The sequence below is a fragment of the Moschus berezovskii genome, chromosome 4, assembly GCF_049115385.1.
Source record: "Moschus berezovskii isolate FMDL1 chromosome 4, NW_MosBer_1.0, whole genome shotgun sequence".
NCBI classification, from domain to species: Eukaryota; Metazoa; Chordata; class Mammalia; order Artiodactyla; family Moschidae; genus Moschus; species Moschus berezovskii.
Window position 1 is genome coordinate 10,112,735 of NC_142463.1, and position 72,089 is coordinate 10,184,823.

The 72,089-nt window shown below is 40.2% G+C and overlaps 1 protein-coding gene across 3 annotated transcripts; it reads right to left on the reverse strand.

Annotated features, from left to right (window-relative positions):
* Window positions 1-8,460: 8,460 nt before the first annotated feature.
* SFPQ (splicing factor proline and glutamine rich) lies at window positions 8,461-25,188 on the reverse strand. 3 transcript variants are annotated; one of them, XM_055401763.2, is made up of 13 exons: window positions 24,251-25,188; window positions 23,381-23,569; window positions 22,785-23,086; window positions 22,588-22,683; window positions 21,623-21,819; window positions 21,440-21,524; window positions 20,140-20,257; window positions 19,731-19,779; window positions 19,529-19,650; window positions 13,959-17,101; window positions 10,835-10,883; window positions 9,879-9,962; window positions 8,461-8,548 (listed from the first exon to the last, which is right to left on the reverse strand). In XM_055401763.2, the coding sequence occupies exons 1-10, from the start codon at window positions 25,076-25,078 to the stop codon at window positions 16,964-16,966; spliced, it is 2,124 nt and encodes a 707-aa protein (XP_055257738.1). In that variant the 5' UTR covers window positions 25,079-25,188; the 3' UTR covers window positions 8,461-8,548; window positions 9,879-9,962; window positions 10,835-10,883; window positions 13,959-16,963. The 3 variants fall into 3 exon arrangements, with proteins under 3 accessions (XP_055257738.1, XP_055257739.1, XP_055257737.1); XM_055401764.2 differs by lacking the exon at window positions 13,959-17,101; XM_055401762.2 differs by having other exon boundaries at window positions 10,835-17,101.
* Between the last annotated feature and the right edge of the window lie 46,901 nt (window positions 25,189-72,089).

Here is a 72,089-nt window from a genome sequence, read left to right on the forward strand (position 1 = left end):
CAAGGCTGCAATCACCATCCACAGTGATTTTGGAGCCCCCAAAAAATAAAGTCAGCCACTGTTTCCCCATCTATTTGCCATGAAGTGATGGGACTGGATGCCATGATCTGTTTTCTGAACGTTGAGCTTTAAACCAACTTTCTCACTCCTCTCTTTCACTTTCATCAAGAGGCTCTTTAGTTCTTCTTCACTTTAGTAGACCATAAAACAATGTTCCCTGACTGAGTGAAATGGAAGATATCATTAATATCTTAGATATAGTGGCATGTGTGCATGCGTGCTAAGCCGCTTCAGTCGTGTCCGTCTCTTTGCAACCCTCTGGACTGTAGCCCACCAGGCTCTTCTGCCCATGGGATTCTCCAGGCAAGAATACTCAAGTGGATTGCCATGCCCTCCTCCATGGGATCCTTCTCACCCAGGGACTGAACCCATGTGCCCTGCAGCTCCTGTATTGCAGGTGGACTCCTTACTGCTGACCCACCAGCCCTAGATATAGTGGATAAGACACCAAATCTGGAATAAAAAATTTCGTATCTGAGTGTCAGCTCTGCCATTTAGTAGTTCAGAGACTTTGGATAAGCCATGTTCTCTCAGGCTCAGGCTCCTTGGTAAAATAGGAATTATTTCTAATATAATGTATAAAATAATTGTAGTTATTTTAAATTTATTTTACACCAGGATTCTCACAGAGGATTCAAAATCCAGTAAGACATTCTCCCTGCCACGCAGAGGTCTAATGGGTGAAACAGAACTGTAGACAAATCCAATGGTTAACAATAAAGGAACACCAAAGGAATCATCATTTTTCTTTGTGTGTCTGCATGTGTGTGTGTACCTCTGAGTTGTGGAAATTAAAAAAAAACAACACAACTTTGTTTTATAAGAAAAAGAAAAGTAAGAGTATCAATCCTGGGTGTTCACTGGAAGGACTGATGCTAAAGCTGAAACTCCAATACTTTGGCCACCTCATGCGACGAGTTGACTTACTGGAAAAGAGTCTGATGCTAGGAGGGATTGGGGGTGGGAGGAGAAGGGGACAACAGAGAATGAGATGGCTGGATGGCATCACCGACTCGATGGACATGAGTTTGGGTAAGCTCCGGGAGTTGGTGATGGACAGGGAGGCCTGGCGTGCTGTGATTCATGGGGTCGCAAAGAGTCGGAAACGACTGAGCAACTGAACTGAACTGAACTGAAGAGTATCTTGAAAGTTGATATTTGCTAGTCTTGAAATGGAGCAGGACCCTATGGTCCTTGCCACCACCCCCCACCATGTTCTCTGCCTGCCTTTTGTCTGTGGATAACTTTAGTCAAAGAATGAGTTTAATCAGAGAAGCGAGAAATGCTGAAACAAAGGAAAACAGTCATAGGAGACTAAATAATTATAATGTAGTCATTAAACATAGTCAAGGACCTTTAGTTTCTTCCCAAGCGCTATAGGTAATATTCTGAGCCACATCCTATGAGCTGTCTTACAGATACTAAAACACCAAGTGGAGAAGGTAATTACATGGTGACCAGAATCTACCAGGACATGAGCTGCCACAATGTCAAGAATTGGCTGCAAAGAAATGGGAACAAATGGACCCCGGAAATAAAAATCAACTGTACCTGAAACAACCTAAATGATGCTAGTCAGACCACCGATGACCAATTTGAAGATGACTGTTAGAGATGACTGTGCAGTGTCTGCATGTAGCTGCCCCCTCTTCTGTCTAGAAAAGCTCTCCCTGCTTGTCAGAGGGGGAGTGAGTTGGCCTTTGGACAGACATCCGCCACCCTCCCCGCCTCCTCAGTTGCTGGCATCTGAAATAAAGCAAACTTTCTTTTCCACCACCCCAGCCTGCTTATTGGCTTTTGGTGAGCAGCCAGATCCACGACACACCATTTGGTAACAGTCTGACAAACTGAAGGTCTTTCTAGGAAGCTGGAACAGTGTGTACAGAGGTAAAGAGGTAGAAAACCCAAGATATACTTGGGGAAGTACAAAGAGTTTAGTTTGCATGAACAATTGTTTCAAAGGCATAATAAAAGGTGTAACTAAATGAGGAGCTATTAATAGATTTATGTGACCCAGTAAGGAGTTTCAACTTCATCTTGAGTTGGCCAAAAAGTTTTCAGATCTTTCCTTTTTGGCCAACACAATACAAGAGAAAAGGATTCTGAACACAGGATAAATAAAATTAGAGTTCTGGGAAAAAAACTGACAGCAGTGAAAGTGCCAGTAAAGGCTGGGAGACTGGTAAAGGGTAGCAGAGTCCAAGTCCTGAAACACTGAATTAGGATGGTTTTGGCAGACACCAAAAGGGCTTGAATTAGATATTTAGGAATTATAATCTACAGTACTTAAAGAACAATTGCCTGAGAAAAGGGGAGGGAAATGTAAAATAAGACTATTTTAAATTCTACCGTAAAGGAAAGTTGTGAGGAAAAAAATAACATTTGCTTTGGTTTATTTTTTTTTATGTCTCATGTAAAATATTAAATAAAATGCCACCAAAAAATTCAAAAACGAGGGGCAAGAGTATACAAGTCTATAATACAACCATATATCAGGGAACCTAAAAAATATAAAATGAAGGAAAAAAAAATGAGTAGCATCTATTCACTGCTGCTGTTTTTTAGTTGCTAAGCAGTGTTTGACTCTTTGCAACCCCATGAACTGTAGCACACCAGGCTCCTCTGTTCAAGGTTATTTCCCAGGCAAGAATACTGGAGTGGGTTGCCATTTTCTTCTCTAGGGGATCTTTCCGACCCAGGATTGAACCTTTATCTCCTGCCTTAGCAGGCGGATTCTTTACCACTGAGCCACCAAAAAAGTCTATAAAATCTATTACTTGGTTCCATATAAAAGGAAACCGTATTGTTACTTTCATCTGGTTTTGCCCAGAATAGAAAAATTTGGTTTGACTCTGTAATGGAAAAATTACATTATTGGTTATTTCAGTGTGGCATGTGGGATCTTACTTCCCCAGCCAGGGATCAAACCCATACCCCTTGCATTGGAAGCTTGGAGCTTTAACCACTGGACCACTAGGGAAGTCCCTATAATGTTTGAAACCAGAAAGAGAACAGGATAAGCTAGCTAGCTGAACCCTATTGGGTTCACTCATAATTTTATCCAGCAGTCCTTGTGGTGCTAGCACATCTTTGTTAAATTCACCATCTTATTATTTGATGAAACTAAATCCCTGGCTCCAAATCAAATATATAAATGGAGAGCTGGTTTCCCTAAGACACAAAGTAAAATATCAGTGAATTCTTACATGCAAAACTTTTCCTTTTTGTCGATTACAGCTAATGGCAAAGTGTTTTTCTACTGCCCGATCCAAAACCCTCCTCTCAGACACAGACTGGCTTTCTAGTCTGTTGGAATTGCTACCACAGAATGTCATTTAAATGTCTCCACACCACAGGCTCAGAGCTGAACTTTCTCTAAAGTCCCTCTTTCTCACTGGCCTCAAAAAATACACCAGTCCCTTTTGCTTTTAGGAACTGAGACATATTTAATTATTTTGTGGAAACGAATATAAAGTTCCAACCATCTCAGCTGAGGCAGATACATGATTGAAATAGCCATCTTGCTCCAACAGTCTTCAAAGACAAAAGCTCCAGTGTCTGTACACCTTGCTGAGGCCAGTCAACTCTCAACACCATAATGATTTGTTGTCCCAAGTCACTAAATTTAGGGGTTGTTTGTTATGAAACATTAGATAATAGAAACTGCTGGAACAGATAATAGTGGGCAAGGGGTCAGACAAATTAGGAGGCAATTTTAATAATCTGGGTCTGAGATCTCAGTGCCTCTTGCTCAAGCTGTTTGCGAAGAACAAAAGTGTTGTGATCAAAGTCCTTAATAATGGCCTACAAATCATCTTACCTCTGCCTACTGCTCAGGCCTCTTCTTATACAAGTCTTTTTTTAAAAAACATTTTATTGCAATGTAATTCACATACCAATTCCCTCCAAAGTAGTATATAACTTAACAGTTTTTAGAATATTCACAGATACATGCATCCATTACTAGTTGCTTTAGAATATTTTCATTACCTCAAAAAGGAATCCTGCCCCCTTTAGCAATTACCCCCTTATTCCTACTTTCCCATTTCTCAACACCTTTCCCCCAGTCCTAAACAACCACTTACCTCCTTTGTAGATTCCCCTGCTCTGGTCACTTTATACACATAGAATCTTACATGTGGTCTTTAGTGACTGGCTTCACTTCTGTTGTAGCACATATCACTACTCCATTCTTTTTTATGGCTAATATTCCATAGTATGGATGTATCACTATTTGTTTATCCATTTGCTGGTGACTTTTATTTCCACATTTTGGCTGTTATGAATGATTCTATAAACATTCATGTACAAATTTTCATGAGCATATTTCTTGTTTCTCTTAGGTTATGACTTGCTGGGTCATATGGTAACTGAGGAACTACCGTTTTCCAAGATGGCTACACAATGTTACACTCCAAATAGTGTATAAGGGCTCTGATTTCTTCACATTTCTGCCAAGAATCTAGTAGTTGTGAAGTGGTATCGTTCTTTCTCCAACTTTTATTGAGGTATTATTGACAAACATAATTGTATAATAAAATGTACATTGTGACTGGATACATTATGAAAGCACCCATCAACTGGTTCTTTGAAAACATTTTAAGTTCTACGTACTCTTAGCAAATTTCAGTTCTAATAATGCAGTGTTTATGAACTAGTCACCATATTATGAAGAATTGATGCTTTTGAACTGTGGTGTTGGAGAAGAATCTTCAGAGCCCCTTGGACTGCAAGCAGATCCAACCAGTCCATCCTAAAGATCAGTCCTGGGTGTTCATTGGAAGGACTGATGTTGAAGCTGAAACTCCAATACTTTGGCCACCTGATGTGAAGAGCTGACTCATTGGAAAAGACCCTGATGCTGGGAAAGATTGAAGGCAGGGGAAAGGGACAACAGAGGATGATGGTTGGATGGCATCACAGACTCAATGGACATGGGTTTTGGTGATGGACAAGGAGGCCTGGCGTGCTGTGGTTCGACTGAACACCGTATTATCTTCAGACATCCTACAGCTTAAAGTGTGAAGTGCTATCTTGGGTTATATACGTGTATTTTTCATGGCCAAGCTGCACAACCAGGGATGGAAGTTGGGCCCCTGCACTGGAAGTGTGGAGTCCTAACCACTAGACTGCCAGGGATTGCCATGTTCTTTGAAGAAAAGTGATTAATTTCGGTAAACTTAATATGCCCATTTTTTTGTTGAACACCTTTTCAATGTCATATTTAATAATCTCTTCCCCAACTCAAAGTCATAAACATTCACTGTTTTCTAAGTTTAATTTTATTCGTACATTTAGATGTTCAACACTTTAGAGTAAATTAGTTTGGGGAATACCATGCTATGTTAAATCTTTATTCTTAAAAACAGTTTGTTTTCCTATTTGGCACTTTAATTTCTTCTGAGTCTTTCCCCAGACCGCATGATTGCACTCATCTCACACACTAGCAAAGTAATGCTCAAAATTCTTCAAGCTAGGCTTCAACAGTATGTGAACCATGAACTTCCAAATATTCAAGCCAGATTTAGAAAAGGCAGAGGAACCAGAGCTCAAATTGCTAACATCCATTGGATCATCGATTAAGCAAGAATTTCAGAAAAACATCTACTTCTCCTTTATTGACAAAGTCTTTGACTGTGTGGATCACAACAAACTGGAAAATACCAGACCACCCAACCTGCCTCCTGAGAAATCTGTATGCAGGTCAAGAAGCAACAGAACTGGACACAGAACAGACTGGTTCCAAATTGGGAAAGGAATACATCAATGCTGCATATTGTCACCCCTAGTTCACTTATATGCAGAGTACATCATGAGAAACACCGGACTGGATGAAGCACAAGCTGGAATCAAGATTGCAGGGAGATTTATCAGTAACCTCAGATATGCAGATGACACCACCCTTATGGAAGAAAGAGAACTGAAGAGCCTCAGCTGGCTTAAAACTCAACATTCAGAAAACTAAGATGGCATTCAGTCCCATCACTTTATGGCAAAGAGGGGGAAACAGTGAGACTATTTTGGGGGACTCCAAAATAACTGCAGATGGTGACTGCAGCCATGAAATTAAAAGACGCTTGCTGCTTGGAAGAAAAGCTATGACCAACCTAGACAGCATATTAAAAAGTAGACATTTGCCAACAAAGGTCCATCTAGTCAAAGCTATTTCCCAGCAGTCCTGTATGGATGTGAGTTGGACTATAAAAAAAGCTGAGCGCCAAATAATTGATGCTTTTGAGCTATGGTGTTGGAGAACTCTTGGACTGCAAGGAGATCCAACCAGTTCATCCTGAGTATTCACTGGAAGGACTGATGCTGAAACTCTCGATACCTTGGCCTCCTGATGCGAAGAACTGACTCATTTGATAAGATCCTGATGCTGGGAAAAATTGAAGGCAGGAGAAAGGGAAGACAGAATGAGATGGTTGGATGGCATCACAGACTCAATCAATGGACATGAGTTTAAACAGGCTCTGGGAGTTAGTGATGGGACAGGGAAGCCTGGCGTGCTGCAGTCCATGGGATGCAAAGAGTCAGACACAACTGACCAACTGAACCTTTTCCTCCTCATTCTCCTTGACCTCATGTATATCTGAAACCTTTTAAAATTTGGCTGTGTTGAGACCCAACTGTGGCACAGGCATGAGCTTCTCGTTACCATGCATGGGCGTTACAGCTCACAGGCAGTTGCTCATGTGGAATCAAGTTCCACAACCAGGGGTTCAATCTACATTCCCTGCACTGGAAGATGGATTAAGATCCTGGATCACTGGGGAAGTCTCCCAACCCATTTTAACACTGAAGATTGAAGGTGTGCAAAACATTACACATCTCATACACAATTTGTTGAAAACCTTGTGCTCTTGTTCTCAACTTAAGCTCCCTTCACTTCCCTACACACACACTTAAAAACAGCAACTAATCAATACACCTTGCAAGGCAGGGATTCTTATTTAACCCTATTATATAGCATGAGGTTAAACAACTTGTTAAATACAACAGCATATTAAACAGCAGACACGTTTCATAAAGGTCCATTGTCAAAGCTGATTTTCCAGTAGTCATGTATTTATGTGAGTTGAACCGTGCCAATGAATTCTTTCAAACTGTGGTGCTGTAGACGCTCGAGTCTCTTGGACAGCAAGATCAAACCAGTCAGTCCTAAAGGAAATAAACCCTGAATATGCATTGAAAGGACTGATGCTGGAGCTCTAATATTGTGGCCACCTGATACCAAGAGCTGACTCACTGGGAAAGACCCTGATGCTAGGAAGATAAAGAGGGCAGAAGGGAGCAAGAAAATGAGACAGCTGGATGGCATCAACAAGAGTTTTCTGAGCAAACTTCAGGAAAACAGTGAAGGTCAGAGAAGCCTGGTATGCTGCAGCCTTCCATGGGGTTGCAGAGTTGGGCAATTGAACATGTAACTTGTCAACGTTTAAAAAATTACTTTTGAATATATCCTTCACATTAATTTGGTTTGTGAACAGTTTGTCAAATTGTAATGAGTTTCAAGAATGAAGGGGATAAGCAGATTTTATAGTAAATTACAGCATTATTTCCCTTACACTTACAGGTAATCAGAATTTGCCCATTATACTGTATATAAAATTCAACTCCAGTTTACAGAAATTGCTACTCGGGGACAACCAAAATATTATATTTGGCAACATGCAATTCAGTCTGTGAGTGAAATAACACCCAATTATTCATAACCATAATTTGATAATCCTTTTGTAATACACAAAAGTGGTATACAAAATTCTATTTAACTGCTTTGATGTTCACTCACTCAGTCATGTTAGATCTTTTGTGACTTTGCTATCTCATGGACTACAGCACACCAAGCTCATCTGTCTTTCCACCATCTCCTGTAGTTTGCTCAAATTCATGTCCATCTAAGTCAGTGATGCTAACTATCTCATCCTATACCACCTCCGTAGCAATTAACAATTGCCAATCACATGGTAACTCCAAGACTAAAACTTATGAAGATCAAAGGCAATTTTTTCCTTTTAAGGCCACTGCTACTGCTAAGTCACTTCAGTCGTGTCCGACTCTGCGTGACCCCACAGACGGAAGCCCACCAGGCTCCCCCGTCCTTGGGATTCTCCAGGCAAGAACACTTAAGGCCACACTGGGCAGCATATGAGATCTTAATTCCTCAATCAGGGCTCAAACCTGTGCCCCTTGCACTGGTCCACTGGACAGCCAGAGAAGTCCCCGAAGGCAATTCAGATACTGACAGCTAAACCCGTGAATAAATAAGGGCATCGGGCTGAATAAGAAGCTGGGAGAGGGGGAAAAAGGCTGAAAGCAGTTCTGCCAAAAAGGCCTCAAGAAATATAAATCCTAAACTTATAGAAGAATCCTACTTAAAAACAAAACCAAAACAAAATCCCATCTTGAAATGTTTTTATTCAACAACAGGTTGATTCCTCTCTTTGCTCTTTTCCTCACTGGTGTTCAGGACACAGTTCACGTGATCCTGCCAATTAAAAGCAAACAATTATTCCAAAAGTCATAATAATTAGGTATCAAGATCTCAAAAATTTATCAGCAACAATCAAGTAAACTGTAATTAAAGAATGTGGTTGCAGAAGTATTTATCTTTAGATAAATAAGGGTTAAGCAGCACAAATTAATACCAGACTCACCTAGGTAGTTTATTAAATTTTATTTCCATCTTCTACAAGAACTTTTAGTTACAACTAAACTCTTAAAAGGCAGATTTCTTCAAGACACTCCATTACCTGGCACCCTCTGGTGGCTCAGGCAGTAAAATATCCACCCCCAACGCAGGAGACCCAAGTTTGATCCCTGGGTCAGGAAGATCCCCTGGAGAAGGCAATAGCAACTCACTCCAGCATTCTTGGCCTGAGAATCCCATGGACAAAGGAGCCTGGCAGGGTACAGTCGATGGGGTTGAAAGAATCAAACACAACTGAGCAACTAATACTTTCTAAGGTATAAGACACAGCTCTCAATTCTCCCATTTCTGCTTAAAATTCAACTGAATTAAAATAAAATTCAACTGACTATGATAGCCCTTTATACCTAAGTGATACCATGAACATATGCAACTGATCACGACAGGTCAACTACTGTCTACAGCCCATTTTGTAAACAAAGCTTTATTGAACAGTCATTGTCCATTTGTCTACATCATGTTTATGACTGCTTTTCAACCAGAAAAGCAGAGCTGAACTGCCCTTTAAAATTGCCAACCCTCTAGATTTTGTTTTCCATCTATTCTATCAGTGACTCCACCACTTAACTATCTGGATGAAAAATAGGAACTTCAAATCTTCTGAATCTTCCTCTGTATTGTTGTATGGATGCAAAGGTAAATAAAGATAAATATATATTTTTTTATTAAAACCTTAAGTCCCTGTTTTTCCCAAGGCCTTAGTCAAACAAGACTAAAGCCAAGGCCTACCACACTTCAGAAGACTTAATAAAAAGATTAAATATTTAAGTAAATGTTATAAAACACACTTGCTACAAAAAAGTTTTAACACAGAAAAAAATAAAATGAGATATCCACATAAGTAGTTATCTTACACCACCCAAGATTCCTTCTGAAGACAATTTTTTTAAGGTGTTTTTTGATGTGGACCATTTTTAAAGTCTTTATTGAATCTGTTACAAGACTGCTTCTGTTTTATGCTTTATAGTTTTTTGGCCCCGAGGCATGTGGGATTTTAACTCCCTGCCAGGGATTGAACCCTCACCCCCTGCATTGAAAGGCGAAGTCTTAACCACTGGGCCGCAAGGAAGTCCCTGACGACAGTTTAGAGTTAAGAATCCCAACTTACCTCGATACGTCATCAGTCTAACAAGCTGTGGCATTCCTTCTTGATCAGCTCATGCTGTGTGGCATCTTGAGAACTTATATCCATCTATCATTAAAATATGACTTTGTTATGATAACATATTTGGCATATCTTAACATTTTTGAACTGATTTTTAACATGTACACTTTATTCGGACATCAACAGGTATAGATTTTGGCATAGGTTTGGATTTCAATAGTGGTTTGGTTTTTTTTTTTGCTATGGGCTTCCCTTGTGGCTCAGATAGTAAAAAGAATCCACCTGCAAGTGAGAAGACCTGGGCTTGATCCCTGGGTTGGGAAGATGTCCTAGAGAAGGAAAGGCTACCCACTTCAGTACTCTTGCCTAGATAATTCCATGGACAAAGGAGCCTGGCAGACTGCTGTCCATGGGGTTGCAAACAGTTGGACACAAGCAAGCAACTTTCACTTTCACTGTTACTATTTAAGTTAAGACCTGGCATTGTAGTATGGATCCATTAGAAAAAATTTGCATCATTAAGTAACCCCTGAAGCGTAAACCCATGTTGTTCAAGGGTCAAATGTACTTAAGGAATTCTCCCTACCAGTGACAAAACAATTGTTCTTCACAATTTATAATGTAGAAGGAATCTCAAGATTTCTGAATTGGGCCAAAGTTGATTTTAGAACACCACAAAATACAGCATTTCTCCACAAATTCAAGCCTTTTCTGATCTAATGCCATCTTTTTCTTCTATTGTTTAACATTTTTGCAATAAATATTCCCAGCCTTTTCTCTTTCCAAATCATATACTTCCAGACACATCTATTTTAAAAAACAAAAATACAGGGCGATCAAGAGGTGAACACCTTAAAAATCAAATAGCTTTCACCCCACACAGTTAAATCAAATCATTTAACCATTAAATAGAAAGCAAATCCTAAATCCTTAATAGGTAGACTTTTAAGGAAGCTTACTTCAAGTGAATGAGCACTCCAGTTATCAGCCAACATCAATCATTCTTACCTAAAGAATAATAAGAAAAAGTTAATATAAAAGACAAGGGCATGAAGATTTGAAATGCTAGTTAATTTCAAAATTTAAAGAGTAAAATTCCAGAAACAAAGATTGGGGGCAAGTTACAGCATAAAAAAATAGGAAGAAACTTCATGGGGGATTGGGTGGGGGGTGGAATCTAAAATCATTCTGAAGTAGCAGTAGACACCTGAATTAGAATGAGAACTGTATCTTCTTGGTATTTACAAAAGCCTAACTGCATTTTCACCAGTCTGAGCACAATGAAGTTTGACTGCAACCCAAAATATACTATCCCTTATGTGAAGGTATGTGACAACGTTTACCTTACCAAATGAGTTTTAACATCGGCTCTTTTCATATAAAAGCACATACCCTGCTCCCCACCAAGTATGTCTTCCATTCTCAGGTGGACTGACCACCTTCAGCAGTCCTTCTTCAAGAGTGCCCTCCCGTTCCACAGTACACAACAATGCAGTTGTTACCCTGCAATCCTGTATATTTGCCTCATTCTTTCCCTCTTAAGTCCTCACTGAGTTTTAAGTTATGGCAAGGAAGCTATGCCTTATCAGGACAGCAAGGAACCTGAGTTTTTCTGAGGGAGAAGACATTCACCTTCACTATATATGCCTGGCAGAGCCACAGTGCACAAAAACCAGAAAGATCAGCCTTAATCCAAATTCCAGGTTTTTCTTCCTCCCTGATTATCAGAGACTGCCAAAGGGTATATGAAATAGTTCCCTGTTGCACATGTACCATCCATAAGGGATACTATATCGTTTTGCATTCTTCCTCCATTCTCCAGATTATCCTATTCTGCATCCAGCCCCCTTTTCACCCTCTGAATAAATCTTTTCAGCACTGGTGTTCAAAAGCAACATTATGTTTGATGGTTTACCAACAACTGTGTGATTTCCACAGTTGAGTCTTAAAAATTGCCAATCATTATCTAGCAGCAATGACAGATGATTAGGAGCAGCCAAATCCTCTGAATTCTTTCCCTAACAGGCAGCCATTTGAGAACTGCACTAGCTGACAGAGCACTGAAACGTTATCAGCTAAAGTCCAAACCAAATAAAGGCCCAGAACAAACATCCCAGCTCTCTAAAACCTATCCAAAATCATTAATGTTAAGGCAGTAAATGCAGGACTGTGGATCATGTCACTGCAGCTGACAATGATTAACAATAAGAAACATGCAACCCCCATTAAGGTTAAAAGTCCAAAACTAGTCACACGCATCTCTTTATCGGGAAAAAGACTAATTTGCATTCTTTGTAGGTTTTGCAACCTTATATGAAGAGCACCCATTGCATTTCTTTCATCTTTCATAAAGCACCGGTATCTATTCCCAAGGGCCTAACAGTACGAAAATGCATTCTGGCATCACACCTCTGAACTTGCGACCAATGTCATTAAAAATAATTTTTGTTTGTAATAAGAAAAGACTATGAAATACAATGCAAGCACCTGGGATATAGTTACTATTGAAACCCGTTTATCCCGTTTTTTGACTGATTTTTAAAAAGACCCTCTGCACTAAAATTCACAAATTACAGCTACATACAAATTGAAACTATTAAGAATCAACTTAAGTCACAGGTTTCTCATTCAAAGTGCAAAAGCCTGTTCATTTTGAAATAAGCAGAAAGAAGCAAAATTATCCCCCAACCCGATGATGTCCATATATTAAGTACATTCTCTCAAAAGTGCTATTGACTGTTAAGAAATAAACCTGATCTTTTATTTCTAAACAATCAGTGAGCCACGGTAGCCAAGTGTTGGCTACCAACTTCATGGATTATGCCATAGGAAAACCCCATCAGAATTGCATGCCAATTTCAAGACACTATTGTCACTAATACTGAGCATTATGTTTGATGTACATTGTATTACTAATACAGAGCTAATTTGTTCTTTCATCTAGCAGGAGTCAAGTCATTTGGTTGAATGGACTACATATTAAAGTTACAAGTCTGTCCCCACCATGTGAACTGCTTGCCAAAGAGCAAGCCATTTTTCTTGATACAAAAGAAATTCTCATAATCATGAAGAGTTTTGCCAACATTTATGCGAAGTAAACCAAACTTTCCAGTTACAGAGCAGAAAACATTATACATGAAAGCTATTTCTCATACAAGCTAGCTAAAAATCAGTTCATAGACCAATGTTCAGTTGAATTGAGGTCTGGAACAACTGTCGATGCAAAGCTTAAATCCTGAACAGAGAGGGTGCTTTTGAAGACTTACTATTTTGGTAATCGAACAGTATGGATTGCAACATCTCATCCCTAAAAAGCTAAGGGAACCAAATTCAAAAAGCTACCCTGAACATTTGCAGTTATCCTACAGAATACGACGAAGTCTTAAAATTGGGAAATGATTCCCAACATGTATTCAATAGGCAAGTCAACATGCCACACCATCTTCCCCCAGGTTTAGAGGATAGACATATTTAGACAAATCACAGAACTTGAACTATTCAAGTTAAATTCCCATCTATGCCCCCAGTTAGTAACAAAGCTGTTCCCATGGAGCCCATTTAAAAAATGTTCAAATCACGTTGCAAAAAAACACTGTACTTTTAGTTTTAATTCACTCAACCCTGTGGAGTAATAACCAAGATTACACTCTGAAATTGATACTGCTGACCTATGGGGAGGTCAGTTTGCTATAACAGAAACTAATTGTCACATGCTATATACAGTCTGTGTCAAGATGCTAAAAACACTCTACTTTCCAAATATGGTATGGTCCCCTCTCCCCCACACCACTGATGTGTTTCATGTTTTCAGTTACGATTCAACTAAAAACCACACAACTGAATCAGATACATACCAAATACTCAAGTTTGCACTTTTTATCTGAGAACTGCAACAGCACTGAGTTCTGCCTGACAAATTACAGCTCTAACCCAAACCCACACAGTTTTGATATAAGCTAGCTTTATCATACACGTGTTTGGTGCTGCACTGTAATTTCATTGTCAGAAGTATGATGTCAGAATGCCCACGGAATAAAAGTACATAGCAAGTCACCAAGTTAGATTATATTGCTTGTTACCTACCTGTATGCAGTCGGCAATGAGAATCTCGGAGCAAGCAGGAATACTACATCCGGGTCCTAATGTCCATTGCCATTTGCGGTACTACGTTCCTCACAGTTACGCACTGCAGAAATGCTGGCTAAATGCAGTTATGTAGCAGGCCACTACTTTAATAGTGCACAATTGCAGTCCAAGAACACCAGAAAATATTCCGCCACAAGCTTAGTGGCTTGCCCAAGAAAAGCCAAGTATCTAAATTTTTATCTGCCATGATATGCCACTTACAAAAATTGCACAGGCGTAACATTACAATTTCCCAAATTACTGTCTATTTATATTAGTGATATAATACATCTAATAAAGAGTGGTGGGGTTTACAGTACTTCTTAGAAGTTCAATTAGTGTTTTTAGCGAAGAGGATTATGGTTTTACTAAACATGAGCCAATGGGTTAAGTTTCTAAAGTACCTAATACACTGGGATCTCTTAGAGAATGCAGTTTTTAAAGATAAGGAGTAATAAGAGGAGCAGTTAGTTTAAAAACAATCAAAGTGTTCCTCTTAAAATTATGAGAGAAAGTGGGGAAGAGGAAATGGGGGCAAGGTGGCTTCTTTAAATGAGAAAACTGGCCAAAATACCTCTAAACTACTACCTTCCCTTTTCCACCCCATGTTTTGTAAATCAGCTTTTAGAGATGATTTAAATTCACATTAGGCTATCATATACATTGCAAGACTTGTTGAAAGTCTGAGTAGCTTACAACCCTTGATGCACTGCTATTTCAGTAATAAAAGTCAAAACTTAGTTAAAACTAAGCAACATTATTTGCTAAACAATGTTTAGCAATTCTACACAGTAAGGCTATCAAAACCACAACTTTCAGGAGATAATCCATTAGCATCCTTCACCACTCTTCAAAGGTACAGTACTACGAAAAGCTTATTTTAGGGGTCTGTGCCAGCATCCCTTACAAAGAAAGGCATGTAATCTGAAAAATAAACTGAAACATTAATTTTATAGGCAGATTTCCCCATTTCCCCACCAGCCCCCACCCACACATTCAAGTTCACCCTCTGTGGGTGTCCCATGAACACCCCTTATTTTATCATTAACGGAGTCCCTACCATACAATTTAAATTGTAATGGACTCCTTTCAAATCAAGACCCTTGTTTCCAGTACAGAAAATCTCATACATTATCACCAATTAATGACTTGGGACAAAACTTCCTCCTATAATTATGGTAGAACTACTCATTTCCAAGTGACTTGGTGAACAGAAATATTGAACATTTTCTAATGAGATTCTCTCCCTTAATTAGCACACCAGGTACCTGTCAGTCACACAACCAGAATTTGGTGGCATGCCTTTATACTCCACTAGTGTTTTAGTATTAACAGATTTCCTATGCACAGTGCTCAATTGTTTCAACTATAGGTTTCCCTTTGTACTCAGGCACAATACTAAACTTACTTCAGCATTTAAACAAAGATTTGATTTAGAATTTTACTTTTGCCAATTAACACTAAAAGAGGTGAAAAGGAGGAAGACACATTCCACAGTAAGAGTTCTATAATGTACAAATGTGAATGCAAACATAGCTAAAATCAAAACCAAACCATTCAATTACTTTACCTACTACTTTTAGGAAATTGTTCCTCTGCTTATATATACACTGGGAAAGCAGGTGTTTTCCCAACGTACTAACGGACACCAGTAACAAACTATTTTATTAATAAGTCAAAATGTCTTTGATGGAAGGAGAGTCAATGAAGTTGACATTAAACTGACAACACCATCGAAACACTCCAAAAGCTTTATGGTGGGAGGAAGGAACATCTGTACTGTGTAGCACAAGCAATTCTCTCCAGATTTTGTGCCACATCAAAAGGAATATGAAAAACAAAAATGTTTCATAAGAATCATTCTCTGCAACCCTATGCTATTAACAGTCACTACAAGCTCTTAGAAAATAGAATAGTTTTTTCATAGTCCTACAGATTTTGCCCAATAGAAGTAGCACAAGGAGATGGTAAAAGTTAGAGTACAAGTATATACATTTCTAACCTACTTTATGATTAACTATACCTCTTATTTTTGAATTTAATTATTCACACTAAACTCCACCTTTATAAATCACTTAAAAGTAATACATGAAAAGGCTTCATGTTTAACAATCTTTAATTCAAATGTGAAAGTTCAATACAAGCCGTTTGTAGGGCTTGGGACTCGTATTTTTTAAAAAACAAGAATGGAGGAATGCAACAAAATGATCTTTCCACTTTTTCTTCAGAAACTTTCAAGGAAAGAATAGATCATAGGGCCATAAAAGATCCATTTAAGTCATACCCACTTTCTCCCCCTACCAATAGTCTTACACCCATTCCATAATCCATAATCTTGATACACATTCCTGAATGAAGATTTACAGTTCAGCTTTGCTTACAGAGCCATTTAAAAATACTTAGCACCAGCTTGCTTCCTTGCCAAACAAATCAAATCATGAAACTACTTCAATAAGCATTTCTTCTTTTTAAAACAAGGGGGTACTTATAAGTAGAAAGCAATACTTAGCCTACAAATAACATTTCCCAGAAATGGCATATGCCATTCAAAGGCCTAGACACTCTTATGCTTTCCAAGTGGAATACCTAGCCTAATGTGCATAGAAGCATGAATGGCAAAGTTGAAGATCAATAACTATTTTTTCTATTTATTTGAAGCACAGTAAAAAAAAAAATTGGTACACTTTGGAAATTCAGTGGCACAGGTACACTGCCGTTAACTTGAGGGACATTATACAGTTTAAAAAAAAAGAGAGAAAAAAAAAAGGAAAAAAAAATTCCCCTGTTGCAAACACTGCATTACATAATTTTACCTGCCCCAACAGACCATTTACAAATATTAGGTCAATAAACTGCTAACATCCATAAAAAGGTTGCTTTCTTACTAAAATGCAAGAATTTAAAAGATTGGTATCTAAACAAGAAGACAAAAACAAACTGGAATGAAAGCCTCGATATCACATCTAAAATCGGGGTTTTTTGTTTGGGCCTTCATACTCTTCTCTCCCTCTACCATATCCTGCTGGAGTTCCAGGCCCCATTCCTCTAGGACCCTGTCCACCCACAGGTCCCGCACCTCCCTGCCCAAAGCGCTCAGTACGCTATTGGAACAGTAATTAACAGTTCATTATATGTAGTTGATGTCCATGTGTGTTAAGTAAATATTTTAGAAGGTTCCGTAGTCAACGTTCGTCGATACAATCACCAATGAGTCGATCCACAGGTACCGGGAACATAGAAAGGAAAAAAGGGTAATTTGAAAATTAGTTTACGATAATACATGCCTTGTGGTATGTTCCCACTTGAGCCATTCTCATACACCTGTTTCAAAGAACAGATCTTCCCTGTAGTGCTAAAAAATTTAAGAATTAGTGCAGATGTGAAAACCCATTCCAAAATGAGTTTTAAGAAATTTCACATCAGGTTAACCCACTGAAAAGCTTACAAACTTCTCGCTTTCAAGGTCTGAACAGGAAATTTAATTTCCAAGTAAGCCTAACAAGCCCAACCAGACAGATTCAATTCACTCAATGAAGTGACAAAGACCTACTCACCAGTTAGTGGTATATGCTGCATAAGAAACCTTGTGCTTTTCAAGATCTTAAGACTCATCTGCTAAGTTGCAGAAATCTTAAAAGGTTCAAAGTTTTTAATAAAATGCTACCAGACTACAAAAAGAAAAAGAATAGAAGACTAATAGGTTTAGTCACTTAACCGGCACAGTAATTTGATTTAAAAGTGTTGCCATTTTCTCTCCAAGTATATCACCTTCACAGCCATCACTACATAAAACCAGAGAAATTATGTTCACAGTACTGTTCTTTATAGTTGCAAATTAACTGATTATACAGCCCACCCTCATAACAGCCCAACTTTTCATTTTCCCTTATGTCTGTGAAAAGTCCCAACAGTTATGATTCCGTGTTTTGGGTGTCTCCCAAACAGCATTAACACCAAGCTTAAGTGACTGCAATAAAGCAGGACTTTATCCCATCAAGTTTTAGGTTAATTCTAGTCCTAGAAACCTATGATCCCAAACAAAGTAACCCTACAGATATGCAAGCACAGCAGCCTGAACTATCTTTCAAATTCATATAAAGAAGACCAATTATTAAAGAGTATTGCTCAAAACATAAAATAAAACCCCAAAACAGAACAAAAATCCAACAAAACCCCCCAGAAATTAAAAAAGGCATCAGGGTTTAAAACTGTTATAAATAACTTCAACATGCTTCCTACAAAATACTACAGGGCTACTTAAGACTACCTCCTAACCCTTCAAACTATTTCAAAATCCTAACTATTTTAGGCGTTCAGCACATTGTATTATCTCAAAAAGGCGAAAAGGAAATTTGGGGGTTTGTTACCACATCATCTTACAATCCAGGAGCTACAGGTCACAAGGACTATAGAATCTGAACTGTGGGAACATCGTGTCAAATTAGTTACAAATTTGATATATAACCTACATCTGACTATTAGGAAGCATATAAACCAAAATATAACCCACATTATTTTTAAAATTCATCTTTAAGCTAACAGCGCTACATTCAACCCTCCAACTATTTATGATTCTAATCTTCAAAGCCTTAAGTAGATGAGGCCCCATTCTAAATCCTTGTTATTTGTAAAATGAATCTAGTGAGCTATATGCTGCAGCTTCTCTCCTTTGCCAAAAGATTGTAGATGAACTAATTAAGATTCAATTCAGTTGTGACAAGGCACTTTTCTCCAAACCCACCTCTACAGCCAATATTCAGTTCTTCTAAGGATTGTAAAATCCCGATATCACCACTCAGACCAATTCTCTTGGTTGTTCTAAAAGATCCTGATAGGCTACCTGTACAGCTAAAATATGACACCATCGAGAAGGTTCAGATCAAATGCACACAACTAGTATGCTAAAAAATAACACTGACTTTTGCTATTCCATAGCAAAAGAGATGTCCATTTATTTTAGAAAGTACACCTAAAGACAGGCCCAACAGGAGGGAAACGACGAGTCCGAAGACTAAACAATTCCCTTTTCATGGATAAAGTCACAGCAAATGTAGGTCAAAGTCCTACACATTGCTAAAACATGCCTAAAGCTACAAGCTACAAACAAGTCTGATTCACACTTATGGCAAATACCAGCTTTTATGAATGACAGCTTGCCATTTGATTACTCTCACTTGGATGTAGAATAATCAGTAGTATCTAACATTTAGAATTTGGATTTGCCATGAACTATTGTGCAAAAGTACACAAGCAATATAATGGAAAGCACCTAAGTCTACTTATTGCCAAAGATAACTCCCAACATACTACTAACAGTATCGACTTTTTGTTGGCAACCTTATCAGGTGAGGTTACCACATTGAGTTCTTCTATGTTGCCAAGGTATTCATCAATATTACGGATTTACACGATAGGGGAACTAAAAGAAGTCCAGTCACCTACTTGAAAAACAAAAACAAAAAAACACACACACGTAAGTTGTGAGAATGAGGATGTCCTTTTGAACTATGTCCCGCAAGATACATTACCATGTCGCTTCCCATCATGGAACCACTCATGGTTGCTGGAGGGACTCCAGGATTGGCTTCGTAACCTATGCCACCACTGCCACCTAGAGGTGGGAATTTCTGGCCTCCCGAGCTATAGGGATCTGGGAAACAAAAACGCCGGTCACCATGCAGCCATAACACTGCTCCTCACTAGCACCACTGATTCATCGTCCACTCTTACCTCCCATGTTCATTGCTCCTCCACCACCCATTCTCATGTCTCTTTCTCTCTGAAAGTAAAAAAAAAAGCTCTTTCATACACTTTACTAAACCCATACCAAGCGTTCTTAACTACCAAGGAATTTCCACAGCTTAACAAAAACTGTTTTCAACTTAAATTAGGCCATTTTTAAAAAGACGCCATTAACAAACAAACCTAGAAAGCAAGCTTCTTCATAACCAATGAAATCTTTTGGCCCACCCAAGGAGAAGGTAAAACTCAAGGCAGATCAATCAAACACTTGGGTTAAAAAGAAAGAAAAAAAGGCAGAATAGCTACCATGTGAAAAGTTATTTAACTGAGTAAAACTGCACCCTAGGTAACCACAAATTCTGTAGAAAACTCCGATTACATTGCAAAAGTTACTTACTGGATCCATATAGCCCATCCGACTATAACTTTCCTCTCTTTGGCGTCTCATCTGTTCTTCCATCTCACGTTGACGAATCATCATCTCTTCTTCCCTCCTACGTCGTTCTTCCTCTTGCCTGGAAATATTCATCAAGTATGTAAACAAAAGCTTTTTATGCACATTAAAAGAATTCAACTTGAAGGAAACTAGCAGTTTACTTATAGAGAAGGAAATGGCAACCCACTCCAGTGTTCTTGCCTGTAGAGTCCCAGGGAGTGGGGAGCCTGTCTATGGGGTCGGACACGACTGAAGTGACTTAGCAGTAGCAGCAGTAGTTTACTTAAGAGCATTACAGCAAATGGAAGGTTGGGACAGTGATTAAGGAGAAAAGCCCTAAATGTATTCCAGCAAAGTAAATGAGCCATATAACAGAAATCGTTATTTCGCAATTTAAGCATTAAACCAACACTGACATGGTATTTAACATCTCTGTACCTTAACTGACTCAGCTGCAAAATTTAGGTACACTTAACACCGACACCATCCTTATGACAGAAAGTGAAGAGGAACTAAAAAGCCTCTTGATGAAAGTGAAAGAGGAGAATGAAAAGTTGGCTTAAACCTCAACATTCAGAAAACTAAGATCATGGCATCTGGTCCCATCACTTCATGGGAAATAGATGGGGAAACAGTGACTGACTTTATTTTTCTGGGTTCCAAAATCACTGCAGATGGTGACTGCAGTCATGAAATTAAAAGACACTTACTCCTTGGAAGGAAAGTTATGACCAATCTAGATAGTATATTAAAAGGCAGAGACATTACTTTGCCAACAAAGGTCTAGTCAAAGCTATGGTTTTTCCAGTAGTCATGTATGGATGTGAGAGTTGGACTGTGAAGAAAGCTGATATCCGAAGAATTGATGCTTTTGAACTGTGGTGTTGGAGAAGACTCTTGAGAGTCCCTTGGACTGCAAGGAGATCCAACCAGTCCATTCTAAGGGAGATCAGTCCTGGATGTTCATTGGAAGGACTGATGCTAAAGCTGAAACACCAATACTTTGGCCACCTCATGCAACGAGTTGACTCACTGGAAAAAAGACTCTGATGCTGGGAAGGATTAGGGGTGGGAGGAGAAGGGGACGACAGAGAATGAGATAGCTGGATGGCATCAACTGACTTGATGGACATGAGTTTGAGTGAACTCCGGGAGTTGGTGATGGACAGGGAGGCCTGGCGTGCTGTGATTCATGGGGTCGCAAAGAGTCGGACACGACTGAGCGACTGCACACTGAAACAAAGGTTTAACAAAACTGTACCTCAATTGCATCTCTTTACGTTTCTGCATTTCTTGATTGTGCAGTTCTTCCATGCGTCGTAATTCTTCCTGGCGTCTCATTAGATCTGAAAATTGGAAAATTCTGTTATAGATTCACATTAACAAATTCTAATAAGCTCAAAAGGCAAACGATCTTACTGGCAAAATTCAGAAGGTATTTTACCTTGACGCAAAAGATTTGCCTGATGCTCATGATAGGCATCTTCCATTTCACTTTCCAATTTGTCTTTTGCATCTTTCATGTTTTTTTCAACCTGTTCCCGCTGCTGTTTTTCCATTTCATCAAGGGACTTCCACCGCTGAGAATACTCATACTCAAATGTCCCATGCTGGGCAAAACGAGGAGGAGTCTCTCTCTCCCTGACAATATTTAAATATGAACCAATTTATGGATGCACACAAGAAATACATGTATCTGATGTCCCCTAAAAAACACTGGTCCTTCCACTGGCTTCTCATTTCCAAGAAATACAGGAAGGCAAAAATTACCTTGATTCTTAGTATCTCTTTACACATTCCAGGATGATAATAGACAGTAACATAGGCAATGAAGATCAATCCTACCTTCCTCACTGTCCTAATTCCACTTTCCAAGCAAAGTTTCAATTCAAAGAATATTTTTCCAACTCTGAAACACCAGGATATCTACAACATATCTAAACAACTGCTAAGAACAAAACAAGACTGCATATAAAATATACCTACCACAGAAAACAAACACTAGGTACTTGAATGACTGATTCAAAACCTCTAGCTTTCTAAACCTGAAGTTTTCATTAAGCCTATCTAAGATTTTTGTACATATTAAGCAAAACTGAAAAATTACCAAGTTCTCCGAACTTATAGTTGCTGAAGGGGAAAGGATAGTCAAGAGTTTGGGTAAGACATGCACACATTCCTATTAATAGATAACCAACAAGAACCTACTGTACAGCACAGAGAACTTTGCTCAATACTACAATGGCAGACAGGACGGGAGGGGAGTTTGGGGGAGAATGAATACATCTGCATGTATGGCTGAGTCCATTTGCAGTTCACCTGTAACTATTGAACACTGTCAACCTGCTATACCCCAAAACAAAAAAAAATGAAAAAGTTCTCCTTTATAGTTTAAGAAATTGTTCTTACTTTTGATACATTGGATTCTTCTGGGCAAGTTTTTCAGGAAGACCGTCTTCATCATCTAACTGTTCAAGTGGTTCCACAATGACTGGACGAGGAGTTCTAACAACAAAAAATGGTTCCATCTTAATTTTGTTCCAGCTTTACCGCAATTTCTTCTAAGTTAATAAATAAGAGTTACTAAGATAAACATAAAAACTTACGTTGTCAGTAAGAAAACACCCTCACTGCATCTTTCAAATGCTTTTCTTGCTGCTGGTTTAGAAGCAAATTCAACAATGCCTTTCCCTGTAGATCTTCCACGATCATCCACAATTACAACAGCCCTTTCAATAGGACCAAACTGGCTAAAGGCTTCTTCCAACAGTTCATTGGAAACATAAGGTGAAAGATTTCGAACAGAAAGGGCAGCAGCATGTGTGGCAAACCGAACCCGAAGCTGTCTACCTCTCATGGGTGTATCATCAAGTTCAGCTTTAGCTATTTCAGCCAACGCTCTAGATTCCTGCAAGCATCAAGACATACACTCAAAGTTAATGACCTCAAAACTGGCTAATGTGCACCCTAAAATTGCCACAAGTCTAACCCCCAATCCTATCCTTCTGTCAGCTCAGTTCAACTTAGCCCCAAGCAGTCTTCCTGACTGACCCTCCCAATCCCCCGTTTTAAATATTAAGCACGATACAGCAGCTGCATCTTTTCTGTGTGATGAAAAGTTTATAAAGTTGTTGGTTCAAAAAACACTATGTAGTAGTAAAAAAAGACAATTCCCCCAGAAAAACACAAAAACCAAACTCACAAGCTTAATAAATCCAAATCCTTTGCCTTTGTTTATAAAAACTTCTCCTGGTTCTCCGTATTTAGCAAAAAGTCTTTTGAATTCATCCTCTGTGATGTCTGCAGGTAGATTACCAACAAACAACCGACAACGCTGGGTGTAAGTTTTCTCTCCAGGCCTCCTCAGGAGTGACAAGTTGGCTTTAAACCCCTGATACAAATAGAAGGAAGCTTTCAGATATAAGGTACCTCTGCAAGTAGAAGAGGCAATAGTCTTTCCCCCTAACTGAATATGTTACCAATCCAATCGGGATGCTCTTTTGTTGCCTTTAAAGATCGTTATTACATGCTTAACCGGACTTCCAAAGTAATCACTCATAACATTAATGATTCTTAACTGTAATACTCTTGAGAAGACAAGTCTCTCTAGAGAGTAGGCTCTGAATCAGGAATCTCGTCAACCGTTTATGCCTAACGTCCCTGACAAAATCAAAACTATAGTGGACAAAAATTAAAAGGATGGAAAGGTATTAATAAAACGACTAAAACTCTGTAGTCAACGATGAAACCTGTGGCTAAGCGTTAAGAGAAAAACTCACCCGATCTCGTCAATCCTAAATTTCACGCTATACTCTTTATTGTGGACCCCAGGATCCGTTAGCTTTAACAGGGCCCATCCACCTTTCCTCAAGCCACCCTCTGCCAGCCCGGAGGCCTCCCCAGGGATGCCGCTAGCGGACCCGCGCCGTCCGCCCCTCAACCCGCAGCCCCGCCCACCCACCTCCGCCTCCCGCGCGCAGGCGCCCTTTCTGGTCTCCGACAAAATGGAGGGCGGGGAAGGGGGCCGCCGCCATCTTAGGAAAACCGACGCGTAGCTCAGGTTGACACTCACCTCAGAGTCCGAAATCTTCTCCTCGCTGCGGCCGCCGGGCCCTCCGGGCGGCGGCCCTTGGTGGTGCTGCTGGTGGTAGGGCGGATGGTGTTGCCGGCCCCCGCGGGGCTCCCCGCCACCTCGGTGCGGCGGCTTAGGGTGGCCGCCGGGAGTGCTTAGGCCCGGGCCGCCGCCAGGCTTCGGCCCGCCTGGCATTTTGCCGCCCTTGGGGCCGCCGGGTCCCGGGCCCTGCTTAGGCCCGGGCACCGGGCCCCCTGCAGGTGGCGGAGGCGGCGGGACCCCAGCCTGAGGCGGGGTGGTGGGCACCCCACTGCTCGGCGGAGCCGGTGGAGGCGCACCTGGGGGCGCCGAGGTGACAGCGGGCGGCGGGGTCGGGGTGGGGCCTGGCCCCGTGGGGGCCCCCGAGGTCGGGGGTGTGGCGGGCGGCGCCGAGCCGGTGGCCGGAGGGGCGCTGCCTACTCCGGGAGCCGAACCGGGTCCTTGAGGAACGACAGACTTAGATGAGTCCTGTGGCGGCGGCGGCGGCTGCTGGTGCGGCGGCTGCTGATGGGGCGGCTGGTGCGGCGGCGGCTGAAGCGGCGGCGGCTGCTGTGGTGGCGGCTGCTGCGGCGGGGGCTGCTGCTGTTGCTGGTGCGGAGGCGGTGGCGGGATCTGAGGCTTGGGGCCAGCCTGGCCCGGCACGGGCCCCATGGGTCCGCGATTCTGACTGAGGCCCATGCCGGGCGGCGGGGAGCGGAAGTCGTGGAGGCCGCCGCGGCCGCCTCCTCCTCCGCGTCGGTGGAAGCCGCCACCGCCACCGCCCCGGCTTCGGAACCGGTCCCGAGACATGTCTGTGATCAAGGGGCGGTCGAGGCAAAAGCGGAGAAGACGTTCAGGGAACGTGGAGGCCACCTTGCTTCGCACAAGATGGCGGATGACACAGGCGGCGCGCCGCCTTTGTCCTCTTCTTATATAGGCCGGCTGGTATGGCCCCGCCTACTTCTCGATCGGTAGCTCCAATAGCCAATTGCAAGTACTGTGCTTGGTGACGCTAGGTTACGAAGATCTCGTCTCTCCTATTGGCTCTCGATGAGAGGCGGGAGGAATGGAGTGGTTGAAGATTTCAGTCGGCCAATGAGCGGAAAGGAGTTGTCTGTAGGCCACCGTGATTTGCTGGGAGATATTTGAATGGTTCTCCAGAGCTATTTTCCAGTGAAAGCAAATAGCCAGAGCCCTATCAGCTCCTGGGGAGAGATGTTAGAAGACCCTTTTTCTTTCTTGATTGACCTTATGAGCAGTCTGCTGGTATCTTTCCCCAGAAAGAACAGTAGTCTCCAGTTCAAAAGCATAAATTAGCTGTGTGCTGGGCCAATGGAATTAGAGAAAATTTTACAGATTTCTTACACAGCATTTACTGATTGATTTTGGAACCTCATTGGAGTATTGGTTCTAGCAGTATAAATGTCTCAATAGGCTTAAGTGAGTGTTCTCTTGCTCAAAAAGGCCTTGATTTTGTGGTATATATGTAGACTATTTACAAACACAAATCACAGAAGGATTAAACATTTTTCTTAATTTTACCACAAAACACTTGGTGAACAGATTAAGATACTTTACCATATTAAAATATATATGGAATCAACCAATGGACAACATCCTTCCTGTTTCGAAGTGCATGAGCCATTTCCCTTAATACCTCTCCTAATTAGTGACGAGTTGACTCACTGGAAAAGAGCCTGATGCTAGGAAGAATTGGGGGTGGGAGGAGACAGGGACGACAGAGAATGAGATGGCTGGATGGCATCACCGACTCGATGGACATGAGTTTGAGTGAATTCCGGGAGTTGGTGATGGACAGGGAGGCCTGGCGTGCTGATTCATGGGGTCGCAAAGAGTCGGACACGACTGAGCGACTGAACTGAACTGAGAAACCTTTGGGTGGATCATTCCTCTGGTTAATATTAGCCATGGCTCATGTCTTCTTTTCTAATTCTGTACATCATTCCCTATCTGAATGGATGATCACCCAATAATACTCTGTCAATCCTCCAGCCATCTTTCCTTCTATCCTGTTAGCCACCCCACCCACATCGTAGTTAATCCTGTTTGTTATTGCCAGGAATCAGTTCAGTTCAGTTCAGTCACTCAGTTGTGTCCGACTCTTTGCAACCCCATGAATCACAGCACAACAGGCCTCCCTGTCCATCACCAACTCCTGGAGTTCACTCAAACTCATGTCCATCGAGTAGGTGATGCCATCCAGCCATCTCATTCTCTGTTGTCCCCTTCTCCTCCTGCCCCCAATCCCTCCCAGCATCAAATAACAACCCTTAAAAAAAAACTCTCTATTTTGGAATCCCAGCCAACATAGTAACTTCTGAGTCTGATTTCATCAGAACCACCAAACCAGGACTTACCTGGAAGTCCAGTGGTTAGGCTTTCATGCTTCCACTGCAGGGTTCACAGGGTTGATCCCAGGTTGGGGAACTAAGATCTCACACGCCATACAGCCAGAAAAAGAAAACTCCAAAATTTTCACTTTCACATTCATAACGTGTCACCTAGTTTAGATGTTACGATTGCCATAACTCTTTCTCCATTATACTCACCTGGTAAAATTCTGTTTCTGGTTGGACCAAAGAATTCACCTTCTTTAACAAGGGCTGAGGCTTTCACTTTAAATTTTGACCACAGATCTCAAAAGGGCATTAGGCTTTTCCTGTCAATCTTACCGAATTTCCCTAGTAAGTTCACTGTCTCTCTTCCAGAGATAGTGTATTTCATGCTTTCTCTGTTCAAACTCCAACACTCTCTTCTGTCACTCCTCCATAACTAATGACTTCTCATATTTCTTTGAGAAAAAAATCACTGGATAGGAACATTCTTATCCAGCTAGAAGCCACCAAACTACTTTCATCTGTACCCATCATCTCTGACTTCCTTCCTGATATCATGAAAAGTGTATCTCTGCCCCTACCAAAGGGCAAGCCCTAGGCCCCCACCTGCCACTCCTGCCCCACTGATTTGGATTCCATGCTGCACCCCCCATGCCATCTCAGGGAATTTTCTTTGCTGTATCATCAGTTACTTCTACTGAATCATTTCCATCTTAAAGAAAACCTTCTCTTTACCCTATCGTCTCATTTATTTCACTCTTCTTTGCAACAGCACTAAAATTGTCTATGCTCAGTCCAGTTCAGTTGCTCAGTCGTGTCTGACTCTTTGCAACCCCATAGACTGCAGCATGCCAGGATTCCCTGTCCATCACCAACTCGCAGAGCTTGCTCAAACTCATGTCCATAGAGTCGGTGATGCCATCCAACCATCTCATCTTCTGTCATCCCCTTCTCCACTTGCCTTCAATCTTTCCGAGCATCAGGGTCTTTTCCGAGGAGTCGGTTCTTCCTATCAGGTTGCCAAAATATCAGAGTTTCAGCTTTAGCATCAGTCCTTCTAATGAATATTCAGAACTGATTTTCTTTAGGATTGACTGGTTGGATTTCCTTGCTGTCTAAGGGACTCCCAAGAGTTTTCTCCAACACCACAGTTCAAAAGTATCAGTTCTTCGGTGCTCAGCTTTCTTTATGGTCCAACTCTCACATCCATACATGACTGCTGGAAAATCCATAGCTTTGACTAGATGGACCTTTGTTGGTAAAGTAATGTCTCTGCTTTTTGATATGCTGTCTAGTTTGGTCATAACTTTTCTTCCAAGGAGCAAGTATCTTTTAATTTCATGGCTGCAGTCACCATCTGCAGTAATTTTTGGAGCCCAAGAAAATAAAGTCTGTCACTGTTCCCATTGTTTCCACATCTATTTGCCATGAAGTGATGAGACCAGGTGCCATGATCTTAGTTTTTTGAATGTTAAGTTTTAAGCCAAATTTTTCACTCTCCCATTTTAGTAGCTCTTCACTTTCTGCCATAAGGGTGGTGTCATCTGCATATCTAAAGTTACTGATACTTCTCCTGGCAATCTTTATTCCAGCTTGTGCTTCATCCAGCCCAGCATTTTGCATCATGTACTATGCATATAAGTTAATTAAGCAGGATGACAATATACAGCCTTGATGTACTCCTTTCCCAATTTGCAACCAGTCTGTTGTTCCATGTCCAGTTCTAACTGTTGCTTCTTGACCTGCATACAGATTTCTCAGGAGGCAGTAAGGTGGTCTGGTATTCCCATCTCTAAGAATTTTCCAGTTAGTTGTGATCCACACAGTCAAAGGCTTTGGTGTAGCCAATAAAGCAGAAGGAGATGTTTTTCTGGAACTCTCTTGCTTTTTCTATGATCCAATGGATGTTGACAATTTGATCTCTTGTCCTCCTACCTTTTCTGAATTCATCTTGAACATCTGGAGGTTCTCAGTTCATGTACGGTTGAAGCCTCGCTTGGAGAATTTTGAACATTACTTTGCTAGATTGTGAAAAGAGTACAATTGTGCAGTGGTTTAAACATTCTTTGGCATTGCCTTTCTTTGGGATTGGAATGAAAATTGACTTTTTTGAATCCTGTGGCCGCTGCTGACTTTTCCAAATTTGCTGGCATATTGAGTGCAGCACTTCCACAGCATCCTCTCCTAGGATTTGAAGTAGCACAGCTGGAATTCTGTCACCTCTACTAGCTTTGTTCATAGTGATGCTTCCTAAGGCCCACTTGACTTCAGACTCTAGGGTGTTGGGTTCTAGGTGAGTGATCACACCATCGTGGTTATCTGGGTCACAAAGATCTTTTTTGTATAGTTCTTCAGTGTATTCTACTCACCTTTTTTTAATATCTTATGCTTCTGCTAGGTTCATATCGTTTCTGTCCTTTACTGTGCCCATCTTTGCTTGAAATCTTCCCTTGGTATCTCTAATTTTCTTGACGAGATCTCTAGTCTTTTCCATTCTATTGTTTTCCTCTATTTCTTTGCATTGATCACTGAGGAAGGCTTTCTTATCTCTCCTTGCTATTCTTTGGAGCTCTTCATTCAAATATCTTTCATTGGGACTGGAATGAAATATCTTTCCTTTTCTCCTTTGCCTTTTGCTTTTCTTCTTTTCATAGCTATTTGTAAGGCCTCCTCAGACAACCATTTTGCCTCTTTGCATTTCTTTTTCTTGGGGATAGTCTTGATCACTGCCTCCTGTACAATGTCATGAACCTCTTTCCATAGTTCTTCAGGCACTCTATCAGATTTAATTCCTTGATTCTATTTGTCACTTCCACTGTATAATCCTAAGGGATTTGATTTAGGTCATACCTGGGTGGTCTAGTGGTTTTCCCTACTTCCTTCAATTTAAGTCTTAATTTTGCAAGAAGGAATTCATGATCTGAGCCACAGTCAGCTCCTGGTCTTGTTTTTGCTGACTGTATAGAGCTTCTCCATCTTCTACTGCAAAGAGTATAATTAATCTGATTTTGGTATTGACCATCCGGTGATGTCCTTGTAGAGTTGTCTCTTGTGTTATTGGAAGAGGATGCTTGCTATGACCAGTGCGTTCTCTTGGCAAAACTCTTAGCCTTTTCCCTGCTTCATTTTGTACTCCAAGGCTAAACTTTCCTGTTACTCCAAGTATCTCTTGACTTCCTACTTTTGCATTCCAGTTCCCCATGATGAAAAGGACATCTTTTTTTGGTGTTAGTTCTAGAAAGTCTTGTCTATGCTGAAGGTCTCCGTTTCCTCACCTCTGTTGTCTCTTTAATCCACTTCAATTGGTCCACCCTCTGCTTGCCAAGGATACCAATGAGCCTGCTGTTGTTGCTGCTGCTTCTGTTTTACTTGCTAAGTTGTGTCCAACTCTTTGCAACCCCAGGACTGTAGCCCGTAATGCTCCTCTGTCCATGTGGGATTTCCCAGGCAAGAGTACTGGAGTGGGTTGCCCTTTCCTCCTCCAGGGCATCTTCCAGACCCAGGGATGGAACACACGTCTCTTACATTGGTATGTCGATTCTTTACCACTGAGCCACCATGGAAGCTCCCCAGTGAGCTACATATTGCTAAATTCACTATTTCTTTTTACCTGTTAGCAACATTCAGCATAGATGGTACTCTGTCTTTGATGAAACACTTTCTCACTGACTTCTGTGACATCACACTCGGATGATTTTCCTCTTGCCTCAGTGATGTCTCCTTTGCTGACTTCTTCCTCTTAAGACCGCTAAATGATGAAATAGTTAACATCTCAGGTTTGGACTCACTTTAACAACCAGGCTCTCTTTTGATCTAGATAGTCTCTTCAAACACCTTCTAAATATTAATAATTTTTACATTTTTACTTACTTGATAGGGTAGCTCCCTCTTCTGAGTTCCCAACTTATATATCCAACTACCTGCTAGACATCTCCATTCAGAGGTCTAGCTTGCGTATCAGATTTAATATGTCCAATCTGGAGCTCTTGACTTTATCAACCTAACATATTCCTTCCAGTCTTCCCCAGCATAGTAAATGGCATCATACAGTTAACAATAACAGGGATTTATCCTCTGCATGAAATTAAAAAGTCATTTCTACCTCTGAAATTTATCTCAAATATCACTACAACCTGATCTTTTCTACCTCCATCTCTCACCTAAATTACTGTAACCACCTTTTAAAAAAAAATGTTTATTTAGCTATGCTGGCTCTTAGTTGTGGCATATGGGATCTAGTTCTCTGACCAGGGATCATATCCTGGCCCCCTGCATTGGTACTGTAGAGTCTTAGGCACTGGCTCACCAGGGAAGTCTCACTGCAACCTCTTTATAACTTTTCTCCTTGCTTTCTCTCTGGGTCCTCTCTAATTCATTTTCCATTCAGCAGTTAGAGTGAACTTTTAGGAAAAAATAATTCAGATGTCATTTTCCTTCCCCTATTTAAAGGCCTTCAGTGTTTTCTCATTGCTCTTAGAATAAAAATCCAAACACCTTACCAAGATTTAAAAGGCCCCCGTCTGCTTCCCCATTCTTATCTCTCTAGTTCTCAAACCCCATCCACAGGAAGGGTATTTGAACTTGCTGTTTACCCAGCTCAAAGTGCTCTTCCCCCAACTTTCTGCAGAGTTATGGCTTCTTCATTCTTCTAATGTCAGATTGAATGTCACCTCAAAAGTCTTCTCCCTTCTCTGTAATGCCATTCTATATGTGATGTAATATACATGAGAGTTCTCTTCACAATTTCTAGTATTTATCTTGTTTATTTCTTTTGTTTATTGTCTGTTTCCTCTGTGGCACTGAGATTCTGTCAGAGTTCTTTAAGTTTGTACCATTGGTACCTAACAGACAAGAGCACAGAAATGCTTAATATGCTAAATGAATGAATGAAGTATAACAGTTTTAAGGCTCTGGTTTCATCTCTAGGGCCTTGTCCCAAGGTTCTGTACTTTTCTGACATACTCCTTAGGGAAGTTGTGAAGACTTGGTGAAGTGTTCAGTATAGTTGTTAAGTGCTCAGTAAATACTAGCTATTGTTTTGAAAAAAAATCAGAAGCGCTTGAATGTTATAGGCCAGAAGACAAATTGAGTTCAGTAACAAATGTCTGGTTAGTGTATTTTCAAAGAGGCAAGGTTAGTAATGGCTCTTATTTTTTTAATAAATTTTATTAAAAATAAGTAGTTTACTTACAATGTTGTATTAATTTCTGCTGTACAACAAAGTGTACATATATATATATATACATATATTTATTCCCTTTTATATTCTTTTCCATTATGGTTTGTCACAGAAGATTGAATATAGTTCCTTGCAGGAAAGGTGGGTTCAATCCCTGGGATGAGACTATCCCCCTGGAGAATAGTAGTATCCCCCTGGAGCAGCCTACTCAAGTATTCTTGCCAGAAAAATCCTATGGACAGAGGAGCCTGGCAGGCTACAGTTCATTGGTTGCAGAGTCAGATGCGATTGAGAGACTAAGCACGCACACAGTAGGATCTTGTTGTTTTTCCATCCTATATATAATACTTTGCCCCTGCTAATCCTAAACACCCATGCCTTCCCTCCCCCACTCCCTATCCACCACCCACCCCCGTTGCCACAGGTCTATTCTCTATATCTGAGTCTGTTTTTGTTTCATAGATATGTTGATTTGTGTCATACTTAGATTCCACATATAAGTGATATCATATGGTATTTGTCTTTCTCTTTCTGACTTACTTCGTTTACCATGCTCCCAAAGCGGTGGGCCCTAAAAATGGTGTCACTATTGCCCTTTCTTTCTATTTTCCAGGTAGCAATCAAAATTATCTTTTAAAGAAGCAAACCTGATGCTTCTTACTCTTCTTTTTAAAACCCCTTGTCTTCGTATTGCCCGTAGGAAAGAAAAATGCAAACTCCTAGACCCCTCAGGTGAGCCTCCATTCCCATCGCATTTCTCTCCAGCTATCGCCCCCTCTTGCATCCTTTGCTGCACTCATTCTGGCTACCTTTTAGTTCTTTTAACTTGCTCTCACCTGAAATAATCTCTCTCTAGCTACCTTCTGACCACTTTTTGTTTAGCTCCTATCCATCTTAACTTATACCTACCCTTCCCTGAAGGCCTCCTGTGACCCCAAAGAAAGACCAAGTTGCATCATTTGTTTGGCATCCTTACACTCTCGTAACACTCATCCCACTCTATTGTACAGACTTTCTAAACTGTACTCTTTAGTCTGTAAGATCATGAGAGCAATGACTGAGATTCTCTTTAAACCACCAAATCCCTGCAACCTGGTGGTGGATACTCAACATATATTTGAATGAATGAATGAACAAATCCATTAGTCTCCCTTTTCTGAGCCATTGAAGAGTGGCCCCAGTCATAAATGACTAATTTCTGATATTAAACATAATTCTATAGTTCAAATATGTGTAAAATTATGCTGAATGGCATGTAGAACAATATTCAGTCTATAATACTCTGAATCTGGATGAACTCACAATTCAAACTATAATTTCAATAATAGAAAGTATAATAATTCTCTGGTTTGACTTTTTATAAGGCATAGAAAGTAGGTGGTGGAGATAATATGCTTGATAAAACATATTGCCACTCCCTAATGAATTTTAATTGAATTGGCTAAATTTACATCTTCAACTATATCCTAGGGCCTGAGTTACCATGTTGGTCGGCTTAATTTGTGTAAATTAGCTTTATAGTTCCAACTTTGCAGAGGCTATTCAGTTTCCAGATCTATCAGCACAGATCTATCTCTGTAGCTTCACAAACACAATAGAGGCCTCAAGTTATTTTGGAGCAGAAAAGAGGGCACCTGAGGTCCCCAAACCCACTCTTCCCAGTAATAAGGGGTTCCTAAGTGAAAGAATTGATGCTTTTGAACTGTGGTGTTGGAGAAGACTCTTGAGAGTCCCTTGGACTGCAAGGAGATCCAACCAGTCCATTCTAAAGGGGATCAATCCTGGGTGTTCATTGGAAGGACTGATACTAAAGCTGAAACTGCAATACTTTGGCCACCTCATGCGACGAGTTGACTCACTGGAAAAGACTCTGATGCTAGGAAAGGTTGGGGGTGGGAGGAGAAGGGGACGACAGAGAATGAGATGGCTGGATGGCATCACTGACTCTGTGGACATGAGTTTGAGTGAACTCCGGGAGTTGGTGATGGACAGGGAGGCCTGGCATGCTGTGATTCATGGGGTCGCGGAGAGTCAGACACGACTGAGCGACTGAACTGAACTGAAGTGAAAGAAAGTGTTAGTTATTTGGTTGTGTCTGACTCTTAGCGACCCCGTGGACTGCAGCCTACCAGGCTCCTCTGTCCATGGGATTTTCCTGGCAAGAGTACTGGAGTGGGGCACCTGAGAATCTAGATAGGCCCAAACGGCAAATTCAAGCAGTGTAGTAAAGATACTCACCACTAGGTGTCTCAGTGGCTATGCCACTTCCTCCATCTCCTTGGAAAGCAGCCAGCTGCACAAACTCCAGACTCTATTATTGAACCTTCAAGCAAATATCCTATAGGAAGGGTTGGTTTCGATACCTGAGTAAGTCTCCGGCAGATCTAATCAGAACCTCGATCGCCTCTCTCAATAAAAGAAACACTGGACTGACCAAAGTGTCTCATTCAGTATGGCTTTCCTCTGCTAAGGGAAAACATGCCGTGTTGGTGGAACATTTATTTATTTATTTCTCTATCTATTTACTTGTTTATGGGTTGGGGAAGAGGGAAGGAGACTTGGCTTGAAGTGATTATGATGTTCTACCTGATCTTGATCACCTCTCACCCCTACAGGGATCTACATGTCCTTTCAGGCCCTCTCCACACAGGTGCTTGAAGGTATCATCACTCAGAAGCTAAGCTGAGCCACCAGGGAAGCCCAAGAATACTGGAATGAGTAGCTGATCCCTTCTCCAGCGGATCTTCCTGACCCAGGAATCAAACCAGGGTCTCCTGCATTGCAGGCAGATTCTTTACCAACTGAGCTATCAGGGAAGCCATAAACTGACCACTTGGATTGGTTTTTTAAAACTGAAGTATAGCTAACTTCAGAGAAGGCAGTGGCACCCGACTCCAGTACTCTTGCATGGAGAATCCCATGGACGGAAGAGCCTGGTGGGCTGCAGTCCATGGGGTCTCGAAGAGTCGGACATGACTGAGTGACTTCACTTACGCTTTCATGCACTGGAGATGGAAATGGTAACCCACTCCAGTGTTCTTGCCTGGAGAATCCTAGGGATGGCGGAGCCTGATGGGCTGCCGTCTATGGGGTAGCACAGAGTCGGACACGACTGTTGCGACTTAACATGCATGCGTGCATGCATAGCTGACTTACAAGGTTCCGTTATTTCTGGTGTACAACAAAGTGATTGAGTTATAATATACATATATTGTTGTTCATATTATTTTCCTGGATTGATTTTAAACATCAAAAAAAGTTAAGAGTTTAAAGAATTATCAAAGGGAGGAAGATAGCTCAGATACAGTTCCATATATATGAACTTTTACCATAAGGGAACATGAGAGATCAATGAGAAAGGAATAGTCAATAAATGGTATTAAAATAACTAGTTTATGAAAACATTACCAAACCAATTCTAGATGGGTGAATTAAAGAGATAAATATACTTTTAAATCAAATCCTGAAAGAAATAATGAGGGAAAAATGGATGTGAATATCAGATCTTTGTCAGGAAGAGAAATTTCTAAGATTTAATATGATACAAATAAATTACAAAACAAAAATCAATAAATTTCCACGCATGAAGGTTATGTGAAAAAAAAAGACAAAAATTAAAAGTTAAACTGAAAAACTTAATTGCAAAGAAAAATTATGTGGTGAATATCTTTAATATGTTAATATAAATAATTTATATAATTTTATAAAATCACCAAGATCTCAGTAAAAAATAGTGAAAATAAATGAACAAACTATGTAACATATTCATCTTCACTGATAACTCTAAAAATGCAAATGAAATACCATTTTTCATCTAAGTTAACACAAATTGTGGACTTTCCAGTGGTTAGGACTCTATGCTTCCACTGCCAGGTTTGGAAGAGGTCTGACCCCTGGTCAGGGAACTAAGATCCCATAAGCCATGTAACATGGTCAAAAATTTTGAAAATAATAATAAAAAATAATTAAAAATTTAAAAAATTAACACAAATTGAAACAGTCACTTCTGACACAACCCTTTTGGAAAATAATGTAGCATACCATTTAGCAAATTCATCCTCTCCTTTCTCCTCCATCAATCTCAGTCTTCCTCTCCTCCAAGCTCCCTTCCCCTATTTCATTCATTCATTTTTATTCAACAAATACCCTTTGTATGCCTGCTAGGCGCTGGAATCTAGCCTAAACTCTAAATAGAGTAAAAAAATTTATGTGCAATTTTGTTTGTCTCAACATGATCAGTAATAACCTCAGATTGAAAACATCCTACATTTTTATCCATAGACAAGGTAACCAAATGTACTTTTTTGCTCCTGACACTCTTGGTTTATGCCTGATATCCCAGCGTAATTATTAAATGGTGCCCCCATTTAGACAACTTCCTGGCTGATGGCAGTGAAGTATTTTGAGGAAGGGACAGCTTTTTTAATCTGTACAAAAGCACCACTAGGATTAGCCACTGCCAATCAAATTACTGAGACAGGGTGATTTCTGGTGTTGCCTCTATTTTTCTATAATTTTTGGATTTTCTAAAATGAAAAGATAAAATATCTTCTATGCATATGGGGCTTTACAGACATTAACTCATTTAATTTTCTCAACCTTATAAGGCACACCTCATTTTATTGTGCTTCACTTTATTATGCTTTTTACAGATTGAAGGTTTGTGGCAACCCTGCCTTGTCAGATGTTAGTAGCATTTTTTAATTAAGGTGCACTTTATTTTAGACATGATGCTGCTGCACTCTTAGTAGACCACAGACTAGTGTGAACGTAGCTTTTATGTGCATTGGGAAACCAAACGTCATGCGACTCACTTTGTTGCAGCATTGAGTGTATTGCAGTGGTCTCGAGCCAAGCCCAGGTGTGCTTGTACTTAGTTGCTTAGTTGCGTCTGACTCTTTGCAACCCTAAGGACTGTAGCCCACCAGGCTCCTCTGTCCATGGGATGCTCCAGGCAAGAATACCGGAGTGGGTTGCCATGCCCTTCTCCAGTAGATCTCCCCAGCCCAGGGATGGAAGCTGGGTCCCCTGCATTGCAGGCAGATTCTCTACCCTCTGAGCCACTAGGGAAGCGCATCTGCAAGGTATGCCTATAATTTTTTTCCTCTATCTTTAAAAAAACAATGAAATGAGGCAATTGAAGTACTGAGAGATTTCTTACTTAGAGTCACAAATTTACCAAGTGGTGGAACCAAGACTTATACCTAAGCAATCTATCTCCAAACCCTTAAACACTACAGTATCCTGCCCATCAGTTCAGTTCAGTTCAGTCGCTCAGTCGTGTCCAACTCTTTGCGACCCCATGAATCACAGCACGCCAGGCCTCCCTGTCCATCATCAACTCCCAGAGTTCACTCAAACTCATGTCCATTGAGTCGGTAGGGACAACTATATACAATTGAGCTTGTTTTTCATTTATGGGGGAATGTCGACTGCCTACATAAATGTTATTGGAAAAGTGCTTACAAATAGTAGCCCCAAAAGGTCCCCATTTATTTCTGAGAAACATAATATTTTCTAAGAACACTAATTAGAAACACATTATAAAATAGTTGATTTTTTAAGAAATTTAAGATGCAAAAATTTATAAGCACAAGAATCCCAAATTTATAAACATAAGAATCCCAAACACAAAGTTACGAATGTCCTTTTTAATATATATTTATATTTCCATTTAAATTTTAACACACATTAAGTACACATGATTAAAATACCTGTTTTAAATGTGTTGGTAGAGGGACTTCTCTGGTGGGTCCAGTGGTTAAAACTCCATACATAAACTGTAGGGGGCGCAGCTCAATCCCTGGTCACATGCTGTGTGGCAAAAAAAACCCAAATACGTTGGTGGACAAATAATATTTTTCTTACATGATTGATTAATTTAAAATGAATTAGACAATATGCATTACCAAGCAAGGAAATGTAAAAAATACTTTATGAGTGTTATTGAGAATTTATAAAAACAGCTGTTTAGCGCTAGTTTTAATTATCTGTTAATCTAAAATAAATTGTTTAATAACTTCAAGTCACTTAAAAAAAAAATCATATACTACAAAAGGACAAATTTTAAATTACCTCCTTAAAGGGGACCCTGGTATACTGAAGTATCACCTTACCAGTCTGAATAATACTTCATTGATGCCAATCAAATTCCTTTCATGGGCTTGAGTGTTTCCAAGTCACCTCGGCTGCAGATCCGTAGCCCATGTTAAAGATTGCTGTGGATGCCTCATCCATTATGCGCTGACATTTCCTAGTTTCATTCTCAGATGCTGAAAGTAGCATAGGTCAGCTATGGAATGAAGCAGATTCAAGTTTCCATTCCAGTTCCATCTCAGGTCATTTGTCCTAGGCAAGTTTCTGAACCTCTCTGAGCTTCGATTTCCTCATTTGTAAAAGGATAGGAGTAATAATACCACTTGGGATGAAGTAAAGTGGATCATAGTCTTAACATAGAGTCTGGCTTCTGCCAGATTCTCAGTTGTAGTTAGTTATTATTATCTATGTGACATCCAAGTTCTGGGAACCCAACTCGGGCTCTTATGTGGTGACCCTGGTTAGACAGGAACCATTTTGAAAATAACCTCTCTGCTTTGAGTACTTCATTGAGTAAAGGACACAATGAAAGCACAGCTTCAGTGATGTTTCCCCAAGAGAATGCAAAGGAACAATCTAGAAGGGTAGGACAAAGCAGGCAAGATCATCAAGGCTGGTTGGTTTTGGGCAGGCATGCTACACACTGCAGGGGTGTATCTGGGGCAAGCTGGAGTGAATTTTAATGTCTTTCGGACCACAATATCTTCCTGGACTTTTGACACTAGTGAAAGCCAGTTTGGGCACTGGCCCTCCCCTGCTAGTCACTGGAACTGCAGCATGAGCAGCAAAAGAGCCTTTGTCTCATCTGGTTATGAGACAAAGGCCCAGAATGTGGCCTTTGCTCTAGGTTAAGTCGCACCATTCAAGATTCTCATCTTCTCCCAACAGCCTAGAGTTAGTACCATGGGCGGGAGAGAGCAGGAGGAGGTTGCCTCCATTTCCCTTTGCTGTTTTTCAAAGTTTAACTCGGGCTCAAGGCTATAAGGATTAAATGAGATAGATAATGCATATTTAGCACAATCCCCACTACAAAATTTTGGCTCTCATTCCTGTGCAACCCCATGCTCCACAACCTGGAATGCAGCAGACATTGGTTGATTAAAGGTCATCTTTCCTGGCCTTTCTTGGGCGGGGCCTGTGACTTGCTCCTTTTTTGTTCCTAAACACTCTGTTCTGGGTCTGTCATTGTGCTTGATCACTCTGCATTGCATTTCTATGGTCTGCTGACTTGCAGATTTCCTCCACAAGGCTGTGAGTTCTTTGAAGTCTGAGACTACATCCTTTATCTGTGAATTCAGCCTGTGAAATCATATCTTTGATGAATTATGAATGTTTCATGACTGTTAAATAAAGCAAAGTACATTGAAAAAAGTATGCATTGTGGAATTTTTATAGATCTGGATATGAATCCTAACCTTGGGAATAAAGCTGTGTGTCCCCAGTAAGTTACTTTGCTCACAGTTCCCTTTCCTCACTCCCAAAAGAAGTGTGACCTGTAACTCCCTCCTAACATTGTTGTGAGGATTAAATAGAATAAGAAAAAATATACCCCCACCCTCCAAAATCTGGCCAATTTTAGATGCTCAGTAACTGAGTTCCTACTATAAACTGAATTTACATTAATACACTAAAGAAATGAAAATGCAAATCTGGACTCTTAAGTCTCCTTCATTTGTAAAATTCTCATGGAGTAAGGAGATATGAGATAAATGTAAAGTAATGCAATGATGTCTCTGGCTGAACAATGGGTGTTTAGCTGAAGGAAGAGTCTAATGTGTTATTGCTGCTGCTAAGTCACTTCAGTCGTGTCCGACTCTGTGTGACCCCATAGACAGAAGCCCACCAGGCTCCCCCGTCCCTGGGATTCTCCAGGCAAGAACACTTGAGTGGGTTGCCATTTCCTTCTCCAATGTGTTGAAAGTGAAAAGTGAAAGTGAAGTCGCTCAGTCGTGTCCGACCCTTAGCGACCACACGGACTGCAGCCTACCAGGCTCCTCCATCCATGGGATTTTCCAGGCAAGAGTACTGGAGTGGCTTGCCATTGCCTTCTCCGAATGTGTTATTACTGAGCTTAATTAAGTCTTCTCATAATGGATGAAAATACATTCTCCTTGGGGTTAATTCAAGGAACACTCCTCCCAGGAGGGAAAGCCTGGGCAGGAGCTTCTCTCCCCAACTTGAGGCAGCAACATTTGTTCTCAGTCCTCTTCACAGACACTAATAAACCCTGCTAAGTGCGTCCTCCTCCTCCCCTGGGGCTTCTCTCTGAATCACCCCACCCAGAGCAAGGCTGGCAGTATGACTCAAGACTCATCAGGCCTGGTGAATGGCTGCAACAAGGGCTGGGACTCACGGAGGGGACTGACTTCAAATAAACACGAATCCTATTGGACAGAGGATAAAAGATGGGAAGCGAGGTAAACCTCAGAGGCAAACGGAGAGATATTCTTTGGAATACCCATGGAAGTCAGATCTCGAGGTTGCGCAGTAGCTCCTCCCCAAGTCTTGCATTACCCACCTGCCACCCCTCCCCCACTGCCTTTTCACGGCTGCTGAATTTAGACCCTGAACCAAGTGCTGTGCCGGCTGCCTCTTGAGAACCCTCGCGGGAGTGAGAATCCGATGCTTCTGAAGCAGCCGGGGAATCCACTGCATGAACAGCTTGCTTCCTCTGTTTTCTACCATCGGCTCCATTTATTTGGGGGGAAACGAAGCAGTCACGCAAAAGATGATGCTAGGAGGAAATGGGCTAAAATTCTGAACAGTTTATTCACAAAACTGGATTAGATCTGTCACCTTCCCCCAACCCCTGTGAATTATCATTCTGGAACTCATCTGCCAGTGTCCACTCCCCCCTTTCCCTTTCCCATCGCCTTCCCACTGCCCTTCAGGGGAGAATGGCTTCTTCTACCCTATTGTCTTTTACAAAGTTATAAAGATTTTCAGGGGACTTCCCTGGCAGACCAGTGGTTAAGATTCCATGCTTCCAATGCAGGGGGCTTGAGTTCAAACCCTGGTCGGGAAACTTAAGATCCCACACACCCACAGCCAAAATAAATAAAACTCAAAAATTTTTTTGTTTTTCAGAAAGTTACCTCAGTCTCACAAGTCTGAAACAGTGATTTTGAAATAGTTCAGAACTCTTAGCTCTTATCTGAAATATTAGCATCTTTTCTTGGGAAGGTTTGTCCAACTCCATAAGAAAATTGCTCTATCCCTTGTTTCTCATTGTCTTAAAATTTGCAAGGAATTGTCTACCCTAGATGTCTTTTGTATATGTCTTTTTAAAAGAAATCAGTTCCTTTTTTATAAAAGAAAAACAACAACAAAACCAAAAATGCTTCAGGACAGACAAAACTCACTCCTGAGAGGTCAGCATAGCTTTTAAGTAGTACATAGAATTCTAGGACCAGACTGTGTGTTTGAATCCTTGGTCTGCTGCTAACTAGTTATATGCCTTTGTCAAGTCTCTTAACCTCTCTAGGCCTTGAGGAGATTTCCTTATCTGTAATACAGGGATGATAATAATGGTATTGATACTTACTTTTAGAATTAGGAGGATTAATGGAGCATTTAAAGCATATGGAACAGCACATGAGACCTGCTATAAAGACATAGTCTATGATTTTACTAGAAAGTGGCTTTGAACTCCATTATATAGATGACAACTGGGACTTGTATTCTAGATCTTTAATTGCTCAGCTACTCTGATACTTTGTGACAAACCTTCATTCCCAATTCATACAAACCTTTTACCATTCTCCTACTTGGCCACCTGAATGCTTGTTCTTTCAACAGTCAAGTACCTCCCACCCTTGAAAGAAGAGAAATGAACCCCTCTGGTCAGAACTTCTGTTTTGATGAAACTGAAGTGGCTCCATTTCTAGGTTTGAAGATATTTCAATTTATGGAAATGAGATCGTTAGCAGAGTTGAATGAAGAGCAGCTCTCAAAAGGAAGACAAAGACTGACCTGTGAATTAGAAGCATCCACAGAATCCATAGTCACACAAACACAAGATGGGTTTCAATGCCTTGAAATTCAGCTTCTGGTACTTTGAAGAAGTCACTGATGTCTCTTTTGAGGCAGTCCCCACCTTTCTTTACTTCTTATCCTTCTTCAGTATTTGTAATTTCTTCTTGACTCTGCACCAAAGCCTTCAAGCTAGGGGACAGTGGCAAGGACACTGTTTACAGGATACAAGGAAGGGGGAATTCCTTGGCAGTCCAATGGTTAGGACTCAGCATTTTCACTGCAGCAGCTAGCCTCGTTATGAGTTCAAAATAAAATAAGAAAGGTTACAAGGTAAAAGTTCTCATTATAAGAAAAAAAATTCTAAGTGTGGTGATGGATGTTAACTAGACTTATTGTGGTGGCCATTTCACAATATATGTGTGTGTAAAGTCGCTTCATTCATGTCTGACCCTTTGTGACCCCATGGACTGTAGCCTGCTAGGCTCCTCTGTCCATGAAATTCTCCAGGCAGGAATACTGGAGTGGGTTGCTATTTCCTTCTCCAAAGGATCTTCCCAGCTCAGAGATGAAACTCATGTCTCTGATGTCTCCTGTATTGGTAGGCAGGTTCTTTACCACTAGCACCACCTCACAATAGATACAAAAATCAAATTATTATGTGCACATGAAATTAATATACTGTTATATGTCAATTATATTTCAATGAAAAAAAATTTTAAGGTTACAAAGAAGCTTTACTACAATAAAAAAAACAATACAGATAATATATAGGCCAGAAAAGACGACGTAAAAGGGATGAAGTCTTACCAAAAGCTGCTGGGCCAGACTTATTTTCTCCACACCCCCCTTTTTTTTTCTATTTGCTTTTTTTTAAAAATTATTTTATTGATTTGGCTGCTCTGGGACTTTGTTGCAGCATGTGGGATCTAGTTCTCCAACCAGGGATTGAACCCTGGCTCCCTGATTTGGGAGCATGGAGTTTTAGCCGCTGGACTACCAGGGAAGTCCCTGCTTTTTTTGTTTGTTTGTTTGTCAATTGAAATATAGTTAACTTACAATGTTGTGTTAATTTCTGCTGCTGTTAATACAGCAATGTGACTCAATTATACCTATACATTTTTTCATATTCTTTTACCTTATGATTTATCTCAAGGTATTGAATATAGTTCCCTGTGCTATAAAGTAGGTCTTTGTTGTTTTTCTATTTGCTTTCTTAATGCTTTGTAAACTACATTACAAAGAGGAGAGACCTTCCTGGGGAGGAGGTAACAGATTTTAAATATGCAGAAAAGTTAATAATGTTTTTCTTTCTTTCATGATGCATATCTAATTTACCTTTTTAGTAATTGGTTTCTTGGTTTCACCCATTACTCGCCTACAATATAAGCTCCAGGAGGGCAAGGAACAGGCCCCTCAGTCTTGGCTTATCCTTGTATCCATAGCAACCAACACAATGCCTGGCATGTTGTTATGGATCTTAAACATAGAAAATAATCTATAAAAATAATCCAAGGAAATATTGGAAAACATTTATTTTTAAATTCTTGGGCGGGGGGCATGAAACCTTTCTATACAAAGAAAATCAAGAAGCCAAGACTGACTACACACACACACACACACACAATTTTCCACCTGAAAAATAATAATAACCAGCACTTATATGTCACTTTATATGTTCCAGCTTCTGTTTGAAGCATTTTATATCTCTTAATGCATTTATGCATCCTAATAATCTTATGATGCAGGCACTATTATCATTTCCCTTTTACATATATTGAAACTGAGGCTCAACAAGATTAAATACTTTGCTCAAGATCAACTACTAAATTGTGGAGCCTCAGATTAGGTCTCATGCAGCCTAGTTCCAGGGTCCATGTTCTCAATTACTATATTACAATTACCCTAGAAAAATACTGTAAAAAATTTTTTTAAATAACCAAAAGACTGGGGGGAAAGTTTTGCAACATATGTAGCATACAAAGCCTTAATATTTATAACAATTAAGAGTTTCTAGATGAAGGCTGGATTCAGAATGTTCAGATGTTCAAGCTGGACTTCGAAAAGGCAGAGGAACCAGAGATCAAATTGCCAACATCCGTTGGAACATTGAAAAAGCAAGAGACTTCGAGAATAATATCTACTTTTGTTTTATTGACCATGCCAAAGCCTTTGACTGTGTGGATCACAACAAACTGTGGAAAATTCTTCAAGAGATGGGATTACCAGACCACCTGAACTGCCACCTGAGAAATCTATATGCAGGTCAAGGAGTTAGAACTGGACGTGGAACAGCAGACTGGTTCCAAGTTGGGAAACAAGTACATCAAGGCTGTGTGTTGTCAAAATGCTTATTTAACTTATATGCAGAGTACATCATGTGAAATGCCGGACTGGATGAAGCATAAGCTGGAGTCAAGATTGCCAGGAGAAATATCAGTAACCTCAGATGTGCAGATGACACCACCATTATGGCAGAAAGCAAAGAAGAACTAAAGAGTCTCTTGGTGAAAGTGAAAGAGGAGAGTGAAAAAGTTGGTTTAAAACTCAACATTCAGAAAAATAAGATCATGACATCTGGTCCCATCACTTCATGGCAAATAGATGGAGAAACAGTGGAAACAGTGAGAGATATTTTTTTGGAGGGGTTCCAAAATCATAGCAGATGGTGACTACAACCTTGAAATTAAAAGATGCTTGCCCTTGGAAGAAAAGCTATGACCAACCTAGACAGCATATTAAAAAGCAGAGACATTACTTTACCAACAAAGGTCTGTCTAGTCAAAGCTATGGTTTTTCCAATAGTCATGTATGAATGTGAGATTTGGAATATAAAGGAAGCTGAGTGTCAAAGAATTGATGCTTTTGAACTATGGTGTTGGAGAAGACTCTTGAGAGTCCCTTGGACTGCAAGGAGATCCAACCAGTCAATCTTAAAGGAAATCAGTCCTGAATATTCATTGGAAGGACTGATTCTGAAGCGAAAGTTCCAATACTTTGGCCACCTGATGTGATGAACCAACTCATTTGGATAAGACCCTGATGCTGGGAAAGATTGAAGGTGGAAGGACAAGGGGACAACAAAGGATGAGATGGTTGGATGGCATCACCGACACAATGGATATGAGTCTGAGTAGGCTCCAGGAGTTGGCGATGGACAGGGAAGCCTGGCGTGGTGCAGTCCATGGGGTTGCAAAGAGTAAGACACTGAATTGACTGAGACGAAGGCTAAGTGCTGAAGAATTTATGCTTTTGAAATGTGGTGTGAAAGAAGAGTCCTGAGGCTCCCTTTTCAGCAAGGAGATCAAACCAGTCCCTTTTAAAGGAAATCAACCCTTAATAGTCATTGGAAGGACTGATCAGGTAGCATGAAGCTGAAGCTCCCATACTTTGGCCACCTGATGTGAAGAGCCGGCTCATTGGAAAAATCCCTGATGCTGGGAAAGATTGAGGGCAGGATGAGAAGGGGATGACAGAGAATGAGACAATTAGATAGCATCACCAACTCAATGGAGATGAGTTTGAGCAAGCTCCGGGAGACAGTGAAAGACAGGGAAACCTGGCATGCTGCAGTCCATGATATCACAAAGCCTCACACATGACTTAGCAACTGAACAACAGCAAGAGTTTCTAAAATCAATAAGAAAAATAGAGATAATCCAGTTGAAATATTGGCAAGTAATATGAATCAAAAATTCCCTGAATAAATAAACACATATGTTCAGTAAATATTCCTTACTGGTAAGTAGTGATTTCTATAATAATAGTGAGCTACTACTTTTTATCCTTTGATTGGCAAAACATAAAATAGTGCTACTATGAAGTACTGGCAAGGGTGCGGGGAAATAGAGAAAACTGTTAGAACTGCTTTCTCATTTTAGTCCCTGAGTTATTTTTCATTGCTGTCACTAATGATGGACTCATCAATGAGTATTGATTTTCAAATTATTCTAGATTTGACCAGGGGAAGCTCCTTCAAGCTGGCTCATGTATACTTTTGAATATCGCATCATTCTTTGAGCACTGCTTAGTTTCTGGCACAACAAAACATTTGCAGGTTCATTCTGTTCCAGCCCTTTAATCAGCCATTTCTCTAAGAGTTCCTGGTTCCAAGTATATTCAATGTTCTTGTACTGTCATTGCTTCTGGTGCTCTTGAAGGGCTCGAAAATGAATATGATAAAAATACTTAATGATAAATGTTAAGTAAAATAAACAAGACAGAAAACTGTGTATACAGTATGGTAGTTTTCATTAAAAACACACACAAACACAGATACAGCAAAATTTGGGGGATTATTTTCTTAATTGAAAGAGAGTTGATTTACAATTTTGCATTAATTTCTCCTGTACGGCAAAGTGAGTCAGTTATACATATATATACATTCTTTTAAACATTCTTTTCCATTATGATTCATCTGAGGATACCAAATATAGTTCCCTAAAATGGCAACCCACTCCAGTATTCTTGCCTGGGAAACCCCATGGACGGAGGAGCCTGGTAGGCTACAGTCCATGGGGTTGCAAAGAGTCGGACACGACTGAGCAACTTCACTTCACGTGCTCTACAGTAGGACTTTGTTGTTTGGGATTTTTTGGGTTTTTTTGGCTGTGTTGCATGGCTGTGGGGTGTTAGTTCCCCAAAAAGGGATTAAACCCAGACCCTTCACAGTGAGAATGCAGTAGTAACCCCTGGACAATCAGGGAATTTGGGGTGATTTTTAAAATTTAAAATTTCAATTTGTATTTCAAATTTTCTGAAATGTAGCACGTAATTTTTAAAAAACATTTTAAGGCATTATCTTTTATTACTTTTTCAGTAAACTTTATTTTAGAGTAGATTTAGATTACAGAAAAGTTGCTAACATAGACAAATTCTCTTAGGGCTTCCCTGATGATCTAGTGTTTTAGAATCCACATGCCAATGCAAAGGACACGGGTTTAATCCTTGATCCAGGAAGACCCCACATGTTGCTGAGCAACTAAGCCCATGCTCCGCAGTTACTGAAGCCTGCATGCTTAGTGCCTGTGCCCAGCAACAAGAGAAGCCACCACAGTGAGAAGGCCACATATCACCATGAAGAATCGCCCGCACCATCGCTGCAACTAGAGAAATCCTGTGGACAACAATGAAGACCTAGCGCAACCAAGAAAAAAAAATAATAATTCTCTTATACTCGACATAGTTTCACCTATTATTAACATTATTTGTTGCAACTAATGAACCAATATTGATCGTTATTATGAATTAGAGTTCATACTTTCTTTAAATGAAGTATTATACAAGCTTTAATTATACTTTATTTAACTCCATACTAAAAGGACATTAGGTTTTACCTTTTTTTGTTCTAGGATCCTATCCAGGATACCACATACTATAGTCCTGGATTCCAACAAATACCAAAATCCAACGATGCTCAAGTCCCTTTTATAAAATGGTGTAGTATTTGTGTATAACCTCCACATATCCTCCTATGTACTTTAAATCATCTCTAGATTACTCATAATACCTGCTGCTGCTGCGTCACTTCAGTCGTGTCCGACTCTGTGTGACCCCGTAGACGGAAGCCTACCAGGCTCCCCCATCCCTGGGATTCTCCAGGCAAGAACACTGGAGTGGGTTGCCATTTCCTTCTCCAATGTGTGAAAGTGAAAAGTGAAAGTGAAGTCGCTCAGTCATGTCCGACCCGCAGTGACCCCACGGACTGCAGCCTACCAGGCTCCTCCATCCATGGGATTTTCTAGGCAATAGTACTGGAGTGGCTTGCCATTGCCTTCTCCGACTCATAATACCTAGTAAATGTTATGTAATCAGTTGCCAGTGCACAGCAAATTCAAGTTTTGCTTTTTGGAACTTTCTCTAATTTTTAAAAAATATTTTTGATCTGCAGTTGGTTGACTCTGTAAATATGGAACCCATGGATATGGAGCGCTGTCTACAGTTTTAGTCATTATGTCTCCTCAGGCTCGTTTCCTTGTTTTTGATGACCTTGATAGTTTAGGGGATAGTCAGTTGTTTTATAAGATTTGTTTGATGTTTTTCTCCCAATTAAACTGAAGTTATAGGTTTTAGGAAAGACCAGAGAAATAGAGTACCATTTTTATCACCTCAAGATTACTTAAGTACTTTTTGGTATGTTGTTCAGTAGCTAAGTTGTGTCTGATTCTTTGTGATGCCAGGGCTGCAGGATACCAGGCTTCCCTGTCTTTCACTATCTCCTGGAGTTTGGCATGTTATTTTTATAATAAACAGTAATATGCTTTTTAAAGTTCTAAAAACAAACAATGCATTTTTATATATTTGTTAAGGATGAAAGTTTGGCTGTTATAACAGAAATAAAAAATATTAAAACTTGATAGAAATTAATTTCTTTCTCTCAAAAAGGGCTAGACAGAGCAGTCCAGAGCTGATGGGGCAGTTTGCTTTACAAGGTTGGCAAAAAACCTAGATTCCTTCTGTCTGATAGTTCCGTTTAACAAGTAGCCATCATGGCTACAATGGAAGTTTTGGTTGTTGTATGACTAAGATGGGTGCTCTAGAGGCTGCCACAGCATCCACATTCAGTAGAAAAAGAATAGTATACTCTTTCTTTAAGACATACTTGGAAGTTGGAAGTTCATTCTGCTCATATTCCATTGGCCAGAGCCTAGTCACATGGCCATACCTAGCTGCAAGGGAGTCTGGGAAGTGTAGTCTCATAGTAGACAGCTTTGTGCTCAGCTAAAGTTTCTATAAAGATTAAAGAAGAGGAGGCTGGATTTTGGGAAGACCATCAGCAGTCTCTGCCAAACCTGGGGTGCAACCATCCTAAGAGTAGAAGGTGGATCTGGGAAAATCCAACACTTTAGTGGCTATTCATCATCATCTTCATTACATTCAGTTCAGTTCAGTCGCTCAGTCGTGTCCGACTCTCCGCGACCCCATGAATCACAGCATGCCAGGCCTCCCTGTCATCACCAACTCCCAGAGTTCACTCAAACTCATGTCCACAGAGTCGGTGATGCCATCCAGCCATCTCATTCTCTGTTGTCCCCTTCTCCTCCCGCCCCCAACCTTTCCCAGCATCAGAGTCTTTTCCAGTGAGTCAACTCATCACATGAGGTGGCCAAAGTATTGCAGTTTCAGCTTTAGCATCAGTCCCTCCAATGAACACCCAGGATCGATCTCCCTTAGAATGGACTGGTTGGATCTCCTTGCGGTACAAGGGACTCTCAAGCGTCTTCTCCAGCACCACAGTTCAAAAGCATCAATTCTTCGGCGATCAGCTTTCTTCACAGTCCAACTCTCACATCCATACATGACCACAGGAAAAACCATAGCCTTGACTGGACGGACCTTTGTTGGCAAAGTAATGTCTCTGCTTTTTAATATATTTTCAAGGCTGGTCATAACTTTCCTTCCAAGGAGTAAGCGTCTTTTAATTTCATGGCTGCAATCAGCATCTGCAGTGATTTTGGAGCCCAAAAAAATAAAGTCTGACACTGTTTTTCCATCTATTTCCCATGAAGTGATGGGACCAGATGCCATGATCTTTGTTTTCTGAATGTTGAGCTTCAAGCCAACCTTTTCACTCTCCTCTTTCACTTTCATCAAGAGGCTTTTGAGTTCCTCTTCACTTTCTGCCATAAGGGTGGTGTCATCTGCATAGCTGAGGTTATTGATATTTCTCCCGCCAATCTTGATTCCAGCTTGTGCTTCTTCCAGCCCAGCATTCCTCATGATGTACTCTGCATATAAGTTAAATAAGCAAGGTGACAATATACAGCCTTGACGTACTCCTTTTCCTATTTGGAACCAGTCGGTTGTTCCATGTACAATTCTAACTGTTGCTTCCTGACCTGCATACAGGTTTCTCAAGAGGCATTTCAGGTGGTCTGGGATTCCCATCTCTTTCAGAATTTTCCACAGTTTATTGTGATCCACACAGTCAAAGGCTTTGGCATAGTCAATGAAGCAGAAATAGATGTTTTTCTGGAACTCTCTTGCTTTCTCCATGATCCAGCGGATGTTGGCAATTTGATCTCTCGTGCCTCTGCCTTTTCTAAAACCTGCTTGAACATCTGGGAGTTCACGTCAGACATTCCTTTTTCTAATGTCATTTGATTACCCCACCACAATTTATACCAGCCATTTTTACTCCACATACTCTCCAACCTCACAACATTTCTACATTTCTCTGTCCCATCCCATTCTTCTTTCCTCTCCCTCTCAGGAGTGAAACCAGACTGTCCAGTTTGCTTGAAGTGGTTTATCCAGCCACAGTCATCCCCTTAGGGGTTCACCTTCTACTTTAAGAGGATTATCAAGATTTTTTTTCAAAGAAAAACTTTTGCTTAGAAAAGCTGTTAAAATTTTCCCACCTTTACCTTAAGAACATCCTTTTCGCCAACAGATGAGGTAAAATTCCTCTGTGTCTAGCACTCTTTGAACATTTCTTCACATGACAATCAGAAGTATTAGCTGAAAACCATTGTTCTCAGTCAGCTTCCTGGCCCCACATAAGACTGTAATGTTGGGAAAATTGGTTTTCAGGTACCTTCAATTTTTCTCTATACTCTTCCCCTCTCCTTCCGTTTCCTTCACGTCACCCCCAAGAGGTACTCCTGCCTTTGCTTTCCCAAAACAATTCATGAACCACTTTGACTATGTCATAAATAAGAGTGGGACATCTAGTTACTAATTCCAGGGTTATTTTAATTTTAGTGTAGTAGTGTTAGTTGCTTGGTCATGTCCAACTCTTTGTGACCCCATGGACTGTAGCCTACCAGGCTCCTCTGTCCATGGAATTCTCCAAGCAAGAATAATGGAATAGGTTCCATTCTGTTGCTCAGTCGTGTCCGACTCTTTGCGACCCCGTGGACTGTAGCCTACCAGGCTTCTCCGTCCATGGGATTCTCCAGGTAAGAATACTGGAGTGGGTTACCGTTTCCTTCTCCAGGGGATCTTCCCGACCCAGGGATCGAACCCGGGTCTCCCGCATTGGAGGCAGACGCTTTAACCTCTGAACCACCAGGGAAGCCCATGGAGTAGGTAGCCGTTCCCTTTTCCAGGGGTTCTTTCCAACCCTGATTGAACTCAGGTCTCCCACGTTACAGGCAGATTCTTTACCATCTGAGCCACTGAGGAAGCCCCAAGAAAACAAGGACTAAAGGCTGAAGCCTAAGAAAGTGAAGTCACTCAGTCGTGTCCGACTCTTTGTGACTCCATGAACTATAGCCTACCAGGCTCCTCTGTCCATGGAATTTTCCAGGTAAGAGTACTGAAGTGTGTTGCCATTTCCTTCTCCAGGGGATCTTCTGGATCCAGGGATCAAATCCGGGTCTCCCGCATTGCAGGCAGACACTTTACCATCTGAGCCACCAGGGATCTCTAAATGTGAGAATTCCAGGCATCTCAGTTCTCAGGGGGAAACTCTAAATCCTTGAGAGCAAAAAAATGAGACAAAAACAAACTTTCACTGAAAAACTGGTCCATACTAGGCATTGTATACAACACTTTAACATAAATCGGTGTATTTAATCCTCATATTAATTTTGAATAGCAATAGTATCCCTATTTTATGGATAAATCAGGCTCAGAGAGATGTCACAATTGGAACCCAGATCTGTCCAAATTCCCAAATCTGCATTGTTTTCACTATAGTAGCTGTGAATATTTGCCTGAAGAATAGAAATGAAGGATTGCCACAATTCCATGGGCCAAATCTTCTCAGAAACTATCTCCAGACAGATTTTGGACCAGAATTAGCAATGTAGGGAGTGGTTGTAGGAGATAATTAAATTCTATACCAGCCAGGCCCAGTCCCTTTTGTGACATTAGGCTACATCAGAATTACCAGGGCTCCTTAATCAAAATGTGTCCTCCTGAATCCCTTCCCAAACTACTGATTCCAACCCCCAGGGCCACAGTCCTGGAATCTGCATTTAAAATAAGGCTCTGTAAAACACACTGAGTTTGCAAATCACTGGTTCAGTGAATAAACACTCCTCCTTCCCACACTTGCCCATATTTTGTAATTTTATAGCTTGTTTGCACTCTTCTTAGAGACTGAGAACCAGAAAGCCTAGGATTTGTTCTTCTAAATTATTCATTTAGCAATTATTTATTGCATGCTTTCAAATGTGCCAGGCATAGGAAAGCCAACACATTGCTTTTGAAATGTATTAGAAAGGAAGGCAAACAACTGGGGGGAGAGAGATTTGAAAACAACGGTCAAACGAAGAAATTGAGAAATTATTTAAATGATCAGTTACAGAGACTCTCAGGGTCTCCAGTGAGATAGCTGTATAATCTGGGACTACGCAGGAGTCACTGGTCACCCATGTGTTCTGTTTTACAGTAGTGGAACATGTCTTCCTGGATATGCTGATCAAAGATAAGGACGCAAGAGAGCCATTTCTCTTCTGCTTCCTGTGAAGAAGTCAGATCACTAGCTATTATCTAGCTTGGGAAGGATGTGTGTCTATATGCGCAGTGGATCCAGGTTTTGTAAGATCTGAGTTTCTACAGTCCCAAAGACCCTCTCCAAGAAAAAGAATACAAAATTGTGAGTACAATATTAAGTATGAAAGTGAATGTTTGTTTACAATGAGAAAAGAATTCAAGACAAATTAGTGAAGACTCAATTTCAGATCCCTCTTTTCTGAGATCTTTAGGCAATTTTTCAGAAATGTTTCTTGACTGCAAGCCGCTTCCTCTCCTCAACTCTCAGGCTACAATTCCCAGCTACTCCCACCTCTCATAGGGGCTCCTGCAAGTGAGGGACCCTGAAACTTAAGCCTCATTCCTGCTGCTGCTGCTGCTAAGTCGCTTCGGTTGTGTCCAACTCTGTACGACCCCACAGACAACAGCCCACCAGGCTTCTCTGTCCCTGGGATTCTCCAGGCAAGAATACTGGAATGGGTTGCCATTTCCTTCTCCAATAAGCCTCATTAACTTCACAATAAATCTTATTTCCTTCCTTCTTTCCTTATAGGACAAAGTGCTAATCTTTGCTCCAGTGGTCTTTGCTTACGGGCTGGCTCCAGCAAATATGCAAAAGGCTAGTTAAACTGATTTTGCTGGGGGAGCAATCTTGAAAGAATAAAATCTGATGATGGTGGGGGTCTAGGCTGGGGAAAATGATTTATTGGATCTCACTCCATTCACACTGGGGAATCTGAAAACAGCAGAGATGGTCTGTGAGGATTTCGATACAGTTTATTTGCTTCAGCTGTGCTGTGCAACCTGGATAATAAAATTATTTCAGCTTGAATTTGTTAATTAGGTTGCAAGAGGTTTCTCACCCCTGCTATTCAGAAATACTCACTAACTCTCACACCTTGGCTGAGTAGTACACAATTTTTTAGAAAATGCAATTTGTTCAGTAGATAAGAACATGGTGTTCAAAGGAAGCACCTTAGCGGAAAAATTTTAAGGAGTACTGTTCTGGTCCAAGCACCTCATTTTACAAATACTAAAACTGAGGTCAGAGAAAGAAAGAAATATGTTCAAAACCATGTAGGCAGGCAGTAGCAGATCCAGAATAGAATAGCTGGTCCAGGTTTCTCTTTGACCAAACAAACTTGCCAGTTCAAAATCCTGGTTTTTGGACTCCCCTGGGGGTCCAGTGGTTGGGACTCACACTTCCAATGCAGGGGGCACAGATTTGATCCGTGGTCCGGGGAACAAGAATACCATATGCTGCGGAGAGTGGCCAAAAACAAAATCTTCATTTCTAATAGCAGGCACAGAAATGATCTGGGAGACAAACAAGAATAATCTGTTAAATTGGGTTTGGAGCTGCTAACAACCAGTTGGGGAGGTGGTGGGCTAGGCTAGCCCTCTCTGATGGGAATGCAAATCAGCCTAGCACTACTGAAGAGTTATTTGGCAACCAGTATCAAGAACCTTGAACATGTGCATCCCCCTCAACCCTGAAATTGTATCTTTTAGAACTGATTGTAAGGGCATAATCAGAAATGAGTATAAATATATATATATGGGCTTCCTAGGTGGTGCTAGTGGTAAAGAACCCACCTGCCAATGCAGGTAGATATGAGATATGTGTTCCTTCCCTGGGTCAGGAAGATCCTCTGGAGGAGGGCATGGCAACCCACTCTTGAGTACTCTTGCCTGGAGAATCCCATGGACAGAGGAATCTAGCGGGCTACTGTCTACAGGATCAGAAAGAGTTGGACATGCCTGAAGAGACTTTAGTATGCACGCATGCCTGTGTATATGTATAGCAGCATCATTTATAATTTTTAAAATTAATATAAAAGTTATATTATTTTCATATATTATTAGAATCAATTATTTTAATTATTATAATATAATATATTATATGATTTATAATAATAAATTATATAATATAATATATAATTATATTATATTAATTGTATTAATATATTTTATGTTATATAATTAAAATATCAGTATGAGCTGGCTTATGGAACCTAGTCATCCTTTTCCTACCAGTCCCTGCCCACTAATTCCACTCCCCAGACCTGTAGACCATGTTATCTATGTTTTTTCCTGATAACTATTTTCATGTTTTTTAATCATAAGCTTCTGTCACTATTCGTTTCTTTTTTCTTTTTTGGCCATGCCATGTGGCTTGTGTGATCTTCCTCAACCTGGGATTGAACTCGGGTCATGACAGTGGAAGCCCGAAATCCTAACTACTAGGCCACCATGGAACTCCCTCATGCCATTATTTCTTGATTTTTCCTAATTTCAGACATTATTCATTGATTTTTACTATGTAAAGTGAGGATTTGGCTCCGTACATTTACCTCTCCCTCTTCCTCTCTTCATTCTCCCAGTATCACAATTGTTTGTTAAATTGGTAAGCAATATTTTACATTATTATAATTTAATAAGCACTATTCACTTCTGTGCCATGTGGTACAGAAGTGAATAATAAATGCTTGAAATTTAAATTTTTTCTTGTTTTTGGCCATACTGTACTGCTTGCAAGATCTTAATTCCCCACCCAGGGATTGAACCCAGGCCATGGCAGCAAAAGTGCTGAGTCCTAACCACTGGACCACTAGGGAATTCTCTTGTTCTTTTGTTGCTTCTTCCTGCAGTTATTGCTTCATTTTCACATTTGTTTAGTTTTCAATAATCATAAAATTAGCTTGCTTTGAGTGTTCCATGGAGTCTGCTATATGTCTATCAATATTCTTCTTCAACTGGTCAAACATATCAGATATTCTATCAACTTCATTTTTTCCCCCAGACACCTCATTACTAGCGCCTCATTTTGTTGCTCTATTCTGGAGTAAGATCAAGATTTCTAGGGGCTTCCCTAGTAGCTCAGTGGTAAAAAGTCCATCTGCCAATGCAAGAGACACGGGTTCTATCCCTGGTCCAGGAAGATCCCACATGCTGTGGAGCAACTAGGCCCTGTGGCACAACTACGGAGCCTGTGCTTTAGAGCCAGAGAACCACAACTCCTGCAAGTCACAGAGTCCGTGCTCTGCAACAGGAGAAGACGCCACAATGAGAAGCCCCTGTGCCACAACTAGAGAGTAGGCCCCGCTCACCACAAATGGAGAAAAAATTTCGTGCAACAATGAATACCCAGCACAACCAAATAAAAAGAGAAAGCTTTCTAGATCTGACGCAAACTATTTCCATAGCACTCTTTTTCACCATTTTGCTGTATTGTGTCTTCTGTTTCCTCCATCTTATTTCATTAGAAATAAAAGAAATCTATTTCATTAGATTTATTCCCCTATTTTACTGGAACACATCCTCCAGTAGTTACTCTATTAAGGGGGCATGTAAGGAAAATCTACTGAAAGCTTGTAAATGTCTTAATTTTATTGTTATGTTTCACAGTGTGGTAAGGTGAAGAAAACAAGGTTGATACTCCATTTTTTTCTCTCAGAATTTGGAAAATCTTGCTCCATCATCATCTCGCTTCCAGTGTTACATCATGATTTCGGAATGTCATCTGTTTTCCTCCTCTCTCTGGAAACTTTTAGGAATTCCTTTTTATAGCTTGTAATCTGAGTTCTTCTTTTTTTTTTTTTTTTTTAAGGCCACGCCATGCAGCATTCAGGATCTTAGTTCCTCAACCAGGAATTGAATTCATGACCCCTGTAATGGGAGGTCGGGATCTTAACCACTGGACCACCAGGGAAGTCTCTGTAACCTGAGATTTTTAAGAATGTATGCTTTAAGGTTAGCCTCTTTTATTCATTTGGTAGGTTTTTTCAATCTAGAGATAATTTCTCTTAACAGAAAAGTATATAAACTATCAATTGTGTATATATTCTTTCTTAACTCACAAATGGTAATAACGCAGTTTGAGTCTCTTACACTTTCCCATATTAAATTCTAAAACTTCCCAGACTTAGAAAATGCAGGGACTTTCTGGTGGTCCCATGGTTAAGACTGCACTTCCATTGAAGGGTGGCAGGTTTTATCTCTAGTCTGGGAAACAGGATCCTGCATGCCACTAGGACAAAAAAAAAAAAAAAAAGAGAGAGAGAGAGAGAAGATGCAGACCAGAAAGGGAGACATTTACTGAAGTTATGAATGACCATAGAAATACTGAACTCTCCTTAAAATTGTTAAATCAGTACTCATTAACTTCAAGTGGAGTATGATAACAAGCCTATGTTAAATATGCACATTTCCTAATTTTTCCTTCTTCAATTAATTGATTGAATTTTGCATTTCCAGGGCTTTTGAATATGTATATGTCATTTCTTCCTAATTATTAAAACCACTGGATTTGAGGGAACCCAAGGATATGTTTTCTTCCATTTAAAATTTTAAGTTTTAAATACTTTGGGACTTGAAGGAATCTTGCATTCTCACATAACCCTAGAATGAGACAAGTATTACTTTTGAATATCTTAAATATCTCATTTAATTTTTAACACCTCATAGATTTTGTGAAACTTGCAGCCAACAGCCAAAAACATCATTCTACCAACTTCTGAGTGCCCAAGTTTCTCCAGGGAACCCTAAAAAGACTCATGAGACCAAATATGCATGAGGAAAGTCAGAGGACCATGGAGAGAAAACTAGATTTCCCTTGAAATAAAGAATCTGCTCCAGGTGTGCTAACAGCAACTGTTTGGTTCAGTTCAGTCGTTCAGTTGGGTCCGACTCTTTGCGACCCCATGGACTGCAGCATGCCAGGCCTCCCTGTCCATCACCAAATCCCGGAGTATACTCAAACTCATGTCCATTGAGTCGGTGATACCATCCAACCATCTCATCCCCTGTTGTCCCCTTCTCCTCCTGCCTTCAATCTTTCCCAGCATCAGGGTCTTTTCAAATGAGTCAGTTCTTTGCATCAGGTGGCCAAAGTATTAAGAGTTTCAACTTCAGCATCAGCCCTTTCAGTGAATATTCAAGACTGATTTCCTTTAGGATGCACTGGTTGGATCTCTTTGCAGTCCAAGGGACTCTCAAGAGTCTTCTCCCACACCACAGTTCAAAAGCATCAGTTCTTCGGTCAGTGCTCAGCTTTCTTTATATTTCAACTCTCACATTCATACATGACCACTGGAAAAACCATAGCCTTGACTAGATGGACCTTTGTTGGCAAAGTAGTGTCTCTACTTTTTAATATGCTGTCTAGATTGGTCATAACTTTTCTTCCAAGGAGCAAGTGTCTTTTAATTTCATGGCTGCAGTCACCATCTGCAGTGATTTTGGAGCCCCAAAAATAAAGTTTGTCACTGTTTCCACTGTTTCCCCATCTATTTGCCATGAAGTAGCGGAGAAGGCAATGTCAAGCCACTCCAGTACTCTTGCCTAGAAAATCCCATGGATGGAGGAGCCTGGTAGGCTGCAGTCCGTGGGGTCGCTAAGGGTTGGACATGATTGAGTGACTTCACTTTCACTTTTCACTTTCACACATTGGAGAAGGAAATGGCAACCCACTCCAGTGTTCTTGCCTGGAGAATCCCAGGGAGGGGGGAGCCTGGTGGGCTTCCGTCTATGGGGTCACACAGAGTCGGACACAACTGAAGTGAATTAGCAGCAGCAGCAGCAGCAATGGGACCAGATGCCATGATCTTAGTTTTCTGAATAGAACTGTTAGGGCTTCGTAATCCTAGTATTATTTATTGATAACCAATGTCAAGATCACAGACATTTCTCTAAACCCCCTTGTGAACTTTACAATGCTTCCTATCAAATCTGTGGAGTCATCCGTTCATTCAACATATACAGAGGGAAGCAAGGGCCTTCTCATTTACTGAAAGCCTACAGTGTGACTGCAACTAGGCTAGGCATCCATAGACATGACCTTACTGAATTTCCCAAGAATTTGCAAGATGGAAATTATTATCTCCTCCTTATGAATGAGGAAACTGAAGTTAAGATAGCCACTAATTTGCCCAGGTTCTGCCAAGAAGGCACTTTGCTGATTATGCTGTGAGAGAAACAGGCTCACTCTGGAAGGTTTACAGTCTAATGGCAAGACAGACATACAAATGACTATAATATAAAACAAAAGAAATAAATGAGAAGATAAAAGTGCCAGCAAAATATCCAGAGAGCACACAGGAAGGGGAATTTTGTCTGAGTTGGTGGGGACAGGTATTTGGGCTGGGCCCCAAAGGATGAGTAGGGTTTTAAATAAAATGAGAAGGTAGTCCCTAGAATATTGCTTGAGCACAGCCAGTGAAGTGTTTTGTGTTGGGGAGATAGCAACTGTCTGTGTGGTTGAAACATAGAGAAGGGGAATGAAGCCAGATCATATGTGGTCCTGAAGGCTGTAACATGGAGTGTGGACTTCATTTTGAAGGTAATCAGGAGCCAACAGATGATTTAGAGCAACAGTTCTCAAGGTGTGGTCAATGGAAGTCCCTGAGACCTTTTCAGAGTGTCCATGGGGTTAAAACTATTTCAATACTAATAAATATCTTGCCTTGGGACTTCCCAGGTGGTCCTGTGGCTAAGGCTCTGTGCTCCCAATGTGGGGGACCCAGGTTTGATCCCTCGTCAGGGAACTAGAGCCTAAATGCCACAATTAAAGAACTCACGTGCCCGCAATGAAGATTGAAGATCCTGTGTGTTGCAACTAAGACACAAAACAACCAAATAAATAATTTTTTTTAATCAGTACAGTTTCTATACACTAACAACTGATTATCTGAAAACTTACAAAAAGTAAATATTTTGCCTTTTTAAAATGGTGGTAAAGAGCATATGCCGTAAAATCTACCCTCTTAACCAGTTTTAAGTGCACAGCTCAATAGTGCTAAGTATATTCATATTGTTGTGTCACCATCACATCATCCACTTCCAAAACTTTTTTTCAGAACTGAAACTTCACACCCATTAAATAATAACTTCCTATTTCCCATTTCCACTAGCCCTTGCTAATCACCCTTTTACTTTCTGTGAACTGGACTCTATAGACACCTCATATAAGTGAAAGCTTATGGTATTTGTCTTTTGAGGACTGGCCTATTTCACTTAGCATAATTCTTCACAGTTCATCCATGCTGTAGAATGTGTCAGAATTTCCTTTCTTTTTAATACTGAGTAATATTTCAGTGTGTGTATACCACATTTTGTTTATCCATTCATTCATTGATGGACATTTGGGTTGCTTCCACCTCTTAAGTATTGTGAATAATACTGCTGTGAGCATCAGTGTGCAAGTACCTCTCTGAGATCCTACTTTCAATTCTTTTGGATATATATCCAGAAGTGAGGTTGATAGAGCATATGATAATTTGATTTTTAATTTTTTTGAGGAACCATCATAGTTTTCCATAGTTGTTGCACCATTTTACATTGTTATTTGCCTTTTTAGCTATGTTAACATTTTCACTGACATTGGAAATCAATGGTGGGTTAATGGTGGGTCACCATAGCCCAGTGGGCCCAGATTGAATCTGTATTCTTTGCACATAATCACAGTAAAACAAGTATTTCTGATGAAGGAGTAAAAAAAAATCTTAATTTTATTAAATTTTGACTTTCGAGCACATATCTTTTTAATATCCTTTGTGGCAAAATGTGATGAAGACATAAAGGACTTCAGCTGTGTATCAAAGTATGAAGTTTATTTCAAGGAAAAGCACTTGTGAGATTGTTTGAGCTGGGAGCAGATCTAGCAGCTTTTTCACATCACACTATCTTTACTTGAAAGAATGATTGATGAATGATGGTTATACAAACTTGTGTAACTGGCAGACAAGTTCCCAAAATATACTGAAATGAGACTATTACCTCAAGAGAAACAACTGACAATATTTATTGCCAATAATAAAATTCAAGTTTTTGTGTGAAATTATAATTTTGGAAAACCTGTATTTGCTATCATGACCTTGACAGGTTTGCAATACTTGAAGACTATTATGATAAGTCTGATGGAGACATTAATGAATGAGATTTTTGCTATTTTATAATGAAATGTGTCAGCATTTGGAAGATTAGGATAACGTGATGAATCAATATTTTCCACATGACCAATGCAAGGTATTATAAAATTATTCATGGGTGGAGCATCTATTCAGGGTATAAGATAGATTGATGAATTTTAATGTAACAGAATACAGAATTCATTGATATGGCTTCAGATTCCACATTGAAAGTAGCCTTTCACAAATTACTCTGTGTATGTTGATTATTGGTGTCATGCCAAAGAAGAATATCCACATCCCAAAAGGCTTTTAAAATACTTCTCCTTTTCCAAATAATACATAGACCAACCAAAACAGCATATTCCAATAGATTGAATGCAGAAGATATGAGAATCCAGCTGTTTTCTATTGAGCCAGACACAAATGAGGTTTTTCTAAAATGTAAAACTCTTCATTTTTCTCTCTAATTTTTTTTTTATTTTGGAAAATATAGTTATTTTTCATAAGATATGTTGTATTAACACATAGTGGATTTATTGCTATTACCTTAAGTAAATGAAATTATATTTTAATACATTCTAGTTCTAATTTCAAATATGGCAAATATGCATAAATAAAAGCTCAATATTTATTTCTTTATTTTTGACTGTGCTGGGTCTTCGTTGGTAGTTGCAGCAAGCGGAAGCTACTGTCTAGTTACGGTACGTGGGTTTCTCGTTGCAGTGTGAGGACTTCTCATTGGGGGCGTCTTTTGTTGTGGAGCACGGGCTCTAGGGCACACGGGCTTCAGGAGCTGTAGCGTGTGGGCTCAGTAGTTGCGGCTCCCTGGCTGTCGAGCACAGTCTGAGTAGTTGTGCCCCACGGACTTTGTTGCTTGGCAGCATGTGGGATCTTCCCAGACAGGGATCGAACCCATGTCTCCTGCATTGGCAGGTGGATTCTTTACCACAGAGCCACCAGGGAAGCCTCCAAAAGCTCAATAATTTTAAGAGTGTAAAGGGGTCCTGATATAAAGAACTTCAGAACTGGTAATTTAGGGGTCTAGTGCAACATGACTAGGACTTTTAGGACTTTCATTTTTGGGCCGTGCCAGTTCTTAGTTGTGGGACGTGGGGCCTAGTTCTCAACAGGGATCCAATCTGGGCCCCCTGCACTGAGTGTGAAGTCTTAGCCCCCGGACCACCAGGGAAGTCCCTAGGACTGTTTTTAAGAATATAATTCGGAAGATGGTGTTTGGAAGGTCTGAAAAAGGTGAAAATTTAGAGGTATTGAAATCAGTGGGGAAACTATTAAAACAGCTATACTGAACATTTCACAATCTGAATGCAAAGTAAGAAAAGTACAGGGAAAAGGTTTCAACCCAATAGAAACTTTAAGAACACTCAAAATTAAAAGAAAATGCCATTTTTAAAATCTAACTGATTGCTAACTGAATGCTCAAGAAGTCTGGTGATAGATAAAGGTAGGTGAAGGTACAGAGATATAGTCACATTTATACACAGCTGGGGGATGAATTGGGCTTCACGAAATATTAATATCTATCAATATTTGAAGTATCTATGTATGTTGACCTCGACATTTATGTTTTTAAGAATTTATACTACAAATATATGCACATTTGTTCAAAATTACACACACAAATATATTTATATGCAATGGAAAGAGTTTAAACGTTTGTAGAGGATGGTTAAATATTTGAGTTAAGCTATCCATACAATGTGGAGAAGGGAATGGCAGCCGACTCTAGTATTCTCCCCTGGGGAATCCCATGGACAGAATAGCCTGGCAGCCTGAAATCTAGTGGGTCACAAAAGAGTCAGACATGAATTAGTGACTAACACACACAAATAAACCATACAATGACGTAGTATGAAGTCACTGAAAAGAAGGAATCAGTTTTTATGGGTACAAATATAGACCTATCTCCAAAATATATTATTAGTGAAAAAAAAGGTTGAGAAAAATGCACATAATATGCTATCATGTGTGAAAATAAGTGTGTGTGTGGAAACAGCGTCAGACTTTATTTTTTTGGGCTCCAAAATCACTGCGGATGCTGATTGCAGCCAGGAAATTAAAAGATGCTTGCCCTTTGGAAGGAAAGTTATGACCAACCTAGACAGCATATTAAAAAGCAGAGACATTACTTTGCCAACAAAGGTTCATCTAGTCAAGGCTATGGTTTTTCCAGTAGTCATGTATGGATGTGAGAGTTGGACCGTGAAGAAAGCTGATCGCCGAAGAATTGATGCTTTTGAACTGTGGTGTTGGAGAAGACTCTTGAGAGTCCCTTAGACTGCAAGGAGATCCAACCAGTCCATTCTAAAGGAGATTAGTCCTGGGTGTTCCTTGAAAGGACTGATGCTAAAGCTGAAGCTCCAATACTTTGGCCACCTCATGCAAAGAGTTGACTCACTGGAAAAGATTCTGATGCTGGGAGGGATTGGGGGCAGGAGGAGAAGGGGATGACAGAGAATGAGATGGCTGGATGACATCACCGACTCTGTGGACATGAGTTTGAGTGAACTCCGGGAATTGCTGATGGACAGGGAGGCCTGGCGTGCTGTGATTCATGCGGTCGCAAAGAGTCGGACAGGACTGAGTGACTGAACTGAACTGAACTGATATAACCTTTCATATTTTAAAAATTTCACATTAGATATATGTATTACGAGTCCAAATTTCACTTAAATGATTAAGAACGGGAAGACAGTTTCAGTGACATTAAGAGTCTTATCTATGGTCGTGCAATGAAATGGAGAGTGGGAGACAGCACAGCCATTGTAAAAGTGGAATTGATTGGTTTTTAAATATTTTTTCGGCTGTGTTGGATCTCAGTTCCCTGACCAGGGATTGAACCCTTGTCCCTTGCTGTGGAATCATGGAGTCTTAACCAAGCAAGTCTTAGAATTGATTAATTTTGATGACTGATTTCATTTTGAAGGTATGAGTGGTGCTGGGGCTAAAAAGAAAGATTAAAAGGAATTAAAGATGATTTCATTTTCCAGACAGAATGATTGATGGCACCCATAACCCCTGTGTGTACTCAGTTGTGTCCGAGTTTTTGTGACCCCAATGACTGTAGCCCACCGGGCTCTTCTGTCCATGGAATTTTCCAGGCAAGAATACTGGAGTGGGCTGCCATTTCCTACTCCAGGGGCCATAACATTGAAAGAAACACAAAATAAGGAGCTGGTTTATGGGGGTGGTAGAAATGGGGTGAAAAATTATGAGTTTCAGGCGGCCCAGATGCTCCAATCATTTATAAGAGGACACCTATAATTTACTAAATATATTTTTCACAAACATAGTCTCTTAAATTCAAACCAACAAACAAAACAACTATATAAGGTAGGAATTACTGTCCCTGCTTGATAGGAACAAAGTAGCCTCTACGATGTTAATAAACTTGCATAGGGCTGAACATCTATTAAGTGCGAGAAGTGGCTTTGAATTAAGTTGTTCTTGTTCTCCAAAAATGTTTTCCTCCCCATCTATCAGATGCCAGGTGTTAAACTGACAGAAGAGGCTAAAAGAACAGGTTGTGGACTTGAATAGACTTGGATTCAGGTCCCAACTCTGCTAATTCCTACCTGTATGACCTTGAGCAAGTTACTTCAGCTTTCTAAACCTCACTTTCATCTTGGTGTTGTTTGGTAGCTAAGTCGTGTCTGACTCTCAGCGACTCCATGGATTGCACCATTGACAGGCTCCTCTGTCCTCCGCTATCTCCTAGAGTTTGTTGAAATTCATGTACATTTAGTTGATGATGCTATCTAACCATCTCATCCTTTACCACCCCCTTGGAAAATACCCTGACGCTAGGAAATATTGAAGGCAAAGGGAGAAGAGGGCGGCAGTATCTAGAAATGAGATTTAAATTGATGACATATCTAAAGGTTTTGGCAGACACGCATGATGGCTTAATATATGGCAGATCAACTGTCATATTGATTAGATATGGGACCTATCAGTACAGTAAATTGATAGTACGAATTTTACACCTAGAATTAAGGGAGGAGTACAGATTTACCTCACATAATGATAACCAGTTTTTGCCATAATGGCTCTTGAAATATTATTCCACTTTTCAGTGGAATAATAACTCATTTATTATATAAAATTAAAAAACTCATTTTTCCCAATACTACAGTTTTTTCACTTAAAAATAGTAAAAGTATGCTCTATTTTTATTATGTAATATTTCAATCCTATGATTTCCAGTAAAAATACACTCACTACTTTAGTTGGCACAACAGATTTAGTCAGAGAATATCATATGAACATATTTGTATTGGACTCTAGATTTAGATGAGCACAAATGTTTTGTTTTGCATATATACAAAAAGTGAGAAAAATGAAGCATCTTCTATGATCAATTGAACGAGTGCTTATGTCATTTCCATTTTTCAAAGCACGTTTGGAGGTAGCCTTTATTTTGCTCTAGAGATATTTTTCCTTGTTATAAACTTATTTTTAAATGCGGTTCAAGTGCAAGAAAACCATGAGCTTCTAAAAGATTAAAAAATTGGTGCAAATGGACAACAAAAGAATACACCTTCTAGAGAATAATTTCCCTGTACCCATCCTCCACCAACCACCTCTCACAAACAAGTCTTCTCTTCTTTTTTTGATAAGTTTAAAAGATTGATTGAATTATATTTTATGTACAAAAGATATTCACCTTCAAGTGGCTGCTATTACATGGTATGGGCTTTCCCTGTGGCTCAGATGTAAAGAACCTGTCTGTAATGTGGGAGACCAGGTTCGATCCCTAGGTGGGGTAGATACCCTGGAGAAAGGAATGGCAACTTGCTCTAGTATTCTTGCCTGGAGAATTCCATGGACAGAGGAACCTGGCAGGCATACAGTCCTTGGGGTCACAGCATTAGACGTGACCGAGCAAATAACACACACACGGTATACCTCATATAATATTATATTATACAATGTTATATATTGCATTATAATATTATTATGCAATTATATATTGTATTATATGCAATGGTATATGCATGTGATAGATATCATATAATATACCATATAATGGTGTATATTTACAGCTATATATTATATTACAGTGGTGTACCATTATATATATAGTATTTTATAACATAATTATACTTAAGTGAAAACAATTACATGTTATAAACCATATTATAGCTATATATACCATCATGTCGGAGAAGGCAATGGCAAGCTACTCCAGTACTCTTGCCTGGAAAATCCCATGGACAGAGGAGCCTGGTAGGCTGCAGTCCATGGGGTCGCTACGAGTCAGACATGACTGAGCGACTTCACTTTCCCTTTTCACTTTCACACATTGGAGAAGGAAATGGCAACCCACTCCAGTGTTCTTGCCTGGAGAATCCCAGGGACGGGGGAGTCTGGTGGGCTGCCGTCAATGGGGTCACACAGAGTCGGACACGACTGAAGTGACTTAGCAGCAGCATACCATCATGTAATGATATGTGTGCTCAGTTGCTTCAGTCACGTCTGACTTTTTGCATTCCCATGGACTAGCCTACTAGGTTCCTCTGTCCATAGGATTCTCCAGGCAAGAATACTGGAGTGGAGTGCTATGCCCTTCTTCATGGGATCTTCCTGATCCAGGGATGGAACCCATGTCTCCCGAATTTCAGGTGGATTCTTTACTACTGAGCCACTGGGGAAGTCCATAATGGTATACATATCATATAATCTATTGTGTAATAGATTATATAATATATAAATTTATATATGATGTATTTGATGTGCACATTATGTATTATATTTAATATATTACTTACTATAATAGATTATAATGTATACCATTATAGTACATAATATATAAACCTATTTTCACTGCTTAATAAATATATGTATTTATTTATTTTTACTTTAGTTGAGATAATTTAATATGCAGAGTTGAGACTCAGATCTTGAAGGAGGAGGCACAGCTGGCTGCTGATGGAACTTCAGGAGGGTGCAAAGAGGTACCATGGTGCTGGGACTCAGACCTCCAAAGAGGGATTGTGTGCTGCTGGTTCTAGGAATATCAAAAAATCTTGAGGCTGGAACCAATTGCTCCTGCCAGGGTGAAGTGATCATTGATGGGAACAGTGAAGGATCCAGTCCTTTATTCTTCTACCTCCAACACTGCAATCTCCCTCTACATCCTCTTTCTTTATCTTTGAAAATTGTTTGCAAATCTTGGGTTCTAAGTTGGCTCCCAAAGTTGTACTCCCATCTCTTGGTGTACACATTCTAAAATCCATATCCTCAAGAATGGGTGGGATTTATAAATATGATGAGCTATAATGTGTGATTAGATTATCTTAAATAGCAAAAGTGAGGAGATTTTTGAGATGTGATAAGGTTTCATGTATGGATGTGAGAGTTGGACTATAAAGAAAGCCGAGTACCGAAGAACTGATGCTTTTGAACTGTGGTGCTGAAGAAGACTCTTGAGAGTCCCTTGGACTGCAAGGAGATCCAACCAGTCCATCCTAAAGGAGATAAGTCCTGGGTATTCATTGGAAGGACTTAAAGAAGCAAACTGCCCTGTTGTAGAGTGGTCTATATGGCAGGACATTGTGACTGGCCTCTAAGAGTTGAGGGCCTCAGCCCAATGACTGGAAGAAGTTGTGTCAGCTGACAACCAGCAAGCTTGGAAGACAATCCTGAGCATCAGATGACATCAAAGTCCTGGCTGACATCTTGATTTCAGCAGAGAAAGAACAGAGCAGAGGATCCAGCTAACACATGTCCAGATTTCTGACCCATGTGTGTGCACACATGCTTAGTCACTTCAGTTGTGTCCAACACTGTGCAACCTGTGACTATAGCCCCCCAGGCTCCTCTGTCCATGGGAATTCTCCAGGAAACAATACTGGAGTAAGTTGCCATTCCATCCTCCTGGGGATCTTCCCTATTCAGAGATCGAACCTGCGTCTCTTATGTTTCCTGCATTGGCAGGTAGTTACTTTACCACTAGGGCCACATGGAAAGCCCAAGACTGAGATAATGAATGTGTTGTTTTAATCCACTAAGTTTCTGATAATTTGTCATGCAGCAGTAGAATACTGGTACAGATATGTATAAATGATCTATGGTCACAATAATTCTGTAAAACAAACCATACCCAAACTTAGAAGCTTAAAGGAATTACTATTTATTACTTGTCAGGTCACCCAGGTTGTCTCACTTGGACTTGTTCATGAATCTATAACACCTGTTGAATAGCCTGGAAGTTGGCTAGTCTAGAAAGACCTCAGGTGGGATGACCTGGCTTCTCTCCATATGGTCCCTCATTTTCCAGCAGGCTAGGCTGTGTTTCTTCTCATGGTAACAACAAGGTTAGAGAGAGGAATTAAAATTTACAAAAGCGAATTTCAAATCTTTTGCATCAAATTTGCTCAGTTCAGTCCAGTTCAGTCACTCAGTTGTGTACGACTCTTTGCTACTCCATGGACTGCAGCACGCCAGGCTTCCCTGTCCATCACCAACTCCCAGAGTTTACTCAGACTCACATCCATTGAGTCGGTGATGCCATCCAACCATCTCATCCTCTGTTGTCCCCTTCTCCTTCTGCTCTCAATATTTACTAGTATCAGGGTCTTTTCAGTGAGTCAGTTCTTCGCATCAGGTGGCCAAAATATTGGAGTTTCAGCTTCAGCATCAGTCCTTCCAATGAATACTCAGGACTGATCTCCTTTAGGATGGACTGGTTTGATCTCCTTCCAGTCCAGTGGACTCTCAAGAGTCTTCTCCAACACCACAGCTCAAAAGCATCAATTCTTCAGTGTTCAGCTTTTTTAATAGTCCAACTCTTGCATCCATACAGGACTACTTGGAAAAACCATAGCCTTGACTAGACGGACCTTTGTTGGCTAAGTAACGTCTCTGCTTTTTAATAAGCTGTTTAGGTTGGTCATAGTTTTCCTTGCAAGAAGCAAGCGTCTTTTAATTTCATGGCTGCAGTCACCATCTACTGCGATTTTGGAGTCCAAATAAATAAAATCTGTCACTGTTTCACTGTTTCCCTGTCTATTTGCCATGATGTGATGGGACCAGATGCCATGATCTTAGTTTTCTAAACGTTGAGTTTTAAGCCAACTTTTTCACTCTCCTCTTTCACTTTCGTTAAGAGACTCTTTAGTTCTTCACTTTCTGCCATAAAGGTGGTGTCATCTGCATATCTGAGGTTATTAATATTTCTCCCGGCAATCTTGTGCTTCATCCAGTCCAGTATTTCTCATGACGTACTCTTCATATAAGTTAACTAAGCAGGTTGACAATACACAGACTTGACATACTCATTTCCCGATTTGGAACCAGTCTGTTGTTCCATGTCCAGTTCTAACTGTTGCTTCCTGACCTGCATACAGGTTTCTCAGGAGGCAAGTCAGGTGGTCTGGTATTCCCATCTCTTGAAGAATTTTCCACAGTTTGTTGTGATCCACACAGACAAAGGCTTTGGCATAGTCAATAAAGCAGAAATAGATGTTTTTTTCTGGAAATCTCTTGCTTTTTTGATGATCCAACAAATGGATGTTGGCAATCTGATCTCTGGTTCCTCTGCCTTTTCTAAATCCAACTTGAACATCTGGAAGTTCTCAGTTCATGTACTATTGAGGTATGGCTAGGAGAATTTTGAGCATTACTTTACTAGTGTGCGAGATGAGTGCAATTGTGCGGTAATTTGAGCATTCTTTGGCATTGCCTTTCTTTGGGGTTGGATGAAAACTGACCTTTTCTAGTCCTGTGGCCACTGCTGAGTTTTCCAAATTTGCTGGCGTATTGAGTGCAGCACTTTCACAGAATCATCTTTTAGGATTTGAAGTAGCTCAACTGGAATTCATCCCATTAACTAAAGCAAGTTACATGAGAAAAGAAATTAAAATGTAGCCATATAGAGTTGTGAAAAAATATTTATAGTAGTTTTAGTCATAAGAGCCAACAACAGGAAACAATCCAAATGTCTATCAATACGAGGAAGAATAGACAAACTGTGGCATATTCACAAAATGAAGTATTACTCAGCAATAAAAGAATGAACAACTGATACAAGTAGCAACACAGATGAAAATAAAAAATATTACGTTGAGCCAAAGAGGTCAGACCTAAAAAAGTACCTCTGAATAGATCCATTTATTTGAAGCTAGTGGACAGGTAAAGCTAACCTATGGTGATAGAAATCAGGATAATGGTTAAAGGATATGAAGGTTGAGTGGAAGGGGGCATAAGGACATTCTCTGGGTTCATAGAAATGGGCTTCATCTTGACTGGAGTGCTGGTTACAAATATATGTTAATTTATCAGAATTCACTAAACTTGATATTTTATGTTTTTAATTGTACACTTTAGATCTATGCATTTCACTGTTATCAAAATTTTACCTTAAACTGATGTAGTAGTAAGAACGTAAGCTTTGGTGTTAAAAAGCCTTGTATTTGGATACCATTTCCAATTCCTAGCTTTGTAAAGTCACATAATCTTTTTAAAAAATATTCATTTATTTTATTTGGCTGCAGCAGGTCTTAATTTACACATGCTAACTCTTACTTGTGGTATGTGGGAAATACCTAGACAGCATATTAAAAAGGAGACTTTGCCAACAAAGGTCTGTCTAGTCAAAGCTATAATTTTGTCAACAGTCATGTATGGATAGGAGAGTTGGACTATAAAGAAAGCTGAGCACCCAAGAATTGATGCTTTTGAACTGTGGTATTGGAGAAGACTCTTGAGAGCCCCTTGGACTTCAAGGAGATCAAACCAGTCCATCCCAAAGGAAATCAGTTCTGAATATTCGATGGAAGGACTGGTGCTGAAGCTGAAACTCCAATACTTTGGCCACCTGATATGAAGAACTGACTCATTTGAAAAGACCCTGATACTGGAAAAGATTGAAGATGGAAGGAGAAGGTGACATCAGAGGATGAGATGGTTGGATGGCATCACTGACTCAATGGACACAAGTTTGAATAAACGCTGGTGATGGAGTTGGTGTTAGACATGGAGGCCTGGCATGCTGCAGTCCATGGGGTCGCAAAGAGTCGGACATGACTGAGCGAATGAAGTGAACTGAGTTCCCTGACCAGGGATCGAACCCAACCCCCACTTCATGGGAACTTAGAGTCTTAGTTACTGGATCACTAGGGAAGTCTCTGAAGTTAATTAATTTGGATAAGCTTTATTTGTTTATCTATAAAATAGGAAAGTTGTTCACTGTTTTTTAAAAATTGTGGTCAAGTGTACATAACATAAATTTACCATTAAGTGTACAGTTCTGTAGCATTTAATACATTCATATCGCTGTGCAACCATTACCATCATCCATCTCCAGAACTTTCTCATCTTCCCTAACTGAAACTTTGTACCTATTAAACAATAAATCTCCATTGTCCTCTTCTTCCAACCCCTGGCAATCACCTTTCTACTTTCTATGAATTGGGCTACTCTAGATACTTTATGTAAGTGGAATGGTACAATTTTTGTCCTTTTGTGATTGGCTTTTTTCACATAGCATAATTCTTCAAGGTTCATCTATGTACTGCATGTCAAAATTTCTGTTCTTTTAAAGGTGGAATAACATTCTGTTATATGGATATACCACATTTTGTTTACCCTTTCATCTATTCATAGACACTTGGATTGCTTCTGTCTTTTGGTTACTATGAATAATGCTGCTATGAATGTGGGTATATAAATACCTGTTCAAGTCCCTTCTTTATTTCTTTGGAGTATATATCTAAAAGTAGATATGTTGCAATATATAATAATTCTATGTTTAATTTTTTGAGGCATTGCAATGCCCTTTTCCACGGTGACTGACCCATTTACATTTCCATCAGCAGTACATGGGTTCCAATTTGTTTGCAGTCTCATCAACACTCATTATTTTCTGTTTTTTCTTTTTAATAACAATCATCCTAATGTGGGTGCAGTGGTAACTTATTGTGCTTTTGATTTGGATTTCCAATGACTAGTGATGTTGAGCACCTTTTCTCATGCTTATTGGCCATTTATATTTCTTCTTTGGAGAAATAAAATCCTGTACTAACTTTTTTTGGGGGCTGTGCCACATGACTTGCTAGGTTTCAGTTCCCTGACCAAGGACTGAACATGGGCCATGGCAATAACAGCCTGGAGTGCTAACCACTATACCACCAGGGAACTCCCTCCTTTACTAATTTTTTGTTGCTGTGTGGAACTCTAGGAGTCCTTTATATATTCTGGATATCAATCCCTTATCAGATACATGATTTGCAAATGTTTTATCCTATGCTGTGGGTTGCCTTTTCATTCTGTTGACAATGTCCTTTGATGCATAAAAGTTTTGAATTTTGATGAAGTCTAACATCAAACAAAAGAAAAACTTTTTTTTCTTTTGTTGCCTGTGCTTTTGGTGTCATGTCCAAACAGTGGCTGCCAAATCCAATATCATGAATTTTTTCCCTTAAGTTCTCTTTTAAGAGTTTTATAGTTTTAGCTCTTATGTTTAAGCCTTTGATACATTTTGACTTATTTTTTAATACGGTGTAAGGCAGATGGGGAAACAGTGGAAACAGTGTCAGACTTTATTTTTGGGGGCTCCAAAATCACTGTGGATGCTGATTGCAGCCATGAAATTAAAAGACACTTACTCCTTGGAAGGAAAGTTATGACCAACCTAGAGAGCATTAAAAAGCAGAGACATTACTTTGCCAACAAAGGTCCGTCTAGTCAAGGCTATGGTTTTTCCAGTGGTCATGTATGGATGTGAGAGTTGGACTGTGAAGAAAGCTGATCGCTGAAGAATTGATGCTTTTGAACTGTGGTGTTGGAGAAGACTCTTGAGAGTCCCTTGGACTGTAAGGAGATCCAACCAGTCCATTCTAAAGGAGATCAATCCTGGGTGTTCA

Excerpts from the sequence above, each read along its gene's own strand:
- SFPQ (XM_055401763.2), bottom strand. The coding sequence starts at position 25,078 with ATGTCTCGGGACCGGTTCCGAAGCCGGGGCGGTGGCGGTGGCGGCTTC. Across the intron at positions 23,570-24,250 it reads AGAAGATTTCGGACTCTGAG|GGGTTTAAAGCCAACTTGTC; the intron begins GTGAGTGTCAAC and ends TATTTGTATCAG. Across the intron at positions 21,525-21,622 it reads GGCAAATCTTTTGCGTCAAG|ATCTAATGAGACGCCAGGAA; the intron begins GTAAAATACCTT and ends TCCAATTTTCAG.